This window comes from Phaenicophaeus curvirostris, chromosome 4 (genome assembly GCF_032191515.1).
Source record: "Phaenicophaeus curvirostris isolate KB17595 chromosome 4, BPBGC_Pcur_1.0, whole genome shotgun sequence".
Taxonomy (NCBI): Eukaryota; Metazoa; Chordata; class Aves; order Cuculiformes; family Cuculidae; genus Phaenicophaeus; species Phaenicophaeus curvirostris.
Window position 1 is genome coordinate 32,790,708 of NC_091395.1, and position 71,530 is coordinate 32,862,237.

The 71,530-nt window shown below is 42.1% G+C and overlaps 4 protein-coding genes across 4 annotated transcripts; 2 read left to right on the forward strand and 2 right to left on the reverse strand.

Annotated features, from left to right (window-relative positions):
- Window positions 1–7,935: 7,935 nt before the first annotated feature.
- On the forward strand, window positions 7,936–13,113 carry LOC138720022 (toll-like receptor 2 type-1). The gene is made up of 2 exons (XM_069855737.1): window positions 7,936–8,556; window positions 10,349–13,113. Exons 1-2 carry the CDS (start codon window positions 8,543–8,545, stop codon window positions 12,732–12,734), a joined length of 2,400 nt encoding a protein of 799 aa, XP_069711838.1. The 5' UTR covers window positions 7,936–8,542; the 3' UTR covers window positions 12,735–13,113.
- A 133-nt stretch (window positions 13,114–13,246) lies between these two features.
- Window positions 13,247–21,007, forward strand: LOC138720023 (toll-like receptor 2 type-2). The gene is made up of 2 exons (XM_069855738.1): window positions 13,247–14,783; window positions 18,516–21,007. Exon 2 carries the CDS (start codon window positions 18,524–18,526, stop codon window positions 20,873–20,875), a length of 2,352 nt encoding a protein of 783 aa, XP_069711839.1. The 5' UTR covers window positions 13,247–14,783; window positions 18,516–18,523; the 3' UTR covers window positions 20,876–21,007.
- A 2,793-nt stretch (window positions 21,008–23,800) lies between these two features.
- On the reverse strand, window positions 23,801–29,942 carry RNF175 (ring finger protein 175). The gene is given in 7 exon segments (XM_069854980.1): window positions 23,801–23,913; window positions 24,618–24,722; window positions 25,571–25,718; window positions 26,379–26,456; window positions 26,458–26,500; window positions 28,173–28,280; window positions 29,905–29,942. Coding segments are annotated over 7 exon segments (633 nt in total).
- Window positions 29,943–58,851: 28,909 nt separating this feature from the next.
- SFRP2 (secreted frizzled related protein 2) lies at window positions 58,852–62,383 on the reverse strand. Its single transcript, XM_069854876.1, has 3 exons — window positions 61,862–62,383; window positions 61,265–61,345; window positions 58,852–59,858 (listed from the first exon to the last, which is right to left on the reverse strand). Exons 1-3 carry the CDS (start codon window positions 62,370–62,372, stop codon window positions 59,554–59,556), a joined length of 897 nt encoding a protein of 298 aa, XP_069710977.1. The 5' UTR covers window positions 62,373–62,383; the 3' UTR covers window positions 58,852–59,553.
- Window positions 62,384–71,530: the final 9,147 nt, after the last annotated feature.

The following is a 71,530-nucleotide window of genomic DNA, read 5'->3' on the forward strand; positions in this document are numbered from 1 at the left end:
CATCGTTGTGCCAGCAGAGTTAGGGAAAGCAAATGGGGAGGGATTATTTTATGATCAGTGGCATTCCTTGGAGTTGCAGGGGGTTCTTTTGGGAACTTCCTAGCAGGAGTAGAAGGCAGAGCAAAGAACGAAGTGGCTCGTTCATCGCTGCGAGGCTGTTTTGGCAGGAGGAGCCAAAACGGATGGAAACCTTCACTTCTCCCTTAATCCAGTTGCAGACCTGACTTTACCCAGAGTGAGTCAGTAGTATCAATGTTGTCCTGTTACTCATTGAGAAGTTATGAGCTCAGAAGTTTGTTTGTTTTTTTTTTTTGTCCAGCTTACCAGCTCCTCGCTGAATTCCCCGTGAAAGAGAAAGGGCTGCCTAGACTGGAGACAGGATTTCTTCACCTGCAGAAACAGGGAGAAAGGTGAAGAACTTATTCATAGACTGTGTTTCATCATGACAAGTGTGAGTAATACCTATTTTACAGAAAAAAAATTAGACCTCTGAACAGTAAGGAAGAAGAGCACAGCACTCCTTCACCTTACCCATGCCTTCCCCATTACTCACTGCATTTTTGTTAGTGACTCTTGAAAGTTACTATTCAACCGGAAGGCTTTGCAAACATCAGAGAGGACACTATCAGATGGAAACATGGAGATACCTGAAAGAGTCCTCTCAACAGAGGGTTGTGCATCGCAGTACGTTTTGCTTGGCCTTTGGTCCCAGAAGTGAGCTGAGAACAAAGAGCTCAAGGAACCAACCCCAGATAAATAAAGTACTCTGAAGGATTGATTTTAAAGGAAATTTTTGAAGCTATTAATCATAGAACATACAGGAAATTTATTTAAAATGATGTCATAAAAATAGCATATGAAAGAAGTGCAAATGTAACACAATTTCTGTAACTAGAAAGGAATCTTTATACTGACACTTCTGTAAGTTTTAAGCTGAAAGCAAATCAGATGACCAGTCTGTTGGGTAAGTGCTGTTAAACATTGGACACTAAGACCCAAAGAAACAAAGATCTTCTTGTGCCTGCAGGTGCAAACCTCATGGTGGGTTCAGCATTGGAGGAAAATCACCTGGATTGATACAAGGTAAGAGAATGCATCTCATTTGATGCTCTTCCCCACTGCAGAACAAGCATAAGGTAGAAAAATCTTATTATCCTATGATTATCTGTCAACCAACTTATTCTCATCCTGGAGTTACAGCTATTAAGATGAAAGTCAGCTGTTTTAACTGCTTTTTTGCCTATGATATTTCCTTTGATTCCCCTTCTTTGATAACTCTTCTGTCCAAAAGCTGCAAACTGCAGAGCAAACTAATTGAAAGCATGAGTTACCATGCATTCTACACTTACCAGAGATCTACAAAAGTATTTTTAGGATTACTACAACATTGTGTTGCAAACTTTGTGTAAGTTCCCTAATTGCTTTCAAGTGAAGAGTATTTTTTATTTTTAAAAAAGCTTTAACAGGTGATAAAGCAAGAAAAGTAACTGTACTGAAGAAAGAGCTTCTGAGGTCTCGAGTAATTGAAAATAAAGATCTGGAATGGACTGTTTTCTCTTTCTAAAATACACTGTCATATCTGAAATATTTCAAGGCAGCATATATAGAGGAAGGCAGCAGCTGAATGCAAAGACTGAACTACCTGTGCAAAATATATCCTGGCATTGTCTTTTTTGGAATGAATACAAAAATCTTGTTATTTTTATAGCATATGATAATGATCTGATTCATTTCCTGCTCAGTTTCTTGCCTCACAGTTAAACACTTTTTTTTTTCCACATGTATAACAAGCAGTTAAACATGCATCTCTGCATCCCAGCACAGTGTTTTCCATCTCTGTATAGGAAAGAAACTCTAGCTGGTTCTGCAATGACTTGGTCCCATTCCCAGTAATGTTTTTCCTTCCATGAAAAAGAAAAAAGAAAAAAAAATCTCACCACTTTTTCAGTGTATCAGCACTAGACAGACCTAGGTAAGAGGTGTGTGCCCATGCATTCTTCTCAGTGAGGCAAGACGAAGTTTGCTGGACCTTTCTTGCACTGAAGCAAACTTACATGCATGTCTCTTTGCTCAGCCTCTCTTGAAGAAGCTTTTCCTCAGAGCTGAGCAACACTTTTTCCTCCTTATCGGAAATTCCAGTGCTGGGATTTTAAATTCTAGCTTCCTTACAACAACCTGCTAGTGATGACTTGCACCCTCTGGGGTGTGACAGGGTGTTTTCTCCCCCGGTGAGCTGAAATGAAGTAGAAGCGATATAAGCAGCAAATACATACAGCAAATGTAAGAGATCCCATTCCTCTCTTTTCCCAACTCCCCATAGTGCAGCCTGTGCCTTGCAGGATACTTGAAGACCCAAGCCTTGGGATATGTCCAGTGGCACTGATGGTCAGGGACACGCTAAGGGGGGGTGACACCATCTCAGCATGGGGAGGTCTGGTGCCTCCTTGGAGGTGCTTTTTGCTCTGACTGGAAAGCAGGAAAATCCTTGTTTTAAAATAGGCATAGCACCTCATTCTCTTAAAAACTGGAAATAGTTTTATATTTCTAAATAAGCAACTGGGAAGCCTGTAACAGCTGACCTCTGCCATATAGTTTGAGGTACAACAAAGCAAGCTGATCAACAAAAGAAGAGTGCAATATATGTAGACCAAAGGAAGAAAGTTCTTCAAAATGCTGAGTGGTACTTCAGAAAACTACACAGAGGTATTTCCTGAAGGTATCTGAAAAATTGAAGAAGTAGCATTGTACATCAATAACATTGAACGAATTATCACTATGAAAATCACAGAAAATATATTAAAAGAAAATGTGATTTCCAGATTACATCTGTTTTGCAGCAGCAAGCGGCGAGCCTGTTTGTTCAGGTGATAGGAGATATATTTGGTCTGACCTCTGAGGTTCCAGTACCATGATTTTTGTGCTTCAGGTTCTTGAGTCCTATAGTCTGATTAGGCTCCCTGTGGAGATGCAGGGTTATAAATATGGGAAGCATAAGGGCTGATACAACCAAGCTAGCCTGTAAGAAGAGCTGTGGTCAAGGCTGCTCTGAGCAGATTTTTGATGGGTCTTGGACACCTGCCTCCATGTATGGCACCCATCTTTGCATCTTCTCTGGGAGATGGACCCTTCCATAGGGATGCAGGAATCCCTGGGCATCACTTGGAGGAAGTTATATTCAACTAAATGTATTTCCAGACAGACCTCTCCCCGACGTGCACAAAGGGAGTTTCATTTGTTGTTGGTGTAAGTTTACATTTTGTCTTACTCCCCGCAGCATGCCAGGAAGTCCTGTGGCAGGCATGTTTGTCCATGGACACCTCTTATCCCACTGAGTGTCCAGTGTTTGAGCTACCTGTCAGCATCCTTGACTAGTATCAGACCCACGCAGCTCTGGGGAGCAAGAACCAATGGTTGGGGAGACCCATTCCGAGTGACTTGTCTTTGGAGTTCTCATTTGGGAGGAAAATGTTTGTATTATGCCGATAATGGGATTTTGTGTATTTGTCATATTGGTTTTCAGAAAAGGTTGCCAAAAATTTGTATATTTACTGTTTTATAGCAGTGTATTAAAGGAAAATCCTAATGTTCCTGACAGAAACAAACTGCTTTCACCCCACCTAAGAAAGTGCAATGTAAGAAAGGAACTGCGTCATCCAGATTTGCGTCGCATGCAAGCTACCTTCCGTTCATGCTATTTCCTTGGGAGTTAAAACCTCAATAGGACTATTTTGGGAGAAATAAGGGCTCTTCTCTTGTTGAGTCATGCTGATATAACTGTTCCAGAGAACATATTATTAGAATGAGGTTTGATGTCTTAGCCTGCGATCTTCCCTGATAGTTACTCCTCTGTTACACCAGTAAATCGACATCGTGTTATTCTGATTGAATGCTTTCAGAAAGGATATGATTGAAAAAACCCCACAACTCTGCTTTCTTGGCAGAGGCAGTCCCATAGTCTGACTTTTGAGTGAGTAACGTTTCACACAGCATTATCATGCTTTTGCCACAAGGGCAGGGCAAGGATAGACCAGAAGGATAGTGGAATCTGCTCCTCTGCATTTAAATTTTCAGTCTGAAGATCTAACCAGGGGCCTTAGCTGCTGGCAGAATAGGCCTGATAGGGAACATAACAAAGTTAAAATAGTTTAGTTTTCATTATAATGTTCTATTTTGTTGAATACAACAAACACCCGAAGCCCTGCAAGTCAGATTAAAGCAGAGGCACCAGCAGTGCATGCCAAGGCTCTGCTTCCATGATCATGAAAGGATGCCAAACCCTCCTGCTTTCAATTACATGCGTATCGTATCATACCTCCTGCTCCAAAGATGCAAGCACAGATTTGACCATTTCTTCTCACCAGCCATTTTGGGGAGGGAGGTTAGGAAAAATTGCCCTGGGTTCAGCCTGGCTGGCACTGCTGTGACCAAGCTGATGCACTGACACGTCCTGTTTACCAGGGATAAGTATCAGGAAGCAATTCTGTGCTGATTGCAAAGATTTTTTTTTTTTGCTTTGCAAAGCGTTTCTTCTCATTTTGCAGGCTGGTCAATGGATTTATGAGCTTCCCTTTCTTTTCTACGGCTTCTGTCTTTTCTTTGAGACAGGGGTCGGGCCAAGATGTTGTCTGAATTGAGCTCCTTCTGTATTGCTCACTCATATTTTCTCAGCAGAAAGGCGAAAAAGAGCTCTGAGTGTGGATACAGGCATACAGGAGGAAAGAGAGGAAGTGAAGGGATGGGACATGGGATCCTCTCATGCGTGACTGGAAAGGGGAAGTCCTTTAAGAGCAGAACACACCCAACTATTACTGAAGATGGAGGAGTTGGTACCGCTGGCTGGTAGGGGGGAGAGGGCTGCTGGGCTCTGGCAGCTGGAGTTTGATCCTAAAGCCACATTCCCCTGGCCTACACAACACAGCTGCAGAAAGAAGAGGTAGAGAGGATATAACAGTGAACTAACCCTTGTAACTCTGATGGCAGACTGACTGAGGACTAGTGTGGCCACCTTGCTTCATGGTTTTTGATCAAAAGAACCCCAGTAGGGTTCTGTCCTGCATAAATAGATTTCCCAGCTGAGGCAAATGTGTGCTTCTTGAGCTGCCGTGAGATAAACAGTAACATTTAAAGCAAGACAGCTTCAAAAATTATGACTACAGTTCTGTCTTTGTCCTATTAGTCTGCTGGCAAAGGCTTGTATATGTCTCTGCTTGGAACGCGGGCAAGTACAGGAGCACGTTTGTTCCCTTCTGCTGGGAAAAAGGAATATACGTGCACGGGTGGAAGCATGTGCCTTTGTAAAATATTACAAAAGAAGAAGTGTAATAACAGATTTAACTTGGAGGAGAGAAATCACAAGGTGCAACTTTGTTCGATGTTAAACGTGCAGTTACTGTGAAAAAAAATTGCAGATGAATGGTATTCTTGCATTAAAAGACAGCAGTTTTCTCCTTCTTTGGACTCTCTAATTTCAAAAGAGGTTGCTCTGAGTCCAGGCTGCAGATCATTTTGGAAGCTGATGCTCTGAGAGGCAGCAGGCTGATATCCCTTAGCAAGTTTGCGGACGACACTAAGCTGGGTGGAAGTGTGGATCTGCTGGAGGGTAGGGAGGCTCTGCAAAGGGATCTGAACAGGCTGGACCGCTGGGCAGAGTCCAATGGCATGAGGTTTAAGAAGGCCAAATGCCGGGTCCTGCACTTGGGGCACAACAACCCTATGCAGTGCTACAGACTAGGAGAAGCCTGGCTAGAAAGCTGCCTGGAGGAGAGGGACCTGGGGGTGTTGGTTGACAGCCGACTGAATATGAGCCAGCAGTGTGCCCAGGTGGCCAAGAAGGCCAATGGCACCTTGGCTTGTATCAGAAACGGTGTGACCAGCTGGTCCAGGGAGGTTATTCTCCCTCTGTACTCGGCACTGGTGAGACCGCTCCTCGAATACTGTGTTCAGTTCTGGGCCCCTCACCATAAGAAGGATGTTGAGGCTCTGGAGAGAGTCCAGAGAAGAGCAACAAAGCTGGTGAAAGGGCTGGAGAACAGGCCTTATGAGGAGCGGCTGAGAGAGCTGGGGTTGTTTAGCCTGGAGAAGAGGAGGCTGAGGGGAGACCTCATTGCTCTCTACAACTACCTGAAAGGAGGTTGTAGAGAGGAGGGTGTTGGCCTCTTCTCCCAAGTGACAGGGGACAGGACAAGAGGGAATGGCCTCAAGCTCTGCCAGGGGAGGTATAGGCTAGACGTTAGGAAAAAATTCTTTACAGAAAGGGTCATTGGGCACTGGCACAGGCTGCCCAGGGAGGTGGTTGAGTCACCTTCCCTGGAGGTGTTTAAGGCACGGGTGGATGAGGTGCTGAGGGATATGGTTTAGTGTTTGATGGGAACGGTTGGACTCGATGATCCGGTGGGTCTCTTCCAACCTGGTTGTTCTGTGATTCTGTGATTCTGTGATCTCCCCTCCGTGTGAAGGCAGCATGTGGAGGGCATTTCTGTCCACCTTAAGCATCCTTGGACGTTCCCAACTCCATATAACTGATAAATCTTGACAAATTGGCTTAGAATAAGAGAGGGGAAAGTTGTACTGCTTGTAGACCTTTTTCTCTACTGGTGGAAATAAGCACAAGGCCCATCCTGATTTCTTGACTTTTTAATCAGTTCGCTGAAATGAGCTGCTTGTTTTGTGAACTGCAGCATCAGAAGGCGGGCAGGGTTGCTGTGGTCCTCTTTTTCTGAGAGAAACCAGAAACCTGGCCCAGTTTGGAAGTGTGATGAGAATGGACTGAGCCTGGGTGTCAAAACAAAGTCAGTACTCCTGGAAACACAGCAGGTGCCTGCCTAGAGTCTCCACAGATGTGTGATGGTAACACTGTAACTTGTAAAAAAGCTTGCCTGCTATGCAGTCAGTGAAGTGCACTGCCTCCTATGTGTCTTCTTCAAAGCCCTTCACAAATTCAGCTATATTTAACTTTATCAAGGACTTGCAATTTTGATGACAAGAACATATAGAAATGAGTCAGGTCAAACTCAGAATTAACATTTTTTTAACATTTCGAGAATGGAAAGTTTTCCCTTTTGAAGAACAAGAACCATTTCAGCTGAGAGGTGCTACAGGGAAGAGGTGGCTTTGGGGAAGTTCATGACATCCTTTCACTAAAACACCATTTCCCTTCTCTGCTGTATCCCACAGCTGCTCTGTCTCTATTTTAAAATGTTGTTATGCTTATCATATATCGTCTGTAACAGATAGAAGATACCAGGGTATCTCAGTCTTTCAATTCCTCTTTTGGAAAAAGTTGAGTTAATCTAAGTTTAGTTGGGACTAAAGGTTGTTATGAGATGCATGTGGGCTTCTGTCTGTGCTTTGCCACCCTTGAGCACACAGATGCTGCCATCAGCCCCATGACACCTGGCCAAGCAGCAGGCAGGAATCGGTCTGTCTGTCTGCTCTCAGGCAGGTACCTCTCTCTGCAAGGGGCAGCAGACTGTGACAATTTCTATACACACAAACACAAATTGGAAATTGCAGTAGGAAGTTTCAGTGTACTAATTTAATGGGTTTCCGTTTTAGAGCTGGTAGGAAGACTCCCTGCCTCTTTCTGCATGCAGCGTGCTTGGCCATTTGACAAGCTGTGTGTTTCCATTCAGTCAGACTTGAGTAAATATCATCAATCCTCCCCTCTCAAAATTCCCTTGAGTATTGACTGAGGGGTACTTTCTTTCAGGCTGTGTCTTCTTGTCCAGACAGAATATCATTCCTATTCTTAAACATTTTCTATTTGTTGATAATGTTTGACTGCCGTGTCCTAGGAAACGAAATGGTAGTGTTCCTCTAGTGCTCTCTTTGATTAAACGATTTGACTCCTACATTTATGTCAATATAAAATATGTATTTATATATTGATAACATTTTACAGAACCTACACAACAAAATAATCTCACTGAGCCTGTTGCTCAGTATAGTTAACACCCCCCAGTACATATCAGACAATGAGTATCAAAAGACGACATACAGGGAGATGAAAGCAGTTCTGCCTAGGAACTATTCTGTACTTAATGCTGGAGGAAGTGATTGTGAAAGAATGACTTTTGCAAAAAGGTTGCATCAGCCTTTCCAGTAATGGGTGATGACGGACAAAAAGAGAGAGATCTGCCACTGAATTTCAGCTTGTGAACAAGAGTGCGAATATGATCTACGATCATTTTTGTGCCCCCCATCAGCAGCAGCAATAGATGTGGTTGAAATGTGAGTTTTAAGGGCGGCTTCATGAGTGCTGGACAATAGCGTGCTCTTTAGAAGCCATGGTTTCCTTAGGGGAGAAGCTACTAAAGAAAAGCTGTGCAAACAGGTACGCTTCAGTGGCTGAGCAGCTAGAAGATGTTGGGAAATTGTCAACATAAAATTTTGTGTGAGGAGCACAGACTGAAATGTTTTCTCACTCCAGGACCGTCTTCACATCAGACCTACCAAAGATTTTCCAGATTTTGTTGTGCTTGCAGGTATGATGTGACCACTTGAACCTCAGGGTACACAGTACACAAAGAGACTGAAGCACAGCATGCAGTACACAGGGTAAGTACTTTCTGCATATTTGGGATTTGGGGATACTATTGGTCTGTAGAACTGGAGCTGTTTACAGCTGTTTGTGAGCTTTAATAAGTGACTTATTTTCTGGTGTAACCAATGGTGAAATGTTCTTCGGCACCCATGGCAGGAAATACAGCTCTTCTGTAAATTAAAATCAGTGTTGTTCTAATCACATCCACTGTTTATAGAGTGATGGTAACATCCAGTTCCCATCTATTACCAGTGTTGATTTACAGGAAAAGGCGATAGACTTGATATGTTGCATATCCGCATGTTTTATCTTACTTGTAAAGCATGTGTACTTACACAGTGTATAAAAAGGTGTGCCAGAAGCCTTCACAGCTCTGCTTTTTTTTAAGCCCTGAGACTGATGAGACTCCACCCAGGGAACCCCAAAATCTTTTCCAGGAGCGTTTGTAATATCAGAAGCCACAGCCCACTTAAAGGGCTGAGAGAGTGGACATGGTCTGTTTGGACTTCTGCCTCAAAGATAGCGAAACTAGATGGACAGGCTAACACTGTGAAGGTTGTGAGCATTTAAAATCATAGATTAATTTAGGTTAAGATCGTAGAATCTAACCATTAACCAAATACTGTCAAGTCCATAACTAAATCATGTCCCTATGTGCCATGTCTACAAATCTCTTAAACACCTCCAGGCATGGTGACTCAATCACTTCTCTCAGCAGCTTGTTCCAATGCTTGACAACTGATTCAATGAAGAAATACTTCCTAATATCCAATCTAAACCTTCCCTGGTGAAACTTGAACTTGTTTCCTCTTGTCCTATCACTTGTTACATGGGAGAAGAGATCAATACCCACTTCACCACAACCTCCTTTCAGGTAGCTGTAAAGAGTGATAAGGTCTCCTCTGAGACTCCTTTTCTCCAGACAAAACAATCCCCTTTCCCTCAGCCACTCCTTGTTAGACTTTTACTCTAGACCTTTCACCAGCTTTGCTGTCCTTCTTTGCACGCTGTCTAGCACCTCAATGTCTTTCTTGTAATGAGAAGCCCTAAACTGAAAGCAGTATTAGAAGTGTGACCAGTGGTGAGTACAGGAGGATCGTCACTTCCCTAGTCCTGCTGGCCACATCGTTTCTGATACAAGCCAGAATGCTATTGGCCTTCTTGGCCTCCTGGACACACTGCTGGTTCATATTCAGCTGGCTGTTGACCAACACCTCCAGGTTCTTTTTCACCAGGCAGCTTTCCGACTACTCTTGCCCAAGCCTGTAGTGTCACACGGGGCTGTTGTGACCAAAGTGCAGGACCCAGCTTTGTGGAATGTCATATAACTGGACTTGGCCTATCAATCTAGCCTGTCCAGATGAATTTGAAAAGCCTTTCTACCCTGAAGCAGATCAACATTCCTACCCACCTTGGTGTCATCTACAAACTTATTGAAGCTGCGCTTGATCCCCTTATGCACTGTATTCCCCTGTTTAGGGTTGAAACATGCAAATGTAGCTTTGTTGCTGTAAGGGAATAATACCATAGTCAATGTGCGTGTGAAAAGGCAGGACATTGAGAATGGTTCTTTATGACTGTTGAGACATAATGTGGCTGTACTCCAGAGATGAGTAGCATGCCATGTTTACAGGGCTGATCACCTGAAGCAGGAGGGAAAGACTGATGCCACAGGACAACTCTTATAAGGAAAAAAAAAGACTTGAATCTCAACTCCCTAATAAAATTACACAGATACTCATTTTTTTCCAGTTGCTGTTCAAACTAAAAATCAACACTTCCTTCCCTCTTTTCTGTTTCCTACAGCAAAATGCTGACCCAAACAAAACACAAATCAAGAATTATACACATCTGGCAAGTGTGGACCATCTACATGGTCTTAGCTGCAAATCTCTCTGAAGAGCAAGCACTGAAGCAGACTTGTCCTTCATGTGATGCCACTCAGCTTTGCAACTGCTCTTCCATGGGCTTGGACTTTATTCCTCCAGGACTCACAGCCAAGGTGACGATGTTAAACCTGTCCCACAACAGGATAAAGCACATCCGATCCCAGGATCTGCAGCAGGCTGTGAATTTGAGAGCCCTGCTACTGCAGTCCAATGAAATCAGCTCAATAGACGAGGACTCGTTTGTTTCTCTTGGGAAACTAAAGCTTTTGGATTTATCAAATAACAGCCTGACTTACTTGTACCCTGTGTGGTTTGGGCACCTTTTTTCCCTGCAGCACCTCCGCCTTCAAGGGAACTCGTACAGAGACCTGGGGGAAAGCTCCCCCTTTTCTAGGCTGAGGAACTTGAGTTCTCTCTACCTGGGCAGCCCAGGGTTCTCCACGATAAGGCAAAGAAACTTTGAGGGCATTGCGTTTCTTGACAAGTTGTGGATTGATGGGAGCAATCTCAGTCAATATGAACCTGGAAGTTTGAAACTGATTCAGAAGATAAATCATCTGGTCATAAACCTAAGAAATACGAATGTATTCTCAGCAATTGTCAGGGACATTCTGCACACTGTCACTTGGTTAGAAGTGAGAGAAATCAGATTAGAAATTGAAAAAAAAAGCTTGGTGCAGAACTCTACACTTCCTTTTAAGATACGAAAACTTACATTTAAAGATGCTTCTTTCACAGATCAATATATTAGTCGAATAATAGTTTTGCTGAAGGAAATCACATCTTTGCAAGAGTTAGAGGCAATTGACTGTGTGCTTGAGGGGAAAGGAGAATGGGATACTGCAGAAATTGCAAGCAGTGGGCAAAGTTTTGTTGAAACAGTATCAGTAATAAATATAATGATTCAGAATTTTCACTTGTTTTTCGACCTGGCAGGTATGGAATCACAAATAAGCAAATTGAAAAGACTCACCATTGCAAGCTCTAGAGTCTTCATGGTACCGTGCAAACTTGCAAGACATTTTTCGTCACTTCTATATCTGGACTTCCATGATAATTTGCTTGTAAATAATCGCTTAGATGAGACAATCTGTGAATCTGCTTGGCCTTCTCTGCAAACTTTAAATCTAAGCCGAAACTCTCTGAAATCTCTAAAACAGACGGCAAATTCTGTAACTCGTTTACACAACCTGATTAATCTTGACATTAGCCAAAATAATTTTGGTGAGATTCCAGATGTGTGTGAATGGCCAAAAAACCTGAAACATTTAAACCTCTCCAGCACTCAAATTTCTAAACTAACAACTTGCATTCCCACAACACTGGAAGTTTTAGATGTTAGTGCTAACAACCTGGGGGAATTTGGACTGCAACTCCCATTTCTCAGAGAGCTGTACCTTGCCAAAAACCAGCTGAAGACCCTGCCTGATGCTGCACCCATCCCCAACTTAGTAGCCATGTCGATCAGCAGAAACAAACTCAACAGTTTATCCAGAGAAGAGTTTGAGTCCTTCAAGAAAATGGAGCTGCTGGATGCCAGTGACAACAACTTCATCTGTTCCTGTGACTTCCTCTCGTTCCTCCAGCACGAGGCCAGGATAGAGCAGATGCTGGTGGGGTGGCCGGACAAGTACATCTGTGACTCTCCCCTGGCAGTGAGAGGGGCGCAGGTTGGAGCCGTGCACCTCTCCCTGATGGAGTGCCACAGGACCCTCATGGTGTCGTTGATGTGTACCCTGGTGTTCCTGGTCATCCTCATCCTCGTGGCCGTCGGCTACAAGTACCACGCAGTGTGGTACCTGAGAATGACGTGGGCATGGCTCCAAGCCAAGCGGAAGCCCAAACGAGCCCCTGCCAAGGACATCTGCTATGATGCTTTTGTCTCCTACAGTGAGAATGACTCTGACTGGGTTGAGAACATAATGGTGCGGGAGCTGGAACAGGCCTGCCCTCCCTTTCGGCTCTGCCTCCACAAGCGGGACTTTGTGCCTGGGAAGTGGATCGTGGACAACATCATTGACTCCATAGAGAAGAGTCACAAGACGCTTTTTGTGCTGTCGGAGCACTTTGTGCACAGCGAGTGGTGCAAATATGAGCTGGACTTTTCGCACTTCCGCCTCTTTGACGAGAACAACGATTCAGCGATTCTTGTCCTCTTGGAGCCCATCCAGAGCGAAACGATTCCCAAGAGGTTCTGCAAGCTGCGGAAGATTATGAACACAAAGACCTACCTGGAGTGGCCTCCTGGTGAAGAGCAGCAGGTAATATTTTGGGAAAACTTGAAAGGAGCCTTGAAGTCATAGAACAAGTCAGCCACTCCCCTTTCATCATATTTCCATAAAGAATCTATGTCAGAGTTTCTTCCTGATAAGAAATTTTTCTTTCTTATTTTTCTGCCTAAGGAGAATCAGCTTTGTTTTGTATAGAAATAATTATGTTCTTACTAAATGAGAATAACCCGCGTTAGGTTTTCCAGCAATTTGATACTGTGATCTTCCAAAACCCCTACCAGTAACTATGATGTCTGGAAGCCATGTTGGACTTCATTTACGTTCCTAAATACATTTAACTGAATGTAGAGTATTAGTGTACTCTTTCTTCCTGTTACCACATCCCCAAACAGTTCCTTACAATTCTTGTGTAGTTTACAAAGGAAAATAAAAGCTAAATGCTTCAATACTCCCCAGTGTTTGTTGTTCTCCTTTAATTTATTTTCAGTGCCATCATGCATAGCATGGTAATTACAATTAAATAATGGGGGTTGAAAAAGAGTACTTATGTTAAAATAAGCTCTCTGAAGCCCTATCATTGCTGTGTGACACAGAAAAAAGACAATATTGAATAAGTACTTCCATTCATAGATCTGTTATATTAATTAATTGCACCAGAGTAAATACCATCATGCACAGATTGGGATTTACTCTACACCTGTGAAGGAAGCACCTTGTACAAGGATGGTGAAATCTAGAGGCATTAAATCGTTACGGTGTTTTTGTTTTTTTTCTTTTTTCCTTAGGCTTCTTTCATCCTGTGTATGCTTGTTTCTCCCTTCATGGTCACCACCTATTGTACCTATGCAGAAATAGCTGAGGCTGTCTGTTTTGGGGGCATCAGGATGTGTTTCTAATGAGCTGGCTAGAAGGTTCTGAAGACTGAATTACTCCTTGCTTCTGCTCTTTGGGCAGCACGTTTAAGTAATCATCAAGCCATGCATGCCTTCTAGCTCTACTTAGCTTCCTCTATAACCAGTGCAGAAAATCACACTGTCAAGAGGTAATTTATCTTTCTATCTCTGTACGAGGTACTCCCTAGAACTGCTGTATTGCTATTCGCCAGCTACAAGGGAAATCTAGACAAGCAGCTAGATGCAGATGTTTATATTAGGATAGCTGGTTCTACCCTGAGTGCCTGGAGTCACAGTTTCAGGTTTTTTTGTGCTCTGTATATTCTTGAGGAAACCTGAAATTGTCTCTGAGGGGATAAAGTTAGGTGTTGGTTTCTCTAACTCGGCACTTCCATGCTGCATTATGCTTGTGTTGCTGAGGCTTAAATACAGGAGAGTCTAAATGAATCTTGATTAAACTTTATACATGCAGTTATTTTGTGGTGAAATACCAAAGCATTGGAATATGAACTGAGAAGTTGAAAATTTGGGAAATTTGCTTACACACACACACACACACACGTCTCTGTGTTGGTATATCTGTTTATGTGCCTATGCGTATGTATATATTCATGCTCCTGCGGGTATGTGCATACGTATATGCATACAAGATGATAGTTTCTGTGGCTGTAGCCTGCAAACATCACTTTCAGTTCTATTTTCCTGTTATATCTGTAGAGTTAGTCCCAAGTCTACTACAAAAGTATTGTTTTGTTCACTGTCTTGGTTAAAAATAGCTCCAGGGATAATTAAGGCTGAATTGCAGGTAAGTGATGAGTGAATCGTCTGACAGCAAACACTGAGCACTGATTAAACAGATTAGGAGACTGAGTGCCTACAGGTAAGGAGGAAAATAGATCTTGCTGGTCATTTCAAAGCGCGAGTCAGAGAGAGCGAGGTAGGAGAAGCCTTGGCTTTCACACATTATGCTCCTATAATGGACCCAGACGTTAACGGGATGGCACATTTAAAAGAACTGTAGTGTTACTTCTCTTACGCCAATCAGATCCCCTAGGTGGGAATCCCCCTGCTTACATAGCAGAGGCAGAGAAATGAAATGGGAAGGAAGCAGCAGCGTGAGAGGAAGCTGGGTGAAGAGTGACTGACGTGAGAGAGCTGAAACGCAACACAGGTTAACTGGCAAGCAGTGACTGGAGCTGGGATCCCCACGAATCCTTTCTGCACAGAGGTGAGTTTGCAGGCACGTAGATACTGGAGATGCAGGGTAAGAAAGCAGAGCTGCAGCCAGGAGGGAGCACTGAGAAGAGGCTCTCTAATCTCTGCCACAAAGTTCTTCTCTTCTGCATAAGGGATTCAGAATGCTTGGGGATGCTGGGCTGGAGACAGCTCCTGCAGGAGTGCACAGCAGAGAGGGATTTTTGGCTGCCACTAGAAGTGGAGCAGGCAGGTGCAACTGCAGGCAGCTGGCAGGGCTGCGTGGCAGGCAATCAGCAAAAGGAAAGGCTCCCTGGGAGAGCCATGACACGCTGATGGGAGCAATTTCCTTCAGGAAAGCGAGGAGAGGAAAATAGTAAATGAAAAAGACAAACTGGATTGAATTGTGCCATTTCTGCTGAATTTCTGTGTAGGAGGGTGTGCTTTGTCCCACTTGTGTGTTGATGCTGGCTGCCCAGGGAAAGCTGGGACTGAAGTTGACCTGCGTTTGTTTTAGTAATTGGACAAGGAAAGAGCTCATTGAGCAATTATCTTGGGCCAGTGGGATCAGCTACCTTCTCACCTAACTCTGCCCTGTTGCACATGCTCTGTGTTGGAAGCAAGAAGGGGCACACTTATATATGTGTTTGTATGTGTGTATACACATACATACTATCAAGGCAATGCTGGTGAGTAGTAGCTACAACATATGTAACCCCCACATAACCAAGTGGAAAGCAGCAGCTTTCCCCTGTCTGCTTGTGTATCGAACCTTCACTGATCAGTGACTTTCACGCTGCAGACTCCATAGCACTGATTAAATTTACCAGCCCTCATTCAGCTTGGTAGTGTTCCCCAAGCTAGAATCAATTTGCACACTCTCAGCATGTTTTAGTTTAGCAGTTACACTAGCCCTTAGCATTTGTTAACATTTACAGAACTTCATTCTCTTGGCATTCATGGCTCTGTTTCAGAATATGCACATATTTTCTCAAAAGCTTCTACTCATCTGGACCAGGGAGGATAATCCTGAGCACCTCTGAGGACTTACACCCTTTGTCCATAATCCAGAAATGCTTTGAAAGTCTAGTACATCACAGCATCTGATTGTGTAAGGGCATCTGTGCAAGTTTCCCTATTATTAGCTGCATTTCAATTTCTATGTACCTCTTTTTTTGTCATCCCAGAACAACATAGTAAAGTGATTCCTTGGTAAGGCAATGCTATAGTGGACTGAGGCCATATTTTGGAGTGGATGCAGACAGGACTGAAACAACCCTGTAAGTCAGGGTCTTAAGCTGAATGATTGGACAGAAATGGGAAGGTGAAGACAATGGCTGAAAATGATTGAGTATGGAAATGAGATTTCCCTGAATGTTTGCTCACATTGCAGATGACAAAAAAGATCTAGAAAAGATGCTCAGGGAAGAAACAAGAAAGAAAAGCATCCTGTACCATCAAAAGGTTGGTTTCAGGCTGGTAAGGTGGAGAGCCATTAGGCTCAGCTGGTATTTCCCACGCAATATCTGCCCAGTTCCCTTTTGTGTTGCCAATTTTCCATCTGTGAATAACCTAACTGTAGATAGATTTTGATTGGCCAGGTTTCCTGGTTGTTTCTAGCAGTAAGCATTTTGATGACAACTTTAAAAATCCCACTTAAATTTGTTGCTCGTGAAACTCATCTTACTCATAGCTGCTATGGCTTATGGCACTGTGTTATTCAGCCATACCTGCAGAAACAAAAAAGCCCTATAAGAGAGCCTTAGTTGGACAGAAGATGAGTGACTACAGATTGCAAGGTTTTGGGTGAGTCATGAGGACAAATATTTAGGTATCTAAACTGTGGTGCTTCATTTTAAGTTGATGGTGTAATTTCTCTTGGAGTCATCACATCTTAATGTAGGTGTTCAAAAGACATGATGTGAATCACCCCTGAATACTGTTATTTCTCTCCACTGACTTTGGGGGACACGGTTGGTGACCAGCTCAGCTGTGGGTAACTAAAGACAGGGGAGAGGACTATGTCTGTCAAGATCCAAAGCTCCACATCAGTGAGAGACAGAGATTAAATGAAAATAACATGAGAAGTCAAAATGTTTATAGTCCTTCAGGTGGGACGAGATGGAATGATCTAAAAAATTATCCACTATTTTTTGTCCTCTCCATGTACACCCAAACGATCTCAGCTAATTCTGCCCCTTTTAAATAATTTTAAGCAACTCCGGCTAAGGATAGTAGAAACATAGGATTTGCCTGTATGAAGTTTTCTGTGTGGGTCAGCTATTGTAAAACAAATTAGAGTATGAATTCAAAGTACAGTAGATAGAACTTTTGCACAGTCTCAGTGGGATGACTGAAGCAGAAAATACTCCTCAGTGAGCCAAGCCAATGTAAATTAACCTGTTACAGAGCCCATGATGATCTTAGAGAACCTGTTTTGATTGATTTGGGAACTGTTTGGGCTTCTTTGGGGTTGGCTCACTCTTTTCACTGTCAGTAAGACAGCCTAGGAGATTTGTGACACACAGGGGAAATGAATGCTTTAAAGGCACTGTTTTATCCTTTCCAAGAAAGCATAAACAAAAAGGGGTTTTCATTCAATATGTAATAAGGGTTTTGAAGGAAAAGCAGCCCTCTCAGACTTCAAGAATTGCTTTTCTGGCTCCTCAGAGGGACAGAAAAACTAGAGTCACCTTGTTGGGAGTAAGCACTAGTTAGATATTGTAGCAAGCTCTGTAACACAAAAAGCCGTGTTAAATCAGTACTATGAAAGGCATGGCTGTGAGAGAAAAGAGAATTGACATAGGATCCACAGCTGTGTGGCTCCTCTTGAATCATTTCAGTCCAGAAGATGAGGAACAGGCTGTGGGGCTGGAAAAAAAGAGGATCTAGTCCAGGCAGCTGATCTACAGGTGACTCCAAAAGCCCCTCAGTCTTCCTCATGGCTGGGCCTGACCTGACTGCCACAAAGACCCAAAGCAGAGAAAGCCACAGACAGAGGAGAAGGCTGTGAAGTGAAAAGGAACAGCTAAGAGTTGGTAGGTTCGTTAGCAAGTATTGGACTCATTGCAACATGATAGCTATAGCCTACATGGACATCCAGCCAAATAGTTATTTCCCTGCTCCTATTGCATTTAAAATCAAAATAGTCAAAGACACAAAAATATGAGGAAAGGGACTGAAACATATGCAACTCTCTTCACCCTGTTGTCAGATCTGAAATTAAGTTTAGCTTGAAATGAGTATTGAATGTGAACGTCACTATCTCCAGCAAGACACTAAGTCTTCTTGATGTAACCAGGACTTGAAACACACAGGAGACTCCCGGTAGTGAAATATGAATGTACAATATAATATTCACAGATCCGGATGAAAAGACCTAAGGCAGCACTAAAGGGGAGGATGTATGGGAACTATTTCCTAAACAGGTGAAAGTTGTGGTTACTTAGATATTTAGCTGACTCTGCAAAAGATACGTTCAGTTCTTAATTGACTTTATAGTCCTCATTCCAAAATTAGAAAACATTGGGGAAAAAATGTAAATAAAGGATACTTAGCGTTTAACAAAAGATTCTGAAATATTTATGAAAAATTTACCCTGTTTTGACCAATTGTTTCACCTCTAAACAGTATTAACCCCAAATATATTTAAGCGCCTTCAACAGGACAGGACAGGGAAGATTAGGTTTTAGCTACACCCAAAATGAAGCTTCTTCAAAACTAACTGTTCATCTTAAATTTGCTTTGATGGTATTTCATATTTTAGGCAAAATAATGACTAAACACATCTGGCAACTGTGGACCATCTACATGGTCTTAGCTGCAAATCTCTCTGAAGAGCAAGCACTGAAGCAGACTTGTCCTTCATGTGATGCCACTCAGCTTTGCAACTGCTCTTCCATGGGCTTGGACTTTATTCCTCCAGGACTCACAGCCAAGGTGACGATGTTAAACCTGTCCCACAACAGGATAAAGCACATCCGATCCCAGGATCTGCAGCAGGCTGTGAATTTGAGAGCCCTGCTACTGCAGTCCAATGAAATCAGCTCAATAGACGAGGACTCGTTTGTTTCTCTTGGGAAACTAAAGCTCTTGGATTTATCAAATAACAGCCTGACTTACTTGTCCCCTGTGTGGTTTGGGCACCTTTTTTCCCTGCAGCACCTCCGCCTTCAAGGGAACTCGTACAGAGACCTGGGGGAAAGCTCCCCCTTTTCTAGGCTGAGGAACTTGAGTTCTCTCTACCTGGGCAGCCCAGGGTTCTCCACGATAAGGCAAAGAAACTTTGAGGGCATTGCATTTCTTGACAAGTTGTGGATTGATGGGAGCAATCTCAGTCAATATGAACCTGGAAGTTTGAAACTGATTCAGAAGATAAATCACCTGATCATAAACCTAAGAAATACGAATGTATTCTCAGCAATTGTCAGGGACATTCTGCACACTCTCACTTGGTTAGAAGTAAGAAAAATAGCATTCAGTATACCAGCTGAAATGCAACTATTGAAAGTCATGTCTTCTTCTTTTGCAGAGAAAATTTCCTTTAAACAGGCCTTATTTACAGATGCTACTGTGCCTGAGATTGTCAACATATTAGAAGACATGCCAAAATTAGTGGAGGTGCAGATGATAGACTGTAGGCTGTTGGGATCTGGACAATGGAAAATGCAAATTCAAGCAAACCAATCACAGACAGTTAGAGTTCTGACAATAGAAAAATTATCTATAGAAGAGTTTTATTTGTTTACAGATCTTCACACTGTGGAAGGTCTTCTATCACTTCTTACCAAAGTCACAGTTGAAAACACCAAGGTCTTCCTGGTACCATGCAGAATTTCACGAAGTCTTCTGTCATTAAGGTATCTTGACCTCAGCGCAAACTTGCTTGGAGACCAGAGTCTGGAGCATTCAGCCTGTCCGGGTGGCTGGCCCTCATTACAAACTCTAAACCTAAGTCAGAATTCACTGAGTGATTTAGAAATGACAGGAAAAAGTTTATCTCATCTAGGAAAACTGATTCTCTTAGACATTAGCCAAAATAATTTTGGTGAGATTCCAGATGTGTGTGAATGGCCAAAAAACCTGAAACATTTAAACCTCTCCAGCACTCAAATTTCTAAACTAACAACTTGCATTCCCACAACACTGGAAGTTTTAGATGTTAGTGCTAACAACCTGGGGGAATTTGGACTGCAACTCCCATTTCTCAGAGAGCTGTACCTTGCCAAAAACCAGCTGAAGACCCTGCCTGATGCTGCACCCATCCCCAACTTAGTAGCCATGTCGATCAGCAGAAACAAACTCAACAGTTTATCCAGAGAAGAGTTTGAGTCCTTCAAGAAAATGGAGCTGCTGGATGCCAGTGACAACAACTTCATCTGTTCCTGTGACTTCCTCTCGTTCCTCCAGCACGAGGCCAGGATAGAGCAGATGCTGGTGGGGTGGCCGGACAAGTACATCTGTGACTCTCCCCTGGCAGTGAGAGGGGCGCAGGTTGGAGCCGTGCACCTCTCCCTGATGGAGTGCCACAGGACCCTCATGGTGTCGTTGATGTGTACCCTGGTGTTCCTGGTCATCCTCATCCTCGTGGCCGTCGGCTACAAGTACCACGCAGTGTGGTACCTGAGAATGACGTGGGCATGGCTCCAAGCCAAGCGGAAGCCCAAACGAGCCCCTGCCAAGGACATCTGCTATGATGCTTTTGTCTCCTACAGTGAGAATGACTCTGACTGGGTTGAGAACATAATGGTGCGGGAGCTGGAACAGGCCTGCCCTCCCTTTCGGCTCTGCCTCCACAAGCGGGACTTTGTGCCTGGGAAGTGGATCGTGGACAACATCATTGACTCCATAGAGAAGAGTCACAAGACGCTTTTTGTGCTGTCGGAGCACTTTGTGCACAGCGAGTGGTGCAAATATGAGCTGGACTTTTCGCACTTCCGCCTCTTTGACGAGAACAACGATTCAGCGATTCTTGTCCTCTTGGAGCCCATCCAGAGCGAAACGATTCCCAAGAGGTTCTGCAAGCTGCGGAAGATTATGAACACAAAGACCTACCTGGAGTGGCCTCCTGGTGAAGAGCAGCAGGCGATGTTTTGGTTTAATTTGAAAATAGCTCTAAAATCGTAGACAGAGATATTAAAGACAGAATATGTAGCAAATATACTCTAAATTTGTTCCCCTTGGATGGTCATCCCATCACCTTTCTGTATCTTGGGAAGAGAGAACTGAGCTACTGTAAATTCTGTTGCTTGCTGTGGGACTATTTTACTTTTGTAATTGTTGTTTTGGATTTGGCTGGGAATACAGTTAATCTTCTTCATAGTTGCTCCTATGGTGCTGTTGTTTGGATTTTTGACCAAAAAAGTGTTGTTAACACAGAGATGTTTTAGCTATTCCTAAACACTGCTTGCACCGCATAAAGGCCTGTTTTGTTTCTCTTGCTGTCCTGCCAGTGAGTATGCTTGGCGTGCATGATAATTTGGGAATGGACACAGCTATGACAGCTGATCCTAGCTGACCAAAGGGATTTCCCGCACCATATAATGTCATGCTTGGCAATAAAAGTTGAGGGGAAGAAAGCGGAAGGGAGGATGTTTGGAGTTACGATGTTTTCCTTCCTGAGTAACTGTTACTCAGGATAGAGCCCTGCTTTAATGGAAACAACTAAACCTGCTGACAGGGAGGAGTGAATGAATTCCTCATTTTGCTTTACTTGCATTTGTTTACTAGCTTTTGTTTCACCTATTGAATTAGCTTTACACCAAACCACAATTCTTGTCATTTATACTCCTCTGATTCTCTCTCCAGTCCCAATGAGTGTGTAGTGAGCAAGGAGTTGTGTGGTGCTGAGCTGCCTTCCAGAGTTAAACTGCAACAGTTGTCTACACACATTAATAGCAATGTTAGCAAAAGTTGTTCCATTTACATATTTAAGGGTGAAAAGTTGTTTAGATACACAGCTATGCAGTTTATTTATCTTTATCTTTGCAAAAGCTTTAGGAAAGAGGCTGCCTAGCCAAGGGTTTTTCAGCATTCTTTGTACAAGCCACTTCCAATCAAAACCAATGAAAGTCAGTTTATACAGCAAGGATTTTTGGCCAAGCTCTCCTAGTTAGTGGATCTAAGGACTGATTTGCAGCAGCATTTCACAAACACTGCAAGTTAAATATCCGCATCTCCTGCAGATTAATGTGAAAAATGCACTTTCACACTGTGGTACTGGTTGTTGTATCATATATGTTTTATGGCAGACAATTTTCTTGGTGAAACAAACCTATGGATAATTTCAGTCTAGTTTCGTTGCACCACATGTGAGAATGCATCCTTCACAGTAGGGTCCAGACACTCAAATACTCTTCTGACTTCCTTAAATGGATTTTAAGCTATTCCCAGCTAGAATGTGTGAAACACACACACACATATGTATATATAGTCTTTGAATCTAACACCATACAGATATGAAAAGGGTGTTTTCTACCCTTCTGCTCTCCCTGTAAGCAAAGCCCAGAAAACCATAGCAATCAGAGAGCATCCCACATGAGACACTCTGCTGTCAGCTGGGACCATGTTTTCTCAAGAAAATTGCTGAGTTGTGGTCTCTAATTGCTGAAAAAGTGGAATAAGGGGGAGGCACTGGCACTAGGCTCTTCCTTTAGAGATGATTTAAAAACAAAGAGGTATCTTAAATGATAAATACCTTGCAATCACCATAAACTTCAGACGAACACTAGCAGATTGAATCTGGCAGGCTAGCGAGACAACTAACTTCTAGATCTGTGCAGGGCATAGGCACAGCGTAGGATGTTTCCAGGCATGTACAGAAGCAGATCTTGGAAGTCTTCACATGGAAATGTCTACAGCATTTTGTTATCTCTGTGATTAGAATGTGCCCGAGTTAGTGTTCTCATTGAGATGTTTTGGTCTTGAGCATCTAACAAATACAAAATCTCTGTTCAGACACCTCAATATTTGTAATTGAGTTGGTACTTTGGAATTCTCACGTCACAGCTAGTTACCTGTTGTGTTACTGCTTTTAGAAGGTTTTTCTCCACAGAGGCAGAGACACTTCCTGGTTTTAGCATCTAAACCTTACCTTCTTCTGTAGATCACTTCATGCAATCTCTGTTTAATTCTCATATATTTTAAAGTGTAAGTCAAGACAACCTGTATACCTAACGACAGTGAAAAGATTCTTAAAATACTGACCGTAGTTTGCCTGAGTATAAAAGCTACATCAGCTGAGCTGATTACCTTTTAGGGCCAGCTTCTCTGAATCCTAAGCAGGACGGCCCGTTCTTGAATATATTTACTGTGTTTCATTTCTTTATAGACTGGACAGGGTAGTACAGATGTCAAACATTTGGCCACTAAGCAGTGAGACACAGGAATCCACTTTGATATGTTGGTTTTAATTTATTTTTTTAAAAAAAAAAGAACATATAAAATAGGTGGTCAGGGAGTATAATTTTTCCCTGTACTTGAGAAGCTGGTTATCAGAAGCTGGAACTTTTGAGCATGGTGACAGTAAGTCAAAGAGGACTTACTACAGTTCTTCCTCACATAGGCCAATCAGACTCCTAAGCACACTAAGCATTGCTGCAGTCAGAGCTTTTTGTTAATAGTTGCCGGAAGATGAATGAGTCACTACATAGCAGGCCTTGAAAGAGGGCAAAGAAAATTCCGCAGTCAGAATTTCAACTGGAAGCCATTAGCAATATATTTAATAGTGAAACAAGCTTAAAATATCAGCACTTTCTTTTCCTCTTTTTAAAAGAGATATTCATAACAAGAAAATAAGTCCTAATTTTCTAGCACAATCTTCCCATTAGAGGCAGTAATTTCTTTTAATTCTTACTTTTAGAAAATAAAAAAATTGGTTTAATAGCATGCTGTGTAATTTTGCTGTAATGCAAAAAAGGCACTATCCTGCAGAAGAGGAAAAGCACATCAGAGTTCAACAAACTGTTATCTTCTATAGCCTTTTAAAATTAGGATAATGTCAATCATTGTAGACAGATAAATATACAACACTTTGCATTCTCACTAAAGATCCTATTCTACACCCAATGAGTAATTAGTGTCTTGGATATGGATGTGGATGATGCTATCTGGTTGCCAAACCACCATATAGCAGAGCCAGTCCAAAAGTTAACTGTACAATACATGTGCATTCCCACCGAATCTGTTGTTATGGGAGCTGGAGAGAAAATTCAACAATAGGTAAATCTTGGTGTTCTTAGCCAGAATCAAAGAAAATCTATTGGACTAACATTTTGAAATGTCTTCTTTTCAGCTCCTCTGATTTACTTACTTTTTTGGGGGAGAGGTAAAGTTAAATTTAAATAATCTTCTCACTTATGTTTAAAATAGCCTTCAAAAAAGTAAGCCAAACTTTGCTTCCACTGAAGCAGGTTTCTACACATACAGCAGCAGTTCTTCAACTATTATTTCATGTCATTTACTATCTACTAAGTGAGGGTGGAAGGGGAGAAAAACAGCTGAATGTGGTTAGTATCGATTTTGTTATTTCTTAAAAGAGCAAAATGCACTCCATGGTCTTTCTAAAACTACTATTTATATTCTTTAAAATGTTCCTCTCAATATAGAAATGATTTCCGGATGTCTTAAAATCAAGAAGTAAAATATGTATGCACTTTTCCTAGCTTGCTTGGGGTCTTAGATAAGATAGAGCCAAACAGAACAATCATCTTCCCTAAATACCGTTGTTCCTTAATAATAATAATTGGTTTTCCATTTATTTAATGTGGCCATCTCATTGTCTAATGTAGATCTAAACAAGAATTATCAAGCAATCAGTCGAGGGTTTAGAAAATCCAAATCAAAAGCATACTTATTAGGGAAAGGATATGAGTTTAAGGGTATGGGCTTAACATCCTCTTCAAATCAACTTCCTCAGAGCAGTATGGGCAAATCTGGTTCTTGCCAGCATTGCACCAACCACAAATACAGAATTAACAGAACTAGGTATCAGGTGTATTGTTAAGGAATCTTTCAAATATAAACAAGTCCCAGTGCATACATTTGCAAACCTAATCAAACCATCAGCAGATAATTTTAATGACTGGTTATAGATACTGCCTTGGTTTACTACTGAACAGGTTCAAAAGACTTTAAGATTTTAGAATGTTTAGAATTATTTTGAAGTTGAATCCAATGTCCTGAACATTCAGACTGGTATCCATATTTTCCAGCTCACAAGAAGCCAGATTACTTTGATGAACTGCAGAAGGGAGTGATTAGGAACAATGTCCCAGCACATACGCAACATCTTTCATTTCGGTTTCTGGAATGCAAAATGCTGAGCTGTTTGTTAGGTACCCTCAAGTATGAGACTCTAGGTCTTCTGTCAGGTTGTACATTATATACATGCCATCTTTTGAGAAGGGCTCCACATCTGCCTTAAAAGTACCCAGCAAACACAGCCCCAGGAACAGCAAGAGGAAATCCTCTGCAGTACACAGGAGCCTGAATTAGCAGCCCTGACCTATGGGTCAGCATGCCTGGTCTACTCCTACTGCCAGGCACACCCACACAGGAGGTGCGCAAAGTACCTGGAAGGAGGATTTAGGCCTGAAACTGTAAGTTTATGGCCACTCTGACAGCACTTTGTCTGTCAAAAAGCTGCGTGGCCTCAGCTTGTGTCATGGGACTGAAGTGCATTTCATGCTCCTATTTTTAATATTGTGCTACGTTGTTTCTGAATGTGGTTTTGGTTCCTTTTTTTCCCCCTTGGTATTTATTGCCACTGTTATTATTTTTTAATGCAGCATAAAAGAGGAGAAAACAACAGTTCCATAATTACATGGAATGGATACACATGATTACAGGACAGCTGGTAGGTATTTTCAATGATCCCTCCTTCCTTTATCCCCACAAAAATTTTCTTCCCACAGACTGTGCAGATGTCATTGGACAAATTTCTTGTTGGTATGTCACTGATGTTGTAAAACTGTCAAGATCAAGTTTATAGGAAAGAAAGAAGCCAAAGAGCAACAAAATATTTGCTTAGAGTCAAGATCACATAAACACGTTTTAAGCGCCATCAAAGCTAAGACATCATGAAAATGGCTACATTTGTCTTAGTTTACAGGTGCCAGGATGTTACCAAGTAACAATTAAGATTCTATTGCTTATGTAAGAGTGTTAGCAACTGCCTACTTGATTTTAAGTAACTGGGACAAAAGAGAATTGTGCTGATATAATCACGTTATTTGGAAAGGGAAGAAGAGAACTATAAAAAGCAAAGGTCAAGAAGAGTATTTCACAGACTTCAGGGAAGTGAAAAGCTCGTCTTCCTGTGGCAATTAGGAAAATTTTGTAGTCTCTTGTACAGAGGGACCAGCCTACTGGAAACCCCAGATCAGTCCCTGCCATATGTCACTGGCTACTGGTTCATTAAGACTGTTCTTCTGATGATCAGATTGACAAGGGAGTTCCACAGTTTGTCTATGGCACAAGGATAGCCCTCCTCAAAGAAAAGTGAAGTTAGTTTCCTGTAAAAGTAAGTATCCAGTAAACCTTATGCTCATGAGCCAAGGGGCACAAGAGATTCAAGAGCTCGCTTACATTTCTTGCAAGAGGTATTCAGGGTGATGATCCCAGCACTTGCACCAGTGGTGGAAGCCATGTAGTCAGAACAAATCTCTGCAACGTACCTTCCCACCACTCTATAATACAGTCTGTAAAAAAACCAGCACCATACCAAAATCCACGGAGTTAGCAGATTTAATTCTGTCATAAAATCACACTCAAAAGGGTACTTGGGTGAGTTTGTTCTTGATGAAAATACCAGAATAAAATATCAAGAAAATTTTTACTCTAGTTAACTCCTGCTTCCTTTGAAGCACAGGTTTACTTTCATTTTCTTTTGCAACAGCAGACATGCTGGCACTTGAAGCATCAATATGCTTGATGGCAAGCAATATTGAAAGTAGGCTACAAACTACTTTTGGAGCCACAGCTAGTCAGCTTTGTTATAGGAAGTTCAAGCTGACATATTTTCTTATAGAAAGGAACCTTTATTAGGATCTTATTTTACAGAACAATTAGGTATCTTTCATTGTTTTGCAGAAGCAACAAGATCAAGCAAATCTCAATAAGGTGAAAGATGCCAGTTAAAGAAATGTTAGATTTCTGCAGCTGATAGAGCCCACTACCCTCCTCTACGCAAATTCCTTGGACTAAAATTGTAGCTAAATGACAAGAAGTGGTATTTAACCCCCACCCTCAAAAAGCCCTCAACCCAATAGAGACTGCAATAATGTTAATATCTCTTGTCATCTCTCTGAGGCTGCATGTATTAGAGGTCTTGGGAGACTAAAACCTGTCGACCTAATACTCATAAAATTGGAGCTTCTCAACATTAAAAAAGACTTGCCGTCTCTGCTGCAACAGGGAACAAAGTTAGAACCTTTAAAATAGGGCTAAGAAATTTTATATTTATGTCTTTAAAATGCACTGGTGGAGGAATTTACCTGGATAAATAAAATACCTCAACAGAATAAAGCTTAGCAGTACTGGTAACACACGACTGTTAAGTTTTCCAAGATTTTTCCATCAGAACCATGTACATTTGGGTTCATCAATTATAAAATGTATGGGCAATAAATCTGAAATGAACAGCTGATTAATGTACATACCTTACCTCCAATACCTCCAAGAAGTGTCGGACTTAGAGCAGATGCATTATGTAGTTGATCTATATGCTCTTGGGGAATCCCTGAAATTTCTGGTCAGACAGCACCTCAAGCAGAGTCCGGCACAGTATTTCTTTCTGGGCTGCTGGTCAGACAGAAGTTCTGGACAAAACATAAAGAAAATCCAAACTCTACCTCAGCAAAAAATTCTAGCTGGATTAAGTGGTTAGGTCAAGAATCATCTGGACATGCAATATTGTCTTTGGCAATAGTCAAAACAAAAAGAGGAGAACCCCCTAGTGACATAGTCTAGTAGAGTGGTAAATCATAATTATCAGAAAGAATTACGATGGGTTTTTTCATACAAACACACTTATCTACTTTTATTCTTTATGTCAAGACTTTTTATGTCTCATCTCCTTCAGGCGCACAAATGAAGGACTGAGGATTAACTCAGCAGTTAATTTAGCAGATTGAATGAGTGAATACAGTGACTGTATTAAGTTTAAGCTGTTTATCCTCCTCTCTTCACACCACAAACACAAGCTGTAAAATTACTAAATATCAGACTTCAGATGAACTACACAATAATTAAAAATCAAGAAGTAAAAGACAACCTACAGCTACACAATGTAAAAGCAGTTTCATATGTTGAGATGGTGAGGTGAACAGAACATCCTGGAGCAATCTTACTACAAACAAAGTAAAATCTATCAAATAGGAAATCATAACAGTTGCCAATCTAAATTTTACCTCAAAATACCTACATAAAGAATAAATTAAATCCGAACATGGTAAATATTGTAGCTGGATTATCCACAATTCCTATTGCATAAATAGATTTATAGATCAGAAGGAACCACTTGTAGACCAACCTATGGATAAGAGAAAAGAAAGACTGCTCAGGATCTTGTGTATTTTGCAGAGTGGCACAAAATGCCACATACAGAGTTTCTACCCAAGTATTCATATAAATTCAGTGGAAGTTTTGCACTTTTATGTTTCTCTCTAACTTAAAGATGAATAGAAATATATAATACAAGAAAAATACAGGAGAAAAAGAAAAGGAGCCATTTTGTTTTGCTTCAGTCTTCACAAGAAATGGTAATTGTGAACAGATTGCTAGCAATTAAAACTAACAGCTGGGAATCATGCAGGAGGGAGTCATAGGCCAGAGCAGGACAAGAACAGGTACAAAACAACTGAGGTAAGTTAGATATAGTCAAGTCAGTATGCTACCAGTGAAACTGATCTAAAATACCTAAAAGTTAGCAGACCAATCTCTTTGTTAGCCCACGGTGGAGAATTGGAGAAGGAAGAATACAGACCTCTCTTTAAGGAGGCATAGGAGGCTTTAAGGAATAAATTCAGACTATTTGAAATATATACCAAATTGAGCTCATCAGGCTCAGTAACACCTTGGATAACTGCTGATAGTAAAAGTCTGTAGAATGAAAAACTGAGATAGAACTGATGGCAGTCAATTTAATTTTATCTCTTGTTTAATTATTTCTCATTTTCATACAATGTTTGAAAAACACTGGTTTAAAGAAACTTATTCCAGGGAAATTCTTATTTGTTTTTCTCCTTCTACAGTTTCCCTTTAAGAAACAATACCAAAAAAAACCCAAACCAAAGGCAAAACCAATAAAAAAGTACATATTGTGGTCTTCTTCCCAAGAGAGGCTTTTAGGTCACTTTGAAATTGATATAACTAGTAATAAAGGAGAGCATTCCCCCCATGGACAGGGATCACCAGCAGTAAGGTCTGATGATGAAATGAAGAACAACAACTCACATCTGCAGCAGCACGACAAACTGCTGGCAACACTGAGATAGTAATTTAAAAGTATTGACATCCTATGGTTTCATTTTGCAATTTTAGGTTTGATTAACAGATTGCTGAAGTGTAAAACCCATATAAAAAATGTGACTTGTACAGCATCTGACACAGGAGGGCCTTTGACCCTAGAATAATGATCTTAGTCTGCCGTCTACCACCCTGTAAATAATAAGTAATCACAGTAGTAAATGATTATAACACCAAGATATATCTCATCAGACCCCCTATCCCATCCTCAAAAACCTAAACTGTGCATGGATAGAATTAACACTACTGAAAAAACCATTAAAGTTTGTTTTCTTACTCAAATTGTGCTATATAAGGTGACCTCAGGGCTAAAGCTATGGGAGCAATTTTTCTGAAACTGGTGGAGGCAGTTTGGCCTTTAAGCCTTAGAGCTTCTCTTATCAACTTTCAAAAAGGCACATCTGGCTGCATTAATTTTGGATGCTGCTCAGTTACATGACTGCACTACTGAAGGTTTTTCTTGAAGACTCTTTCTACAGCACAAAACCAACAAAATGCCATGGCTTAAACTTTTAAAACTTTTTTTTCGAAGGAAAATCATATCAAGCTTAATATACACATTTTCTTGAATTACCCACAGTGATGAGATACTCTACTTCTTTTCCAACAAACAAATATTTGAAATGTACTGAAGAGTCAAAAGCCCTGCAATGTCAGTTCTCTCCATGATCACATTTATAAACTGTGAATTTGGGATTGTGGAAGCCCGATGGTGACAAAGACAGAGAAAGATTCACTTTAATAGGTTTGTGGAGTCCGCTCCTGCATCTTTACAGAAAGGTTGCTAAAAATAATTTAAAAAATCTGAAGGGAGACAGTTTTCAAATTTATGTTTGGTTTGGGGCAGGAGGATATCTAAAAAGCAAATAAAGAACACAATCCATCTAGTGTAAAAAGCTATTTCTATGGAAGATTAACCTATTTCCTTAACCCAAAAAGCAGAATTCTGAAAGAATGTGTGTTACTCCCTGTGAAACTTAACACAGTGTTGCCACTGAAACAGAACTGGATTCTTCCTCTTCTCCTAATAAAAAGGAGAAGCTCTTAAAAAATCCCCCCAAAACTCAGAAAGCATGCAGCTATTGAGCAAACTGGTATTTCACAATATAAGTTTAAATAAGTTAACAGACAGAAACACCTGAAAAATATAATGACATAACATTGTTAGATCACATTGGTGTTATACATTTCTCCACCCTGGAGACCTGGCATCGCAGGACCATGGTCTGTTGCTTGTGACCATAAAAGTGGCAGAGCTCCCTCCATGCCTCACAGCCCTTCTGGCATGACACAGGTCTGTGGTCCCTATGATTCCCTGATTGTGGAGCCTGAGGTCTCTCGCCCTGTACTGGAAGCCACCAAAAGCTCCCTGTTGCCTGTCTACCTTGCTACCGCCCAGTGTGACCCCTCTCCAAAGCGTACTGTGGGTTGCTTTTTTTATCAGTAGACTGAAAGTGAAGTTTGAATTTAAATGGCAAAGCCAAAAATGAATCACAGAATCACAGAATAACCAGGTTGGAAGAGACCCACCGGATCATCGAGTCCAACCATTAAATGGACACATGCCTTCAGAAAGTAGCTACTTTCTAATACAAAACCATAACAGAACTTTGTTATTAGTTTAGCCGCAAAATGAAATGCAAATTAATTAAAAATTGGTTTCTCAACCTTCTCTTAGGTGATGCTGGAATAATATTTGTTTCAGTTATTGTTTAAAATTCCCCTTTTGATTTTTATGTCTTCCAGATTGTTAATTTTAACACTATGAGCCTACATGAAATGCATCAGTATATTGTCATGTAAATGAGGACAAAGAGAGGAATCAAGTCATACAGTTGAAAATCCCAATATTGATATATTATTATTACTGGAAGGTCACCATCTGGACAATTCCATAAAATAATACATCTGCATTGCTGCTAAATGGGAGCTTTAACATCTGGATCATATTATTCTGAATTTTCCTCATCTACCCATCATAGCAAGAGGAATTTCCTGACAAATCAGATTGCTGCCCAAAGGTAAAATGTTTTTCTCATTAATGTACTTTAAATGAGTTCAAAAAGACCCAGAAGTGAAGTCAGCATCAGTGTCATAGACAACTTTCCCATTTTCTAATTATACAGATTAAATAGGTCACACAAGCACCAACTGAAAAATGTCCATCTGCCCTCTGCTTCTCTCGCAACGTTCCTCCCGCTCTGAGTAAGAATGATTATTACCAGCAAATTCAACAGAACAGCATTATTCCACTATCCTTTCCATCTTATAGCATATGGTGAAAACTGCATACATAAAGAAAATAACTGTGTAATAATTAGATTTATTGTGACAGACTGACCTTACTAAAACTCGTTAACTTGGCAACACAAGCTAACTGGCTCTCTAAAAGTCAAGTTTCTTTTGATGTAGACATATTCAAATACTCAAAAACATATGCATGAAAATTAATAAATCAGCTGCTTGGGTTTTTAAGGTTTAAATTAATATGCTTATACTTAGTACATTGGAAATTGGCAGTGATTTCTGTGTTAAGTAAATCAAACAACCTTATTTTCAAGATTTGCCTCAGTACTTGGGTATAGAAAACAATGCTGTCAAAATTATGCTGCTTCATTTTTCAGCTGTATTCCAAAGTAAATTCTCACTACATGACTTCCACATAACACACAATATATAATTAGTGAAACGGGCAACCACCTATGAGACCATAAGTAAGGCTTTTGTGTTTGAGATTGTTCTGAAACCATGACAAATCTGCTCTTCTATCTCAGGTATTCTAAAATTTCTGTCACGCCAAGGGAGAACAATTTTGTCCACATATATCATATTTATTTGATTTTCATCAATGGACAGCTTCCAAAAGCAAGCAAATTGCCTTGTAAGAATCACCTGAGTACCTGAAAGTCAGAATTTCCTATGGGAAAATGCAGAGTCAGAACTCTTAATAAGCTTTTTCCTTCTTTCCCCATTTGCTAGATTCTTGCCAATAAGAAAATTTTCAAAAGTAACTGAGAAAAGATCATTTTATCTAATCTGCTTCCTCATCATATGGATGTTAACCCCAAACTGTCAGCTACCATCTAGAAGAAAAAAACAATTGTCAGAGTGCCCTACGTTTTATTGCAAGCCAAGACTTACTAGAAAAAAACTCTTCCTTATTTTTCTCTCCCCCCTTTCTGCTAGGATCACATTCATGTTACTTACATGTAGCTATCTGCTGAAGGGCAACCTCTTCCCTCTTGCCAAAATTATCTGCAGTTTTTCACTCATGCCTGCTTGAAATAAGAGCCCCTCCCAGAATGCATATTTTTTATTTTTTCGGGAGACATTTTACATTCTCAATAAGCCTGGATAAGGCTCATTTGGAAGCTATGGCCTGTTGCTGTTTCTCTTACATCTAGTAAGTTGTTGCAGCTTTTTATTTTTTTGTTCTTTTTCAGCAACCAAATGAATGCCCTTTCCGTGTAGGGCTGATTGAGTGCTCCCCTGACTTTCTTTGCCTTTTTATTTCCAAAAGAACATGTTTCAAAGCACATTGAAGGGGAAGGTGGGAATCAATCACTGCAATCCTTTGCTTTATTTCTACTAACAGGACTGTGCAGCTCTCTTTGAGCTCTTACTGAGTCAAAGAATAGCATAAACATCGAAAGCAGGGACATATACAGGCAAACACCCACCTAAACCTCAAAAAATCAGACAGAAAGGTTTGTCAGCTGATCCTGCCTTCCAAGCCATGGTGTGCAATGGAGGGATGACTACTTGTTTCATTGATCTCTTTGGACAGTATGTAGAAAAGAAAGGAGGTTTTGATCATAGAAAAGGATCCTTAGGTTTACCCCTCCCATTGAAATAATGTGTTCTGCCTCTTTGTCTGATTTCCCTTCTTTTTAGCTCCTGAAAATGCAAGCATGTTGTTAAAAGGAGGGGAAAGTGTTTGGTTTCTTCTCTTCAGTATTCATGCATTCTTGTGCATAACCTATATATGAACCATGCAGGCATAAACCAAGTGGTCAAAAGCTTGATGGCAAGTAAGAGAAATGCATAAACAAGCAAAACTAGAAGGCTGTTTTCTCTTTAGTGAGCATGTGGTTGTTTTTCAAATTTTGACTTATTTAAATGTTTCCTACCAAACCAAACAAAAATGATATGCAGATGAATGCGAGTGTAATAACTGCTACCTGGGAGAACTGTTATGCACAAGTCTAGACCTGCCTGTAGTTTAGGAAGCAGTACATATATTTTTTGTCTTTGTTTATTTTTATGTTGAATGGAGAATTTCCTGTATGCATTAACTAAGTTGTTAAAATCCTAAATACAACCATCTTTACAGTTTCTGCTCCTAAATCAGAAGGTTTCTTTATCTGGTGCAACAATGTACACTAGTTATTTTTCATCTATCTTGTGTAAGGATCTCAGTAATCGTTCAGATTTGAATCTTAATGTTTGTCTTATTTATTAGTCTTCAAAGTACAGCAGATGGGATTTTGGCAGTTACTATACTGGCAGAAGTTGGTAACTTTAACATTGCTGCATGGCATGTTTCTAAAGAAAGCACACTAATGAAATGAAATCTACAACGTGCTCCAAAACCGTACCAAAGTATCTATATATGAAACATGAGGGCTGTTACAACTTTATATACAAACTCGTAAGTTGCTTTGGTGACAAACACTCTAAAGTTACCTAACATGGAATAAATGCAATAAGGCATCTACCAGCAGAGACCCACTGTGAGTAGTGTTTACTGTTATAAAGTAACTTCATACATAGGTCAATGGCAGGTGTGAGAATATATTGCTCTCCCAACTAAACAGAGCATGAAGCAGAACTGCTAAAACTCAGTTCAAAGTGAACTTTCTGGTGCTACAATTTTTACTGAAAGAGGCTTTGCTTCAGTTCCTCTTTTACTGGAGAAGGTGACTGTGCTACTGCCACACAGATATACACTGAGAATTGAGGCTCCAACATTTTTCTGGCACAAATATTTTATTTTAAAGTGCACTGCAAAACCACACACACAAAAACATGACTAAGTCTTATTAATGTGTTGCGTTGCTTCTAGTTTTTCAGGAGCCTCCCTGAATTAGACTAAATGCATTTACAAGCGTGTTTTTTCCGTTTTTGGTATGTTATTTTGCAGGCGTGACTGGCTCCTGTGAACTAATGAATGGGAATGAAGCTTCAGTTGCTGAAGAGTAAGTTGCATAGGTAACAGGAATGTAACAACGGTAGGCTACTGGCATTTTTGATAGAGATTAAGTCTAACTTACCTTCTTTTAACTAACTAACTTTAAGTGCTGTTAAGGAGGATAATGACAAAGCAATGCAGAGGGCATGCTTCTTTGACTCATACAGGCTTTCCCAGGCAGACAGGAACCTCCCCAGCTGCTCACCATTTTATGTATACTTAGAGTTCAAGTGTTTTTCAGCAGTGATTCGATACAGTCTCATGGAAAACAGAGACAAGGACAATCTGAGTGACTTACTTCAGTCACTTCCTTATTCTATTCTTTACTCGAAATATCGGTGCTGGCACAATTGACACATTGGAGAGAAAGGATGCCATTCAGAGGGACCCTGACTGGCTTGAGAGGCAGGCCTATTCAAACCTCATGAAGTTCAAAAAAGGCCAAATGCAAGGTCGTCCACCTGGGTTGGGGTAATCCCAAGCACAAATAAAATCTAGACAGAGAATGGATTGAGAGTACCCCTAAAGAGAACGACTTGGGCATGTTGGTGAATGAGAAGCTCGACGCGAGCTGACAATGTGTGCTTACAGCCCAGAAGGTCAACAGTATCCTGGGCTGCATCTGAAGAAGTGTGATCACCAGGTCACGGGAGGTGATTCTCCACCTCTACTCTGCTCTTGTAAGACCACACTTAGAGTACTGTGTTCAGTTTTGGAGTCCTCAGCACAGAAAGGACATAGAATTGTTAGAGTGAGTCCAAAGGAGGACCAGAAAGATGATCAGAGGGCTGGAGTGCCTCCCTTATGACAGCAGGCTAAGAGAGTGGGCTTGTTTAGCCTACGGAAGGCTAGGGGAGACCTTATATCACCCTTCCAGTAATTAAAGGGGGCCTACAGGAAAGATGGGGAGGGGCTCTTTATTATGGAATGCAGGGATAGGATGAGGGGCAATAGTTCCATGCTGAAAGAGAGGAGATTTATATTAGCTATTAGGAAGAAATATTTTCCTGTGAGGATCGTGAAGCTCTGGAACAGGTGTCCCAGAGAAGTCATGGATGCCCCATCTCTGGGGGTGTTCAAGGCAAGGTTGGATGAGACTTTGAGCAACCTGATCTAATGGAAGTTGTGCCTGCCCATGGCAGGAAGGTTGGAACTGGATGATCTTTAAGGTCCTTTCCAACGCAACACATTCTATGATGATTCTATATCTGTTGAAATCATTAAGACAAAACCAGAAGCATATTAAAAACTCTGAAATGCAATGCTAACCTGAGCATACAATGATTGAATAATATAGCAGAACTCACCTAGGAGAGAAGTTAAAGAGAACATAATGGTAAAGCTGTATGGTATATGATTGTACCATACGTGCTCAGGTAATGTACGTCCTTAGATTTAGGAGGGTGTGTTTGTAGAGAGTTAGTGACATGAAACTAAAATCCTCAATAAGCTGCGCTACCTGTGATTTCTTTAGACACTTCACCTATATATATATACATGTTGCCATGATGAACATTTCATCACTGTTCCTAACTCTGGAAGGCATAGCTAAAGATCCTGTTTCACAAATGCTGTACTGCAATTTTTATGCCACTGTCAAGCTTCACTAACTGTAAAGCTGTTATAGATCATGCTGGTTTTGTATCCCTTACTCAACAGTTTCTGTAAATTGTATGAAGGTTTCATTCTTTAATGTTTAACAGACCTGTCAATGAAGGGACATGATGCTTTAGACTCGAGGAGCCACTGCCAAGGGATAAAGCATTAATCATGACAGTTGTTGATGTCAGTGTTATTAAGAAGTTCAGTTATGAAAAAATGGATTTCAATCAATGGCTTAAGGTACTCGTCAGCTGATGAAGAGAAAAAAGCTGAGAAACTGTTGGTATGCTTAAAATGCTGCCTGTCTGAAATATCGGTGTAATTCCTATTATTTTTTTAACATTTACTTAAAACTTAAATTGCTTTTTAAGGACTGGCACTTTCTGAGATACGTATTTTTTTAAAAAAACTATTGAATAGGGAGGTCAGGGGTGGAAATCGTGTCACACTAGTATTCTCAGGTTTGCAGAGAAGTCTGTGGTAGGGGAAAGAAAGTGAGCTGAAGCACCATATAACCCAATTTTGGCACCTTAACCACAAGACAAGCTTTCTCTCTATGTGAGTGAGTAACATGATTAATAGAGTCCTTGGATTCTCTGAGTACAGCCTCTGTAGCATTACTTCAGCTAGATAAGTGTGGTGACTTTGTTCTCCTACCTAGTCCAATACTAGTCAGTTGTTTGAGAACTCAAAGCTTTTTCCTTAAAAGCTTTAACCAACTACAGACTGACTACAGCACAGACAATAAAATACAACTTCATTTTTCCTCCTGCATAGAAGCTGTTCTCCACCTGACCAAAATCCATGGCTTGCTGCTTTCCACAAAGGCTCAGTTGTCTTGCTAGATGTAAATCCTTAAGAGTATGTCTTGAGTCCCAACTGTTACCTGAGAAGCCACTAGATATCCAAAACTGCTCTTTCTGACAAGCTATTCACATTGCATGATCAATAGCGTCTTTGCTTCCAGTGAACAAGCACAACCTGGGCAATACCCAAGGTTATGAAGAGAACAAGAACCATCTCCACACACACTGATTACCAGCCATGGTGCTTCGCATGCATCTTCTGATGGTGCAACCTGAAAAGACAATAGAAGTGATATTTTTTGAAAGAAGTCTAGATTGATTTGTTGTACCTAGGGGTGACTGTAAGTTTCTGTATAAGAGATACTTAATGAGGAAATAGGTTAGAATTGTTATGCATGAATATAAAAGGTAACCAACTAGATTAGAACACTTGATCTTTGTAACGATTATCCTGGAAAAGGGAGTATAAAGTAACGGGCAGACAGTTGTCTGTTTTCCTTTTCTTTTTCTAGTTACTCAATCCTGAATATAAATACAGCCTCAAATACATAGTGCCTATGAATTTTTAGCAAACACATCTTAACCGCAGATTGGAGCCCTGCATAATCTTTTAACCCAAAGTAAATGCAAACTCAGCAGAGAGCTTTACCCCGTTTCAGCTTCCACCCCTGTAAAGCGAGAATTGTAGCTGGTATTTAAGTTCCTTCTAGAGTTAATGAGAGTTTCCCTAAGCCTCTAAGAAAGAAGAGGATTGTCTTGGAGTTATAAATCAATCTCCTTTGTAACTAAAGCCTAGTGGTCTTCCATGTTAGATTAGAGCCTCATGCCCCTTCAGCAAGAATCTTGACATTCATCTGAGTGTGACTGATTAACCTGGATGTTATTTTTGCCCTGGCCTGGAGCTTTCTGGGCCTGCATTTCAGGACTGAATAGCACCTCCTGGTTTCTAGAGCTGTGTGCACCCCAGCTGCACCCTGAAATGAAGCTGAAGAGACAGACATGTACGGACTGCCTCCTTTCCCCTTCCATGCTTTAGTCCCTGTGGAGAGAAATAGAGAACATGGCCTCAAGCTCCACCAAGGGAGGTTCAGGCTGGACATCAGAAAAAAAAATTCATGGAAAGGGTCATTGGGCACTGGAACAGGCTGCCCAGGGAGGTGGTTGATGCACCTTCCCTGGAGGTGTTTAAGGGACAGGTGGATGAGGTGCTGAGGGGCATGGTTTAGTGATTGATGGGAATGGTTGGATTCAATGATCCTGTGAGTCTTTTCCAACCTAATGATTCTGCGTTTCTGTGTGATTCTGTGAAATACCAGGCATATGGGCTGAAAGAGAGCTGCAGCATATTCTGGTTGACACCTGCCCCACATGATTCACTGATCAAGACCTTGTGTCATGGTGGGTGATGGACAGCAGCTACTCTGTTCAGACACAGCCACCATTAAACCAGTTGGGATCCATGAGCAAGGAACTACACGAAAGCCCAAAGACATTCTTTCCTGCTATTACTTGCTATTCCATGTGAGACAAACTTTCAATCCAATTAAAACTTTTGACTTTGCAGATATCTGGATATGTTTAAATCACGTGGTTCTTTCCTATCCCTTTTTCAGAAGCAAAACTGAAACAGTAACCACAGTTTTTTTCCCATTTAATAAGAAGTGGCTACATGATGGATGCTGGGCTCAGATGCTACAGCACTTAAGTGGGTACCCATAAAGGTGTCAAATGTGTCTGTCCTCCCAGATTTCTGCAAGTATCATTTTTGCTGACAGCATGCTTGTGTTAAGTATCCTGAAGCAGCTTCTCAGTGTGATGTACTCAGTGTCTCTCAGGCTGCAGTCACAGGTGCCCCCTTATGGGCAGCACCCAGTGCCAGGCATGCACAGCATATAGCTGGAGACAGCGTAACTAACCTGCATCCTAAGAAAAGGGAAGGCAACAACAGGGAGATAACAAACTTCCCCCCTACACCCCCCCATCCCCTCCCAAACAGGCATTAAAATGATGATTAAAGGATTATTTCTTTATATTAGACTTGCAAGGACAGAAAGTGTTATATTTATGGTACCTAAAGGAAAACATTGTACTACAACAGCAATCTCCTTAGTGCTTGCTGTAAAGCTGTTCCCTATTTTTTTTTGCTGAGGAACTGATTAAACTGACAGAATAAAAAGTTCCAGAAAAACTCTTCAAGAAAAGAAAATTCTTTAGTAGCTACGCTTCTATGAACAAAATGTTAAAGGTTTCTGGTATCGCCATAAGGGTACAATTCATTCAACAAAAGGTTTGCAAGCAGTATTTAAATTAACATACTTCCATTGTTCCTCTGTTGATAATAAATCATTTTCCTGAAACACATTCAAAACAAATATTATAACTTCATGGTGAACGACATCCAGATGGGTTTTATTCTCTTAACCCTCAACACCCCTTCTGTCCTGTGAGCTGCTAGACAGCTTGGCAAGTTCCCTCTGCCCCTTTTGCCTGGAAGTTGCTAAGAAACCTACAGCTACTCCAAGGATGGTGGTCATACAATTCCAATGGCTGTGATATGATGGGTGCAGCTAATGAATTCCCTCAGGCTGACTGACCAACAGGGTCAGTGGCATTCTCTAGAAACCTACATTTAAAGCATAACTTCAGCCGAAAGGGACCTTGGCACTTATCTGGAGCAACCTCCAGACCAAAACAGAGTGAAGGACATCGGGTTGCTCAGGACTGAGTCCAAATGAGTTATTGATATCTCCATTGATGGATATTCCACTTCAACTCTATGACTCCTGTGGCAGTGAATTCTCTTTTTATTCTTCAGTGCACGTGGGTAAAATCACTGCCACAAAATTATCAAGCTACGGTTTAAATTATATGTCTCCTAGACTTACCCCAAAAGGTCTAGGTCTGATGTTTCAGCTGCTCTAATTTAGGCAGCTGTACAGGTACACCATAAAGCCTGTGACATAGCTCACATGAAAGAGGCTGAAAAGGGGAATTTGAGTATGCTCAATGAAGTCTAAAGTTAGTACTTCTTGTTCCAAACTGGGCTTTCTCAAAAAAAGTCATTATCAAAGATGGTGTTAAATTCCTGTTTTACCTTCAAAATCTTCCAGTTCTGTAAATAAGACTTTAAATTTTCTATAAAAATCCTAAACTTGTGAGGATTTCTTTTTCTGATTTTTATGAATGCTTACTATATTTTCAGTTGAAATGTTCATGTTTGGTGGTGTTTGTTGTTGTTAATATAATTGAAGTGTCGAGGTGATGCTTTATGTTGGGCTTTGCCTTGTACATCTTAGCCCTATGGGTGATATGTCCTTGCATTTTGCACTGAGTATTGAGGGATATGCTACAGTTTTTCCATTTGCCTTAAACAACTCATGTCGCTTTGTGCTTATCTAACAGAGAAACAGAGAATGCACGTCACCATTCACCCAGGGGAAGACAAAGACTTTTGGAAGAATTTTAAGTACCTAGCAGAAACTTCAAACCCATCAAGATGCTCAGCCATCACTCTGTTTCCTCAGCATCTTTGACTGTTTCTGTCAGGAAAAGGATGAAGTAAGTGGCTCCTGATCTGTCATTTATGGAATGAGGAGGAGGGGGAGGGGGAGGGGGAGGGGGAGGGGGAGGGGGAGGGGGAGGGGGAGGGGGAGGGGGAGAGGAGAGGAGAAGGGGGAGGGGAGGGGAGGGGAGGGGAGGGGAGGGGAGGGGAGGGGAGGGGAGGGGAGGGGAGGGGAGGGGAGGGGAGGGGAGGGGAGGGGAGGGGAGGGGAGGGGAGGGGAGGGGAGGGGAGGGGAGGGGAGGGGAGGGGAGGGGAGGGGAGGGGAGGGGAGGGGAGGGGAGGGGAGGGGAGGGGAGAGGAGGGGAGAGGAGGGGAGAGGAGGGGAGAGGAGGGGAGAGGAGGGGAGAGGAGGGGAGAGGAGAGGAGAGGAGAGGAGAGGAGAGGAGAGGAGAGGAGAGGAGAGGAGAGGAGAGGAGAGGAGAGGAGAGGAGAGGAGAGGAGAGGAGAGGAGAGGAGAGGAGAGGAGAGGAGAGGAGAGGAGAGGAGAGGAGAGGAGAGGAGAGGAGAGGAGAAAAAGTCTTCAGTATACTTTTGAAGAGTTAAGTAAAGGAGCTGACATTGTTGTCTTAGTCAGCACTTGCTTTTGTAGTTCATATGTATGCTAATGTACCGATACAAAAGTACTAGACTACACATCTGCAAACTCTAATCTGAATAGAGATGAAGTAAATTGCAACAATTACATTATATAGCTCGATGTAGAGATGTGTTTCAATTCGCACTGCATTATTTATTTGCTTACCAGCTTGCAGATTCTGAAAATGCATTCATATCTTGCTAATCAAACCTGATTTCTGTTGTTACAATGCAATAAAACTGGAAATCTGCTTTGGATAGTTTAGATCCCACTTTCCTCCACATTCTACAGGGTAAGTTTTTGACTCTGTAGCCAGCTAGGGATCACTTAAGAGTAGGGTTACTGGGCCTTAAAAGTACAATGACTTTTATTTCAAAGACAGCAGACCATTTTCTAGTATTTAATCATATTCTATTAGTATACTTCTTTCCAACTTATTAAAGAAAAGAAATGCTGATTTTGTTGTTGTTGTTCTTATTTCTTCCCTAACACATACTGATAAGTATAAGCCTATCTGTGTCAGAATTTGGATGTAGTAGTGATTAAAAAACAGAAACAAAATTACAGCTGATGCAGTGTTTTTAGCTCTATTTTGGACACTGCACAGCCAAATGAATCAGTGCATCTCCAGACTTCCCTTTTTAGTCTTCCATTGCTCTCCTCCCTCCCTGTGGTAGTGGTGATGGCTCAGTGAGGAGGGATGCTGTGTACTAGCTGGTTGTGCCGCACGAGGCAAAGACTAGGCCAGCAGATGAAGGCTTGTCACAAAGCAGCTAGGATGAGATTCGTCTCTAGGCTGAAGAGGGGTTAAGGAAAGTACCATGCGATGCTACTACCTGGATGCTGCCGTTCATAGTGTGGGGGTCAGGAGGATGAAGAATAAAAATAGTGTATACAAGGAAGTAAGATGGAGTATGTTGACCATGGAGAATACAATGCGTAGAGGCAAATAGAACATGGCAGCACGATGCTCTGTGTGTGTTGCTGTGGGTGTAGTAACCCTGAGCAACCCTGACCATGAAGACTATACAACACAGGATGGAGCCCTCTGGGGGCTGATGTGCGGTGTGGGAGCAAGGAAGAGTATCGTGGGTGCTGGGAAGAGGACAGTGAAGCTCTGTTTTTATGTGTAGACAGACTATGGTATCTGAGAGTTCTATTTGGCACTCAGGGAAAGGATAAGTAAAGGTCTCAGATCCACCTAAGGACTGTAACATCAGTGTGAAATAGATGACCATCGAAAGTATGGCCATGAGCATGACCTTTCCCTTGCCAGCGTCCTCTCAGTGGAGGCAAACTATGACCTTGCAAGGAAATATTAGCTATAAAAGCAAAACTCCAGTCTAAACACAGCATCTATTAGCAGCAGACAGGAATAAAGACTAGATGCTATTTGTCCAGTCACGGCCTCTCTTCTGACTGCTGGGTAAAACGTACATGCTAATGAGATATAAACCAACATTATCTACCAAAAACTGTACAGAACAGAACAAGAAAATAGTACTGGCATGGGCAGGATGGCTTCCATATGAGAAGAAGCACTATTTTCTTGTCACAGTCCAGGTAAATCACAGTTTATTTACACTGGGGTGAAATATAAGCTTCAGAGCAGACAAGCAGATGGCCTGATGTGTGTTTTAATTTCCTCAGTTGGATAACAGAGAGTTTGTTGTGTTTGGGAGGCTTGAGGCCTCCCATTTGCATTTTATTCAAGTACAAATACATGTTGTATTTTAAAAATAATCTTGGAAAAAAAGACATAATTTCTCTAAGTATTTTTCTAATTACCATTGATCTAATTTTTATTGCAGTGTTATACTAATATTCCAATGTTTATTGTCTTGTTTTAAAGTAGATAGCAGGATTCTTGGATGAAGGTTCTTGGTTGAAGTCTCTTGTATTCTCAGATATGCTTGAGCCATTAAGCACCCAAAAATTGTGACTGGACTTTTTGATATGACTGCACTCCTAATGAAGAGTAATTATGATTAATATATAGAGTTGTAGAGAGAGAGAGCAACCCTCTCACCCTGTGCCAGCTGTTATAAAATCCTGCAAAAGATGCAGGAGAGAAGGGAAAGGTTGAAAGTTTCTTGATGGCTCCATTTTCCAGGAGGGAAGGGAAGAGTCATGGAAGCGAATGAGAGCCTGGCAGCCTCTCTCACGGGGAGCGGGCAGGCAGAGAGGTGCCCAGACCTGCTGAGGGGGATTATGCTATGCCAGAGGGCTAGGAAGCATGAAAGCTGCTAGGAAGCAGCAGCCCAACACCCCTCACCTCAGCCCTCCCACCCCCTCCAGCCCCTCTCCCGCTGCTCTCTTCCTCCTGATATGGAAAATGCTAGCAAACAAACTCTCTAAGACTCATTTTGGCGTTTCAGAAAGCAAGCTTCAGCTTCCTTCGATTGGGCCTGGGCAACATGAGGGAGGAATCTTCATCAATTGTGTGCAGCAAGACCAGAGATGAGGACAGAACATGTTTCCCACTTACCTGCATATATATATACATTTTCCTAGAAATATCATGCATATAAGATTAGGACTAGGGGCATTGGGTATAAACTGGAGAGGGGCAGATTTAGACTAGACGTTGGGAAGAATTTCTTCACTATGAGAGTGGTGAGACACTGGCATAGGTTGCCCAGGGAAGTTGTGGCTGCCCCATCCCTGGAGGTGTTCAAGGCCAGGTTGGATGGGGCCTTGGGCAGCCTGATCTTGTGGGAGATGTCCCTGCTTATTGCAGGGGGAGTTGGAACTGGATGATCTTTAAGGTCCCTTCCAACCCTAACTATTCTATATCCTATCACCTTCCAAGGACTAATTTGAATGTTATTATGAACTTCGCAACAGTCAAAACTCTTGCTAATTTGGAGCTTTGGAGCCAGCTTTGCCTGACCTTGGATTTCATATAATCATAGAATAGTTAGGGTTGGAAGGCACCTGAAAGATCATTTAGTTCCAACACCCCTACCATGGGCAGGGTCACCTCCCACTAGATCCAGCTGCCCAAGGCCCCATCCAGCCTGGCCTTGAACACCTCCAGGGATGGGGCAGCCACAGATTCTCTGGGCAACCTGTGCCAGTGCCTTGCCACTCTCATCATCAAGAATTTCCTCCTTATGTCTAGTCTAAATCTACCCCTCTCCAATGTAAAGCCATCTCGCCTTGTTGTATCACCACAAGCCTTTGTAAACAGTCCCTCCACAGCTTTCCTGTAGGCCCCTCTCAGGTACCGGAAGGTTGCTATAAGATCTGCTCAGAGCCTTCTCTTCTCCAGGTTGAACAAATCCAACTCTTTCAGCCTGTCCTTGTATGGGAGGTGCTCCAGCCCTCTGATCAACCTTGTAGCTTCCTCTGGACCCATTCCTAGAGCTCCATATCCTTCCTATGCTGAGGATTCCAGAACTGGACACAATACTCCAGATGAGGTCTCATGAGAGTAGAGTAGAGGGGCAGAATCACCTCCTTTGACCTATTTGTTACACTTCTTAATTACTTAATAATTGCTTAATTTAAATTAATAATATTTTTAATTTAATAATAATAATAATTTGTTATCTGATGTGTGAGTCACCAAAATAAGGGTGGTCTGTGGTCTACTGGCACTTTCCAAGGCCATTACTGAGGATCCCAAAGAGATGGCCACCTGTGCAAGCCACAAGTGGCCATGAACTTCTTCATTTCTAAGTGGCAATGTTGCTGAAGGCTTGTGCATGGTCTTTTGCTTTTTGTACCGTGTAGGAGGAGGTTCTGAGTGTGAGTCCTATGAGGGGGAGAAATACCAGCAGTTAGTGGGTGCTTGCTCATGCATAGCAGACACCAGTCATGCTGTGAAGGCAAGCAGGGCTGACTCTCATTGTGTGACATCCCCTGGAGTAATCCAAGGATGGCCCCACTTAGCACCTGCACAGAGCACCTCGGGGCTTGGGTTTGCAGCTGAGTTCAGGTATGGCAGCTTCACAAACTGTTCCTTGCTAGCTGGCTGATTCCCCAGCTGCAGGCTCCTGCCGGCAAGACCCGTGCATTCTTGGCCACAAAGTTCACCCTTTGTGCCAGATCAATGTGCACCCTCTAGTACGTGCATGAATAAACGCTACTGTAATACCATAATCAGTATCAGCCACCGGTAGGAAGGAAAGGCCTTTTCTAGGAAAGACAGCAGTACCTTTGCTAGATAATTCCCTGCAAGTATATACACATCTTTTAAAATATGTATTAATGTAGTGTGTGGCATGTCATATCTTTATACCATGTTTTAATAAACAGGGCTGAGCAGCCAAAATGAGACTAAATGATAGTGGAATGTTTCTGCATAAACTGATAGTGGGCATGTTCAATATGCACATACTGAAGCTTTACAACATTTATCAAATAGCCTCTGAGTGCTTGGCAAAAATCGAATCAAAGTCAGGGAGCTGTGTAAGATAGTGTACACCATCACAGCAATTTAAATGTCCTGTGCAGTTATTATTTGGGGCCCTGTTTTTCCACCACAATATCCTGATGACCAGGCAGCCCTCTCAGTTGTTAGCCTTACTCCACCATTCAACAGTATACAACAAACACTTGGAATTTTTTTCTTTGATCCACCCCCCTAAAGTCTGCTTTACTGGATTCATCTAAGTTTTCATAAACTTGATATACTTAAAAGTATATACTGCATATTTGGCCTTAGAAGGAAACATTTTTTTTTTCTGGCTGACTAGGCTAGATTCTGGGACTCCTGGGAAGGAAAAATTAATGGAATTTTTTTCTTCCTGGAGCTTTTGTGGGAATGTCAGAACTGCTGAAGCTCCAGAGCAGGCCTGTCAGATAGTTTTGGCAAATAAAATACTACAATACAATACTATACTGGAAAGGAAAACTTGAGGAGAAGAGTAGTAACTAGTATACTTTTTTATATTTCATTATGCACACAATTTACCAAGAAAATAAAATAACATAAAAATATTTGTTGGATACATTTATGATCAAAGAATAAAGCAATACTGTTAAAGCAAGATGAACATCAGCTGGTTTCACTCTAAGCTTAAATCACTGAAAATTGTTCCCCTATACAGGCAATACAATTTTTATTTTCTAACTACCTCATAAAATAGAAAAATGAGACCTCTTCTTACAAAAGTTGAAAGGCTATTGCTTTTAGTTGTCATTTGCAGCGGTTAAAATTAAACGTGCAAATTTCTATGAACTGAAATACACATGCACACATTGTGCTCTGTGCATTGTCTCTTTTATGTCCAGCCTCTGGATATTGTCAGATAATAGAAGAATGTTTTTATTTTGTGAAGGAGGTGCTCTTAAAAAACAGCAAGGCACACCAGACAAAGGAGAAATAGTAAATTAATCTGCTGTAAAGCAGGACATGAAAATGTGTTTCTCCTTATATCTGTGAAAATTGGTGAAGCAAATTTCTTCACTTCAAGTAATGAAAATTCAAGAGCCAATCACCCTGGTCCCCTAGTGATGTGATGGTTTAGAAATAGATTTTTTTTTTCTGTAATGACTTAACAATTCTTCTTAGTCACAGTTCAGTTTTTAGCTATTAGGGTTCTCTTTTTCAGTTTTTTTTTTTTTTCTGAAAAAAAGCACATCTAAAAATGCACGTTTCATAAAGTGAAAACAATGTGACCTTTTTCATTCCAGGACCCCAGAATTTGGGACTGGTGGCAGACTCATGGTAAAGGCAATGCAGGTAAACCTGTCTTAGACAACAGCAGTATCTGGCATCTGTCCCACTGTAGAAATGGGAAATAATTATCCCAAAGAAGCAACATTATTTTTTTTCTGGTGGTGTTCATCTTGTCTAAGGCATCACTGCTTTGGAAAAGAGTAGTGAAGAGTGGGAGAGTGCTAGGAAGGCTGATGGACAGCACAGCCAGTGGGAGCGGGAAGCCATCCACTTGCAAACTTAAAACCTGTCAATTGAAGTAGCATGGAGCTACCTTCCAAGGAAGCTCAGAAATGAGCAGTAGGACAGCTGGGGCCTTCAGAGGAAGCTGGAGACGAGCGATGGGGTACCACACTAAGCAAAGAGTGGCTGGAGGATCGCAGGCATATTCCACCAAGAGTATAGAAGAGAAATGAATGATACTCATGTGCCCTTGAGGGAGCTGCTCTCTAGTGTAAGAAGTCTGTCTAATCAGCTTGCAGTTCAAAGTACTGTGTCTTTCGCCTTGGCATCTAAAGCTACGGTCTTGCTAATGCTTGCTGAAATGCACAGTATTGCTCTTGCTGAAGATGACAGAGTGAATCACAAGAGTGAAATGATGTGGCTGCACAAGCCTCTGTAGTGTGGGTAAGGAGCATGCCAGCCCATGGCACACTGGACAGCTGCTGAGCAGCATAGTGCATGTGCTGAGCAGCTACCCTAGCTGAAAACTGACAACTGAAGCCACTGCAAGGCCTCTGGACCACTGCCATATGCCTTGCGTCCTGGGTCACATGCCGAGATCTCTGCCATAATGCAGTCGTGTGTGTGCTTTAGTCTTGCTGAAGTCAAAGGGAATTAAACATGTCATGAAAGTTCAGCATGTGCTCGGCTGCTTCTGTGTCTGGGAGGCACACGGTCATTGTGCTGTCCTGCTGCAGGGAGGTGCATTTCTGTTTCACAACAGCTTTGAGACAGCAGCAGTTAAGTCAAGGGCTCACAATACTTGCTGCTGCATTTTAGCTGTATTCAGAAGGCACCACATTCCGTCTGAATATGTGTTTGGTTTTGCACCTCTGAGCAGTGACTGCCCTAAAGCTCCCAAATTTTCAAAGAGTTACATGGGGATTTATCCAGCCAAATCCCATTATAATCAATGGGAGCTGGGTGAATAATTATATTGTCGTTCTTTGTAAACAAGGGGAAGGTTGCCAGTTATTGCTGTTTATAATGCTGTCTTTTTGTAGATATAGATCCTCACATCTATTGGGAACTGCACTTAGACCACCAGGTTATTTCACATATTGGTATAGTTTCTGTGTTTACTGTGCTTATGACTTCAAAGAGCTGAGGTTGATGACTTCTGGTCCACTGTGTTAGCAGTCCGTCTCCTCTCCATCTCCTGTTGTTTCCTTTCACAATCTGAGTAACAAAAAATAGTGGTGTAAATAGAACTCCAACAAAGAGGTCTGTTGAGCCTGTAATGCTCCCCTGAAAGGAGGCTGTCTAGGGGATGAATGGAGCAGCCTCAGCCTAGCAGTAGCAGGGAAATAGATGACTTGGCATTGGACAGCAGCAGTCAGCAGGGTGCATATGCCTAGTGTAGTGGCAAATAATGGTTAAGCTAGTCAGTTGAAGGGCTAAATGAGAGGACATTGTCTAACCCCGTAACCGTAACTAAATTGTAACCTGAAAAGAGTTTATAAACATCTGGCTGTTAGCCCATCTCTAGAGCTTAATAGCTAAATCTGAGGTGCAGGATTTTTTAAGGCTGCAATTGAAATTATTACTTGGAATTATTACTGTTTTAAGCAGATTATTTGCATTTCAGATTTGTAGAGTGTATTAAATTGTGGTTTGAGCATATTTGAGTTTTCCCATTAAATTAATTTTCACAAGATCACAATTCACATTTATGATTGACATTATTTCCATTTGGAAACAGAAACTCATTTTGTTTTCATGACATCTTGCTGATGATTTTATAGCTCTGCTCAGTATCTCATAGAAAATTCTAGTCCGATAGTACACCTTAACTTCTTCATGTCTTTATCCAGATGCTCATCTGTTTAAGCTGGAATGGAGTGATACATTTGTATCTTTTGATTTCTCATGAATTTAGCAATGCAGGAACACATTTGCCTGTATGGTCCTATTTCATTTTAATATTGCTATTCAGTGGCAATGAAAAGCATATACTGGTTAGACTAATAAACATGTGACCTCCTCTGCAGACTAGCTTTTCAATCTTTTTAGCTCCCATTATTAATAGGACAGCATCTATGTGCTCCACTTTGTACTGCAAATACTTAAAATAGTTGGAGACATTTCCTAATTACTTAAACAATGCACTGTAGCAGCACCAGTTAAAATTCCTGTAGCCTACAGTCTTGCTAATTGTTTCCTTTAGTAAACCTAATTTATAGGGCTGTGCAAATAGTTGCTGGGTTTAAAGTATTTTGGCAGCTGAACGGAAAAAGATGTTATGGACTGAATGGAAACTTCCTTTCTTTAGAACTGTCAGCACAGCAACAAGAATTGATTTGAGGTTATAGAAACATTTTTTTAACACCTGGCAAACTGTTTCATTTGTTTTTCAGGTACATTTAATAAAAGCAAAGGACTGGATCATAAATATGAGAGGGAAGAAGTCTCAGCTCTTCTCTTTTATCCACTGGTTGAGTGAGTAAGGCAATTTACCTGGGATGTTAACAACTTAAATTCAAGGGTCCAAACCACTTTAAGGTTTTAGTAAGGTTCACCTAACACTCAGATGACTCAGATGGAAGTCTTAACCCTGGAAATTAAGTATTCTGGGATGGAGCTCTGTTTCTTTCTTAGGATGCCTAGATAAAAAAATATAACCCAAATGGATCAAGCAAGCAAAAGCAGAACTTGGGGATCAGGTTTCTTGTGCTGTGTCTTCTCTGTTTATGAGTCTAACATGGGACCACAGCACAAATCTACAGGGGCAAGAGAGAAGTTGGGGATGAGAGGTTTGTTCTGGCTCCTCTGCTTCATGTTCTCCCACTGCTGTGCAAAGTGAGTAAACTATTCATTTGTCCATAGGCTTATTCTTTCTTTCTGATTTATTCTATAATTTTATATCATCTCAAAAAGCTTCAGTAGCAAAAGTTGAGAGCGAAACACCCAGCATACTCCCCATTCAAAGTGTGTAGCTACTGCATTCTTTGGTTACTGGTTGAGCTCTTGATCTGAACTTGGATAAGAAACATAGAGGGGTTGAGAGGGCAAACTTAAAGCTGGATCTCCCACAGCCTAAACAAGTGTTTGTCATCTTGTTCCATGGATCTATTTGAGTGTGCATGAGTGAGTATAGATAATGCCAGCGACTGTGCAAGTGTGCTACAAAAACTAGATTAATCTCAGAAATGTACACTCCCAACACTGTAAATTAAAAAGAAACATCAATGGGTGAGCTCCCCATTTTATTTGAGTCATTCAGGACAATAAAACATTTAATTAAAAAAGTTCAGCCAACTGTACTTAGTTAAAGGAACATCTCAAGGTGCGAAAATTGACAAAGATCTTGGGTTTTCCATTTATCTGAAACAGCTATCAATACTATAAATTCTGTAACATTTTTTGAAGATGCTTTTGCTCTGGAAAATCTCTGAGCAATATTGTACACTTGGAGAAACATGCTAAAAACAAAAAGAAACTTGCAAACAACATTTTTTGTTGTTTTCTAATATTTTTACTGGCTTTAGAGTAAAACCAGCTACTAACAAGGTCTTATTTGTCAGTCTTTCTGAAGACTGTATTTTTATAGACCTCAGGTTTTTTTCCTGTTCTTTAACATATTTACATTTTATCAATCTCAATTAAGAACCTTTGCCTTTCCTCCCTTCTGTTTTTTCTGAGTACCAAACAAGATTGCCACTCAGAAATATCTGCTATATCTTCGTTGCTTTACTCTGAGGAAAGTAATATACACAAAGAAGGCACTTTGCCAGACCTCAGTATATGCAGACTTTGGTCATTCAGGTTCTCAAGGTCAAGTCTATCAAATCTAACTCTTCCCAAAGCTAAGTATTTTCTTCTCCCCTGCTTGCTTTCTTCCCTGCTAGCTGCAGCGTTTATACCATACCACTGAGAATGAGTGTGAAATGTCAAACTAACAATCCCCTTCTGGGATTAAGCTAGCAGCAGATGACTCCAGGACTATTCAAGCCACTGCCCCAAACTGGGGACTTGTGTGACCTGTTGTATCCCTATCTCTAAAGATAAATTTGAAGAACCAGCCCTCCTCTGCCTTCCCAGGGATCTGCACTCTTTATCTGTAGTCATTGCTCACCAACACTTTTATCTGTCAAAACCCTCTCTGCTGCCCTAGCAACAAGCATCCAGGCTCTTTTCCAGATGACATAAGCTTCCTGCCACCTCCTGATGACAAGTGCTTCCAGCATTTCCAGCTGTCAGACTTTCAGCATCTGCTTTACATGTCACCAGGCTGACTTTGCTGAACCTCAGGCAACTTTGCACTCAGCCAGTTGCCTGATGCTCTACCGTGAGAATGACTCCACGCTGACCGCAGTCACTTGTTCATCTCTTTATGTGCTGTAACATGAGCAATCAGGGTTGCTGTTTTTTTTTCTTCCAGATAGTTTCTGCTATTGCATTTATATACAAATACAAGTTGTATTCAGACTTAGTCAGCTACTGCATTAACACTGTTTCAAAGCAGTACCTTCAGTAGGACTCCATTAAATCTATTCAAAATGCTTCTCTGATAATTGGAGTTTGAGCACGTGTGGCTCTTTTGAATTGTTGGTGTCCTTAATTTATATATAGCACAACATTTAGAAAATAAATATTCTTACTGTTACAGAATCAGACTCTTAAAAAGTTGTCAATACTGAATTTACTTTGCTTTTATTATATGGAATTTTACTGCTGCTTTCCCTAGCACCAGCTCTCAGCCATCATTTCACACTTTGTAAAGTCCACCTAGAATGTGCGTTGGTACCAAATTCCCTGGCAAATCTTGTCCTTTTTTTTTTTTTTTGAACTCTGTTGCTTCACTGTCCTTTCAGTAGTATGTCAGAAATTGAATACATCAGCCAGATGAGAATCTCCCACTAAAGCAGATTACGCCATTACAGTATTCACCAGCACCTTTCTCTTATCACTTTTTTGAGTGCTGCTGTGTGTAAAGTTTTCCACAAGCTCTTCTAGATTCTTTTTCTCCTTGAGAGGATCAAAGATAGAATGAGTGTGGGAGACAGGCAAGCAGGAGGAGAGCCCAGTTGGCAAATACAGCAAGCCTGGGCCTTGGGTGCTCAGCCTTATCAAGATTACCATAAAGCTGAAAAGGTGTATTTTTCATGTCCAAGATAAAACTGTGCTGAGCTTTGCCCTGCAAATGGTCATTAGAATTCCACCTGAAAGGATCCAGCCTGCTGCTCTCCTGCCCTGTGGGGGCTCACAGAGCTGAAGCAGCACATGAGTCCTTGCTCCTTGCTTGCTATGAGGGACACATCCCAAGAACACCCCTTCATGTTCTGCAGGGAGTCTATACAGAGGCAGAGATGATGCAAGATTTTTTAACAGCCCTCACCACCCCAGAAATGTCACATGGTGCTAGGCAAGCCCCAGCAGCAAATTGAGACAGAGCCTGCTGTAACATACTTGCTTCTTTGCAAATGTCTGTGAAGAAAACCTGGTTTAGGATTCACTTTGTGTGACCTACCTGTCATCTGAATCATCTGCTCCTCATGCATCAGACGGTGCAGATGTGGGACTAGATATATCTTCTGCTCAGCTGCTGAACTCACCACAACTACTCATTATATTTGGTGGTTCATATTCAGGGCTGGTTTGGAGTTGAGTAAAAAGCCTGAGCTGACACACTGTGCCTTGTGTGGATACTTCTACCTTAAGGAAGGTGGTGGGAAGCATACAGCTGAGTGGTCAACAGAATGGAGCCTCTGTGGAGCAACTTACATTTAGATACAATATGCCCACAGTAAGTGTATTTATTGCTAGGTGAACTTCACTGTAAGCTAGACTGTGGCACTCTACTGGCATAGGAGATGTGCTATATTGTAATAAATTTTCTAGATGTTTCTAATGATCCTTTTCAGTTTCATGTGGAAGAAAGTGCAGTGTCTCTTCCATCTTCCACTTTGAGAAATCTCATTAAAGAATAGACTCTTTATTAACTATAGCAATGTATATACATATATGTAGCTATATTACTAACTTCTGTATTACTCCTTCTTGTTATGTGCTAGTTAGTTGCAGCAGTTGCCAGTCATGTCTTGTAGTTTCCTGCTCTATTGTGTTGTAGAAAGTTGCACTTCATACCATCTTTTCTTGCCCACAGGCTTAATGTTGTAGTACGAAGTTGAGAAGTATGCTAATCCTTCCAGCAAGATTTCTAAAGCTCAGTTCTGGATTGAGGGACTGGTTTCCATGCATTGTTTTCTTCTGAAGGCAGAGCTAGCTTTAGAATTCCAGAGCTCTTCCACTAAGTCATACATTTCAGTCAAATGATGGAACAAAAGGGCTAAGACAATTTTTACATTTCACATGTGTGGGACAGATTATGATACTACTACTTGTTAATATTTTCAACAGGCTAGATCCCGTTTCCAAAATCCCTGGATGCCAAGTATGTTAAACTCTCTAAGGATATATGATTGCAGCCAAATATTTAAATATATGTCGGTACCCCAAGCAACCTATAACCATCTCTAATCATCTAACAGGATTTTAAGTATGCCTTCTTATGTTTCTTCCAATAAAACTAATATTTTGTACTTTTGTTGAGTAAATTTCTTAAAAATCAGAACCTAAGTATGCTTTCAAAATTGACCTTATGCTTTAGTTCTGTAGACTCTTTTGAAAATCAGAACTCTATTTAAAAATCCACTTTGAATGTAAAAAACACTGTTCATATCATCAGGATGATTGTTGTCCTAAAGATCACAGAATGTAAATAAGAGTACTAAAACTTTTTCACTTTTTCCCATATTGAAGAATCCAGCATCTGAAGGAAACAAAGAAGCTGTGTGAGGCTGTAAGATTATTTTCAAAATAATATTCTTCCCTTGTTGAATACAAATTATTGAAACTTCTAATTCTTAAATTACGGTATGTTTTCTTGTCTTCCTTGATTATTTTTGGGGGGAGTCGCTCTAGGTTCTGAAACTCTGCCTCTCAAAACTCTTTTGCCTTACCTATTACAATTAAGCTATTGTTTTGCTTAGAAAAGTGGCTTGACTTATTTCAGGTTTGTGCCTCAGAGTAAACCAAAATGATTAATAGCTCTGTGTGTGCCTAATGATGTGAGCCCTGCAGCCACTAAAACACCTGTCTCAGTGTTTAAGCAGCCAGGGTTCACTATTGTGCATGGCTGCAGATTCACATAACAAAAAAGGCAATTAAACAATGTTAGGGATTCAAAACAAGCTAACAATGCAGGGAAATTGCCAGGGAAGGATTAGTTATCTCTTGCCTGATAAAAGCTGTTCTCAATGGAAAACTCTTAAAATGTCCTTCCACAGTGGCTCCATATGGAAAGTTTAGTATCTAACAAAGACTACTAGGGTTAAGCTCTGAAAACAAAGATCTGGAAAGTTGAAAGTGTGCTTAAATTAGCATTTCTGCTATCCTGTCAGATCACTCCTAAATCTGAGTTGCTGCTAGTTTTGGCTGTGCTTCTAGCGGCACCGGTTGTGTCCAAACAGAAAATTCAGTGATTTTAGCCATCACCTTTGTGGACTGAAAATTACTCTAAAAGGATGATCTGAAGCATTTGAGTTTTGAAAAAGCTGCAATAAAAGTATTGCCTCATCAAGGGTCTTGGAAGGTCTATATGCTCTTTCTTGGGTCTGTTCTGTAATGCATTGAACATATTTCCTATCTTGTGATGGTCTTTCTGGCAGGACAGCTTCTCTGTGTGTGCAGTACTTAGTTTTGAAGTTTGCACCATCAGCTGCTTCATGGTGCAGCTTTCTGCATTGGCTGGTTATTTTAATCAGTCGTGAGAGCGATGGGCTGGCTGGCTGATTGCTGAGGTGTTCCTCCTGGCTGGGTGACAGGCTTGCTGGCTGACCTCGGCCAACTGGCTTTAACTTTGTTGGGGGATAGCGGCTAATATTTTCCAAGGCATCTAGGTGATTTAGGAGCCCACAGCTCACCCTGAAGGGGGCTGATGCATTTGGAAAACATTACCCTGTTAAACTTACCCCAAAGGGATATAGCATGGGTTAATTTATGTTTGTAAGACAGCCTGGGGTCTTGGATCCTGTGATGTGAGTATTTTGCACTCTCTTCTTCTTACAGAGGCAAACAAGATCCATTCCTATGGTTGTTTCATCAGACAGTCAGGCTGTACTGAATCTACATCTGCTGATAAGAAAGCAACTTCTGGATAAATCATACAGGCATATCTCTGAAGCCTAGAAAGAAGAACTTCTGGCTCTAATAACAAAAGCTTGGGCTTTCTGACCTAAGAAAGGCTGCCTACTGCTCTGGTAGCAATCAATGCATTGCCCTTCCTCTGGCATTGCCAACTGTAGGCACATCATGAGGGCTCACAGGGCTGGTAGGTTTGGCAAGGATAGTAGCAGAGCTCAGAGGCAGCAGAAAAGGGGCTGTGCTGCAGGCTGCATGAAGGTCACTCATGCCCCAGTAAGAACCTGGGGGATAGTGAGGCAATTTGTTCTTGAGTTAAAGTGGATCTGCTCTTGGCTGATGCCCTTGAGGTGCACTGTGCCCCCAGTGGGTGACCACAGAGTTATAACAATGGGGTTAAGAAGTGCAGGAAACATGGCCATGCAAAGGAAAGGTGCACTTTATCTGTGTGTTCTTCACGCTCACTATATTCTTTAAATATCTGTATGTTCTTCTTCTGGAGAATAGAAATAGTGGCCATGCCTGAGATGACCAACATGCGTCTGCGGTACTCCTTGTGGCATCTAACCACAGTTCTGTCCTCACAGAAAATCATTAATTAAATTTAAATGCCTCTCACTGAATTTCCTGCATGGATCTTTTGTGTCTTAAGCCTGGTCATTCAGATTTTTGTGGCTTGTGTGTAGTTATACTGCATCACTTCTTTAATAAACCATACTCAGGGTGAAGGTGTCTGTATGAGAGAGGCAAGAGAGAGGCTGCTTGGCTTCTCTGTGGGTGTCTGAAGTGAATGAGAATTGAGGGAGAAGGGAAAGGATTAAGAAGTAATTAAAGGATAGAGAGAATGATAAATAAGGAAGAAAGAAAAAGATGGTGAGGGATATTGCTAATGAATGTTAAATTTGAATCTGGGCAGTCATTTTTTCTACACATCGAGGGGGAAGAAGCTGGAGGGAATCTTGTTTGCTGTTATGCTTTGAAATTATAATCTAAGTGGTGCCTTGATTATACACAATTCTGATTGCTGTGGTCTAGTGATTAGAGCATAAAACTTGGAGACAAAATATATGCTGCTTTTCATGACTGTAAGGCACTCGATGGGTGGTTTTGAGTGAGTTATTTTACTTCACTGTGCCTCATTTTCCTGATCTGCGAAACAGGGATATTAATTCCTATTTTTGTGAAGGCAGTCTGAGAAACTTAAATGGAAACTTCTGTAAAAATGTCAAATATCGTTATTATTGTTCTTAAACTAATCCATTATAGGCAACTGCTTTTATAGTTTTTATGAAAGCAAATACAATGGGAGCTACATAATTGGCTGCCTAACAATGTTGTTTTAATTAGAAAAAGACAAAAAGTGTCTGAAAAATGCAACAGTGGGTTGCTTTTTTTCATCAATTACAGGATAAAAGATCTGCTAAAACTGAACCATACCAGGTAACACTTACTCTGCAGTATATCTGACAGACTGAGGAGAAGTAACAGGCTCAGTTAAATTTTCTTTTACATGTTTTGTTCACTATTTGCTGGCACAGGCAAAGATTTTCAGTTATTATTGAGCAAGTAAGAATAAAGGTAAAAATGTAAAAAAATAACATGTTTACTTTTTTTGCCAGCATCTGGGAGATGAAGCTTCCTTGGGCTGTGAATTAAAATCCTAGTTTTCAGGTGAATATTTTACAATGTGTGGCTTATACACCTCTGGAAACAGATAGTGTAATAAACACAGACACTCCCTGTCCTTGGTGAGGTGAATATGACCCATTTTTTAACACAGTGCTTTTAGAACAAGGTAATGGAACTAAAAGGGGTAAACGTGAGGCCTATTACTCTTCACATCTGCCTAAATCCTGCTTATCTGAAACGTAATCCTGCCTCTGCCAATTCACCCAAAGGCTGGATAGTCCCAGTGATTCATCCCAGGGCCACAGGCAGAAGGCTTTATCAGTAGGGCTACGCTGTATGGCAGGATGCTCTTAATCCAGGATGCTGATTTTACTAGTAAAATTGAATGTTTGCCAGTCTAGTTTATTCTTCTTCTCCTGAATTCTTCCTGACATGAATAGGATTTTGATGGTGTAACAATACTTATTTTATGATGGAGGAAGGGGAATGTTTGGCTTTTTTTAAGACCGAGCATTGTTGGTCATAGGTAATGTGTCTTCATACACCCAAGTGATTTGGCAAAAATCTGTTATGTAGTCTTGGCCTTAACGTGAACCCAGAATGAGTAACTTGTGACCTGTCTGTCCTCATCAGCATCAATACTGCTGCCTTCTAGGACAGCCCAATTAAGATAATTTTATGGCTGCTTGAGGAGGACTTAGCATCTGTAAGACAGAGCGAGTGTAGCAGTCCTAGCTGTTTGTTTTCAGTCCCCATAGACCATATTGCAGTGACTACCTCTTTGAAGTGCTTTCCTCTACTGGGGAGCACAAATCTATTTTCTGCAGGCTCATCGTCAGCCTGGTCCTCTTTATATGTCAGTTTGTTCCCTCTAAACCTAAGGCTGTTCAGGGACAGTATTATAGTATATGCTGAGTGAGATGAGTAGAGTGATGTGACATCTGGATGCTGATGGCTCTGTAAGATGATGGACAGAGTACTGGTATTAAAATAATTACACCATAGCATAAAAAGACTCAAATGTGTTTCCTGGGAAGCCAAATCCATTCAGAAGAAAAGTTTTAATGACATTTCAGCCATGTATTGGCCTTTAAATAAAGATATTTTTTCACAGAATAATTAAGAGTCTGTTTGGAATGGGGCTTTTTATTTGGTGGTTTGTTGTTTTTTGGGTTTTTTTTAAAGTATTATAAAATATAAAAATTGTTATAACTTTGAGGACATTTGTGAGGACTGGTCTTGTTTTGCTTGGTTTAAGTCCTACCACTGCTTGTACCAGGTGCAGTGAGTGCATTAAGACTCTTGGAGAGGGCAAACAATTCATTTTTATAAAACAAAAGTAACAGGATGGATCTGTAGCTTTTATATTTTTGCCCTGATGTTGAAAAAAATTCCTACTAAATATATGAAATTAACAGAATTTTTTACTTTAAAGAACAATCTAATGTATTTGTCTTCTGTCTGTGAATGGTTAACACAAAACATTGTACTTGGGAATATTGGACTGCTCATCCTCTCAGTGACACAAAGAAGAATTTTTTATATGTGACAGCACTGGCAAGCAAGACTATTTTTCAGGCTAAGTACAACAAAATTCTAGCAGGTAATGCTTTGTCAGAAAACATTTGTAAGAGAATGCTGAAAAACTTTCCTCTAGTTACACTATTAGGTAGGTTATATTTTCTTTCTTACTAAGGATAGTGTACACACATACAAAACAAGCCTTGTTCTACCATTGCTCTGGATTGCTAGTTACAAATGATTTTTTTCTGTCTACTGTAGCACTCCTTAATATGTCTTTTTCAAGTATAAGAAATGGATAAATGGGTTTGATTTTTAAGCAAGTGGTCTCACTGCAATTCCCCATCAGCAAAGAACAGAATCTTCTGAGAAGATGAAATGAAAACGCAAGCAGTTGAGCCACAGAAAACTCATCTTGAAGAACTCAATAGACATATAGTTCCTGTGACAGCAGCTGACCGAACCTCAGTCCTGTGTCTTGTGGGTTCATCTTTGGGGAAATTAGGTCCACTATGTTTTTTTTTTTTGATTGCAGCACTAGATATTTCCTCGTGCTTCTCTACTGGCCAAATTCTGCTCTGCTATGACAAAGACAAGTTGAACAGCTTTCTCCCAAAACAGATTAAGTGAATACAGGCCGAGACAATAGGTAAACTATCATGTAAAGTTTATATACAAGAATATAACATTTATCTGGAGTATTTACAAGGTTAATTAAAGCAATATTTTACAACTCTTTCAGGTTTACCACTAGGTATATTACATTTAGGCTACAGATGGTTTAGTTTGCAAAATAATAACAAAGAAGTTGCATTCAGATCAACCAGCTCCAAAACTTGTTCATTTTTTCTGAGAAGGGCTCAGACTCATAGAAAACAAAAAGTGAGAACGGTTAATGTACTCTTACTAGTGCCTATGTATCACATGCAAGAGTCATAACATGACCTTTATAGTGTTAATATAGATGGCTAGCCATTTCACCCTTGTGAAAGAGTCATACCCACTGTGACAGGCCAGTTGCATGCGTGGCTGTCTTTCTCTGCATCTCCTACTTTTGCATAACAAACATGCTTGTATACAGAGAAGCAGGAACATAAATGAACCAGCATTGCCAAAACGAAGAGGGAAAAACCTCAGACGAAAGTAATGTTTGCAATCATTTAAAAAAAAAAAAAAAAAAAAGCTTTAAGTGAGATACTTTAATACTTCCCAAAAATAGTCTTTTTTTTTTTTTTCATTATTACATTTTAACCTATGTACAAAAATGGAGGGCTCCTAGGGACTGAAGGAAGAAGGTGCGGGAGGCCTGGAGAGCTCAGGACAGAGGCAGCTGCTGGAGGCGGCCAGAGCCAAAGCCACTAACACTGCAGTTTACGGATGCTGCGGGAGAACCGCTTGAAAACCCGCTGCCCTTTCTGCCACCGCTTCAGTGAGGTGATCACCAGTTCCCCAGCTTGCTTTTGCCCCATCACCAAGTAGGGGACATTTATGTCGTTCATCTCATCACAGGTACACTGGAGGCCACCTTTGAGCCAGAGCACGATCTTCTTCAGATCCCTCTCTGTCAGCCCATTCAGCTTGTAGATGGTTTTGCTCTTTGTTTCAGGGGTGATCTTGGTATCCCCATTGATGTAGGCAATCTCCTTCACTTTAATCTTCAAGGCTAATAGAGCGAGGAGAGGGGGGAGTGGGGAGAGGGAGAGAGGGAGAGAGATTAAGAGGTTTTTTCCCATTAGTGCACATAAAGAGGACCTGGGGAGGGAGGTGCTCTATTGCTAATTAAACTGTCAGGGCTGACAGAAGAGGCAGCAGGTGGCTCCATTTCTAAAGCCACAAAGGGCATGCAAGTCATTTCAGTTTTAATCAACCTTAGGGCTGAGATTTTTTTGCGTTTCTTTTCTACTCCCCCCCTCCCCCAACTTTTTCCTTCCTTTCTAAATTAGTATTTTCTCCAGCTTTTCTCCTGTTTGCAAACAGAGAGACGGCAGGTTTGCTATGTTAAGCAGAGCTCGTTTTTTTTCCTGGGACAGTCTTCCTGAAACTAGAGTTTGAAAGGGAGGTGGGGAGGCCAGTACCTAGACCTAATCTGAAACCTGATCTTTGCTGTAGCTGAAAACTTCTAGACTTAATTTATTAGGCTGGAGAGGATTTTAGGCAAACCTGTAAGGAAATGATCTTTCACATGCATTGTTTTTTGAAAGAATAGATCCCATGGAGGGCAAATTGGTCCAACAGCTGCATTCGATTTGGTAAAATAACTAGGAAGGGGATACAGGACTCTGTAAGAACATGTGGGGCATGTTTAGCTTTAGAAGGATTTATCTGAGTGCAATTTGCCAGGAAAAAAAGCTATTGGTTGTTTTAGCAATTATGTCCCACAGTCGTGGTTTCATATTTTGGGTGATGTTTTTTTTTTTAAAGAAAGACTTCTGAATTGTTGTATTTATATTACAAATCTGTTTCCAGGTATAAATTTTGACCTTTTATAAAAGGATTCCCCTCCTTATTCTCTTTTTCTCTTGAAATGCTAATGTATGGATAATGTGCCATTCAGTTGTCTCCCTTGAAGGGGCTTTCTTGTCCTCTTCTAGCCCCAGATCTTCCCATTAAGTTTATATCCCCGATTGTCTGTGCATTACCTTCTCTATCAAATGATACATAGAGCTTCCTTCTTAATCTGTGGAGAGAGTCTTTCTTACCATACATGAGATTGGTCATGCAGCTCTTTCTCATACGTCTAAATGAAGCTTTGCTCTACTTCTCCCCAGGCAACACTCTGGATGAAAGATTCTTTCCCCACCCCCATTTTACATTCTATTTGGCTTGCCAGCAACATCCACATAAAAGAGCACTACTTCGAAACAGCAAATGGAAAAGGACTATAAAAAGGGCCACGTTTTATTCTGAGGTGGAATTTTGTGTTTCATGAGCCAGTGGTCGGACGGGTCCATCTGCAGATAAGACAAAGTCTTGACTTTATTTGGGCACATCCCTCGCCGACACTGCTGGGAGTCCTACCTGATCCTCAACTCTCAAGTTTCAGCCCAGGGGGGCTCTGCTTCCACTCACCAAAGTCATTTTTGCAGAGGTTTTCCACGATGTCATTATCGTCCTCGTTTTTGTTCTTGCAGGCGTCGCAGACCTTGGGTGCTGGAAAGTCAAGGGACAGTCCCCGTTAGGCTCGGGGATAAGGAACAGCAGGTGGCGTTGGGAATCCTTCGGGAAACGCTGTTTTTCCATCCCTCCACGGAAGGACTCCCCCTGGGTGCCTTTTTCCCCTCCTTCCCAGCCCAGCACGGACCGGGACGCGCCTTACCTTGCTGCAGACCTGCCGGAGGGGGCACGGTGTGCTTCTAAGGTCACACCTAAACCAAAAGCTTTTTCTTTATTGACGAGGGAAAGAGTAAAGCAGGGAGGAGGGGGGGCATACAATACTAAACAACCCAGCCCCGCGCATCAGCGACGATTAAAGGAATTTGTCCCCCCGGGACCTGCGCAGCTCCAGTTTCTATGGAGGTGGGAAAGGACGGAGGGGTGCGATCCGGTGCCAGTTCCCCGACGGTGCCTGTGGTTTTCCCCTCGGGAAAGCCTCCCCGAGCTTCACCCCCGGTCCCCGCGGGGTGTCCCCCCGCCCCGGGCGATGCCGTCCCGGCGGCCCCCTCCTACCTTCCCTGGTGACCGGGAGGATGTGGTCGCTGCTGGCCAGCGGGATGCACAGGTCGTTGTCCTTGGGGAAGCGGCTGCAGTCCAGCATGTCGGGCCAAGGGAAGCCGAACGCGGACATCACCGGGGCGCAGCTCTCCTTCACCTCCTCGCAGAGCGAGTGGCAGGGCTGGATGATCTCGTCGAGGTCGTCGATGCAGACGGGGGCGAAGAGGGAGCAGAGAAACTTCCTGGTGTCGGGGTGGCACTGCTTCTGCACCAGCGGGATCCAGGTGGAAGCCTGCTCCAGCACCTCCTGCACCGTTTCGTGCCCCAGCAGGTTAGGCAGCCGCATGCTCTGGTACTCGATGCCCCGGCACAGCAGCATCGGGGCCGGGATGGGCTTGCAGTTGGAGCGCTTGTAGGAGAAGTCGGGCTCCCCGAAGGGGAAGAGCCCGGCGGCCGAGCCCAGGCACTGGGACGCCAGCAGCAGCAGCAGCAGCAGCAGCATCGGGGCGCAGAGGCGGCGCTGCATTTTGGGGCTCGGAGGAGGAGGAGGGGGGTAGAGAAAGGCTTGGGGGGGCCGGGGTGGCGGGGCGCGGAGCCCTCAGCCGCAGGCAGCGTCCCCCAGCCCGGGCTCCTGCCTGCCAGACGAGGACGGAGGCTCTGAGCGAGGTGCAGGGGCAAACGGGGGTTTTCATGAATTTTTTTTTTTTTTTAATGCAAATAGCAGGGGGGAGCGGGGAGCTGGGAGGAGCCTGGTGACAGCCATCCAGAAAGGATTGGTCACTACTTTCTCGGTCTGCTGTTGCTCAGGGGGATTGTCTTTTGGCAGGAAATCCTTGCGAGAAACGTTACCGTGCGAGCGCGGTGAAGGAGGGGGAACAGATCCCCTTCGAACAAAGAGCCACGAAAGCCCCAGAAGCCCCTCGGCCGGGCGGGGAGACAGGGCGCGGGTGGCTGGAGGTGAAGCTTTGCCGCTAGCGCAGATGCTGCGGAGAAGCAGGACCGCCTCCCACCCCCTGCCCACGTTTGGGGCTTCTCCTGCCGTTTCCCGGGCGGGGGGAGGCAATCTGTTCCCAAAGCCCCCCGGGGAGTGTCTGGCACCTCCGCCTCCTCCCCGCGATGCCCCGGGGGCTGTCCGGCGGGACCCTCCTGCTGCCCTCCCAGCCCCTCCTGACCCTGACCCCGGCCCTTGCTGGGGCGGGGTCCGGCCCCTGGGTGGCCCCCGACACCCAAAGTGGGGGGTTTCTCTGGCTGGGAGCATCCAAATGATTTTGCAATACCTGGCACGTTTGTCCGAGGTGAAAACCTTCGGGCTTGGCCCTGTGCAGGGTAGGCACGTCCCTTCCCCTTCGCTCCTGCCTTCAGCTAGAAACTCCCTTTAAAGAATTATGATTGTGTTGGTCTGCCACAGAGAGGAAGACAACGGGCAAGGCACTGGGATCGCAGCTGCAGTGCAATCTTGATATTTCTTGCATTTTTAGTGATATTATTTATGGGATTATTATTGAAAAGAGTAGCCCCTTGTAGTATCATTTTGTGGTAAACCACGTTCATTTATCAGCTACTGTGTATATCTCTTTATAAGAGATGTTTTATGGTGAGACCGCTCCTCGAATACTGTGTTCAGTTCTGGGCCCCTCACCACAAGAAGGATGTTGAGGCTCTGGAGAGAGTCCAGAGAAGAGCAACGAAGCTGGTGAAGGGGCTGGAGAACAGGCCTTATGAGGAGCGGCTGAGAGAGCTGGGGTTGTTTAGCCTGGAGAAGAGGAGGCTGAGGGGAGACATCATTGCTCTCTACAACTACCTGAAAGGAGGTTGTAGAGAGCAGGGAGCTGGCATCTTCTCCCAGGTGAGAGGGAACAGGACAAGAGGGAATGGCCTCAAGCTCTGCCAGGGGAGGTTCAGGCTGGACATCAGGAAAAAATACTTCATGGAAAGGGTCATTGGGCACTGGCACAGGCTACCCAGGGAGGTGGTTTAATCACCTTCCTTGGAGATGTTTAAAAGATGGGTAGATGAGGTGCTCAGGGACATGGTTTAGTGATTGATAGGAATGGTTGGACTCAGTGATCCAGTGGGTTCTTTCCAACCTAGTGATTCTATGGTTCTATGATTATATGAAAGCTGGTCTCAGCCATGATGACTTCTGTAAATTTCAGGACCTCTGTTTGTCCCCTGTACAGACTGGCTTCCCAGAGGTCCGGGTCACAGTAGCGTAGGAAAGAGACAAGTCCAGCAGCATTCCCCTGGGAAAAGCAGGAGATTACCATGCTGAAGTGCCCACAGTGCGGCCCTGTGCATGCTGCTGTCACACACTGAAGCCAGTGCCAGCGCCTTCACCGGAGGTTTCAAGATGCTTTCCAACACGCCATGCTGATGGATGTAATCTCTCTGTAGGCCAGCTTCTCTCTTACTAAAGTTGTTTAATACCTAGAAAATAAGTGTCTTGAATGTCTAATATCATTTGGGGAAGGATTTGAAAGTAGTTTATTTCTTAGAGCTCCACATATTCTTGCCATTTATTATCTGTGTTCAAGTCATTCCTTTAAACAATAAATCTGTAAGCTCTTGGCCTCAGTCAGCTTGCATGGAACAGAGCCCCTCTGATGACTTGTGGTGCCCATTTTAGGCCTGTTTTTGCCAAGTCCTGGGGAGTGCCGGAGGCTGTAGCTGTTGCCACTTGCAGGAGTTGTCACTTCCAGTTCCCAGTGCTGGCTCCGTTGGCCTCTCTCCCCAAAATCCTCTCCTGTGGAAGCGGACCTACCAGCACGTTTGCTTTTTCCTCGAATGGCCAGGCTATTCACCAAGTCTTTGCAAAATGGACAAATATGTGGTTTGTTTTTCTCTCTCTCCTTTTTTCATCGCTTCTCATTTTTTTAAGTCACTGTGATCCCTTCAGGTGGATCTCAGTATGATCAGAAGACAATCTGCCTGCTCTGTAAATTCTCGGTAGCCTTGTACACCGCTTCCCATAGATCCAGTTGGCTGGGCTGTGTGGAAGCAAGAACCCAAATCTGAACAGACTCTGTTTAGGCTAGACGTAATAACCATTTTCTGTGGTAGGGGAAGAGACATTTCTGACAGAAATCTGCTCTTTTTTTTTTTTTTTTTTCCACCAGAATCGTTTGCTTCTTTGTTTCCAGCCTACAAGAAACATGGAGGAAAACCAGCATGTTTTTTTCCTGGATTAAGCTTTGATTTGAAACAAGGCTTTATGAGACCTTGCTATTTCCATTTTTAATCACCCTTGGCAAACTCATTTACTACAAATTTGAAACGATTTGAGATCTTGTAAACGAACCTAGCCCAAGCCTACAGCCCAAAGCAATCATTGCTGCCCTCATTCTGATTCCTTGCAGACGAAAGCACTGGAGCAGGAGCCTGCCATTGCTGCTCCTTGCTGAAAACTGGGATGGGTCTTTCCTCACCTGTGGACTTAAATGCCATTTCTAGTTGCTGCGGTTTAGCAGCGTAAGCCTGCTAAACCTGTGTAATCACAGGCTGGGTGTGGGCTGCAGGAACTGACTGCTGCGGCTAAAAACCTGCAGCATTCCCATGGTCCAGATGATTTTCATGCTCAACTCTCAAAGTCTAGCAAAGCCAAAGCAGGAAGAGCAGCTTTGGGTGTCCATGCAGGTGTGGTCAAGGGGTAATGGGAGTGGAGAAGATGCCCGCAGAGCTGTCTCCATGGGGATCCCTGAGGTGTGGGGTGGCTGCTGAAGACAGGGAGACCTTGTAGCCTTGCCTTCTTGGGCTGGCCCAGCTTCGCTTGCATCACCTTTTGGGAGAGATGGGGCTGGGGAAAGAGTGGGGAGCACAATCCATGATCCTCAGAGCTTGCAGCTGCCAGGTAAGGGCACTGAGACAGCCTTGCTCCCCGGAAAAGCAGGGGCTGTGGAGGGTCTGGGCACCGTCACAGATAAAGCCCTGGGTGACCTGGTCTGACCTGGGTGGAACCAACCAGGGCAGCACTCTTGAAATTATGGTTTTGGGTACATTTTTATTTTTTTAAAGAAAGCATAGGCTTTTAAGCTGCTGTAAATTCATCAGGTTGCATAGACAGTTAAGCTGCATTAAACCCCTGAAAGTAGCGTAAGCATTTAAGCCACCTGAGATGCTTAAAGCAATATAAGCTGCTAAAACGCTTTTAATCCTTAAGTGCTTAAATCACCTTAAATCTTGGGAGTTAGGTGAGAGAATGAGCTGCTTGGAGAAAAAGACCCCAACCGAAGTTCCTGCCTGACCCCCAACCCTCCGTAAGTGTTACTTGAAGGATTGAAGTGAAAATAAATGAACTGCAGGGAAAAATACTGGAGTGCTTGGTGCTTGCAGGAAGTTAAGAATAGCATTTTGTTCCAAAGAGTGTGGCTGGTCTGTGTCATCTACATTAAAACCATGGTGCTGCTTCCTTTTGCTCTCAGGCCGTGGTCTGAACTCACATGTTCTGTACCTTTTCCTGGCTGGTCCTGGAAGCTGAGACATGGAAAAGGGAAAATACATTCACAGTTGTATATCTCCAAAAGAATAGGCAAGACTCGCTTCAGTGCAGGCAGCAATAAATACTATCAATTTCTTAACCTGTCTGTTGTATATTTTTCCAACTCTGCTGCCTTCAAAATTGTGTCACAATCTCCCTCCCCTTTGTGGAGAAAACCCTGAGCTCTCAGTCCCTTGGCAGACCACAGGTTGGTTTCCCACAGTGGAAGATGGAAAAGCCAGGATGGGTAATCAGACACACTGAACAGTAGTGATTTGCAGAGGGAGATGCACACCCATGGAGGGCATCCAAGCCTTACCCAGCATGAAGCACCCACGTTTCCCAAGAAGCTAGGGGCTGCTTTTACCCCTGAAGGGGGTCTAGCCCCACTGACCACTCGCTGGTGGGAGTAGCCAGGCCAAGCAGGTTAGGGAGATGCTGACCTTACGGGCTCTCTAAGCATAAACATGGGACTTGAGGAATTATGTCCTTAGTAATGCTGTAGAGGAATGAAAAAGCTGTGGATTTTTAGCCCATTCTTTTCTGCCCATGAAATGGCAGTGGTGAGGATCAAACTGACTTTCTCCCCATGATGAAAAAAATCTGATGAAAATATTAGCTTACCTTTAAAAATGGGTTCCAGCATGACACTACCAAAATTTTGCTACTGTTTGAATTTTGCTATTGCATTTGATAGGAGAAAAATGGGATCGCACAGGCTTTCATGGGAGGCATCTCAGCAAGAGGTCCCCCCTGAACTCAGTTTTGGTGGCTGATAAGGTGGAATTTAACATTTTTCAGATCTGGGACTGGGCAGCGATCTTGTTTTCTGTTACCACAACATTTAAAAGCTCTATTGTTGAAAACTACATGTGCTGTCTTTCTTCTCTTTCCCTGTTCTGAAAGGGACGTAAAAAAAAAATTAATCCTTTTTTTTTGCTTTCCATTCGCAAAGCTCATGGAAAATGCAGCAGCAAATGCCTGATGCGGGCACCCTGGGTGCTGCTCAGGAGGAAAATAACCTTTAACTGTGGCAGAAGGACCTCGCGGTGGCGCCTGTGCTCACTGTGTGGGTCTGTTCCTCGCCCAGAGACACTCACTGGGCGTCGATCTTGTAGCACTCAGTCCTTCGCCGACACAAAATCAAGTCACAAGAAGATTTCTCGTTTGTTTGTTTGTTTTTTTTTTTTTTTAAATTTATTTTAGTGGTAATTCTCAATAGTTTCCCTGCATTTAATATCTTAAAATTTTCAGGCAAGTTTTTCCAGTTTCAAATGTTTTCCACAGGAACACTATATTATTCCAAGCCTATGTTTCTTAGTGTTATATTGTGCTTTCCACAGTTTATATTAAATGGTAAATATAGGTGCTTGAGTGTTGTATTATATATACACATATATATGCATGTAAATCTATGTTTATTTGCATGTAGTGATTTAGCAAGTTATGATCCTTCAAATTTATCTGACGTACATCTGTATCTGGCTGCGGTTTTTGTCATGTGTCTACTCACACCGAATGTTTGTGATTACTGCTCCCTTTATTATCTATCTAATATAAGTGCTGGTTGACAAAGACAGCAGGTGCTGTGCTCTAGAGGACTACAATCTCATGATACCTGGTTTTCCTGGTATATTTTATTTAAAAAGCTGCAATGTAGTATATCTTTCCTCACCACCACCCTCCTGCAGCTGTTATTTGCAGCCTGGCAGCATCTAGCACCTTGAGCAGAGAGCGGGGCCCCACTGTGTGAGCCATACAGAAAGACAGGGTACTTCTGCAAAGGGTTTGGGGTCTGGGTAGGGCACAGATGCTGCAGAAGAGAAGAAAAGAATTGCTGCCTCTACCTGGGCAGGGCAGGCGCAGGAATACTGCCACTGTTTGCAACAGCAAGAGTATTGCTGTTGTTGCTGGTCGTGAGGGCTCCAAATTTTACTGCCCAAATCAGGACTTGGGCAGGCTTCAGCCATCCGCATCCAAGGTTGCCGTAGTACTTCCCCTGACAAGCAATCAAAGTTGTGGATGTGTGTTGAGCTTTGGCGTGAGTCTATGTGCTGTGGAGTCATGTAGTTCTGCAGATGCATGGCCAAAAAATAGCCACATCTCTGCTTCTGCAGTGCTTAACAGAGAAAATGACTATAAATGTGTGTGAAAGAGAGCTGGGTATAGAAACTAATTTCCAGAGTGAATTATTATTTTTAGGGGAATGGTCAGGTTTGCAGGTAGATAGCTAGTCTAATGGCCTCAAGGTTTGGACACATGTTACTTGTTGAAAGAAATTATTTAAAAATAATAATTTCTAGTAAAACATTTTATAAAAAGTAAAATCAAAAGAACCTATTGCCCAAAGCTATGCTATTTAGAAGTTTATTAAATCTGATTTAAAATAAAGCAATGGAACAATCAGAGCAATCTAATACCATGATCAAATCAATAAACTAGTCTCAGTGTTTGATAGGAGTTAAATTACAAAGTGATTTGAATAATAAAGCTAGTGGGCATGTGATCATTAATTAAAATATATTTGCAGACTAAAAAGCTGATATTTCCAAATGTTAAAACCATCCAAATATTTGAGGCCAGTTCTGAAGAAGATGACCCAAAAACAGTTTAGGTGACATGGCTTATGATGGTATTAGATCTGTAGTTTTCAGGAAGTTCAGAAATTACTGAAAAAAAAGCAGCAACAATAATCACTCAACGTGTATTCATCAGCAAGGCGTGTATTCAAACTTTTGGTCATCATCTCCCATTTTTAACTTTCTCTACTATTCATATGCTTTCAGACTAAATTTACAGTTTTACCTTCCTGAACTTGACACAGAAAAGTAAACCTGGAGGTCCTCATAAATGAGGCTGAAATAAATTTCACCCATGGCTGAAATAAATTTTATACACAATATTCTTCCCCAAGTGTACTGTTTCTTTCTCAGTCCATACAGGTGCTTACATGTGACCTAGGTAGAGGTAAGTTTTAAAACCACTTGGTACATTTTTTTATTACTTTGGCTTGTAACACACCTTCACTTATTAGTTTGTTTCTGTTATTGGCAATATTCTCATCTCTGCATTGTCTGTGTGACAAGTTTATCTCAGCCTCCCTCTACCCAAATGCATGTTTTCTCACAACCTTTTTCCAGTCCAAGGCTTGGCTCGATCAAATTTCAACTCTAACCTAGAAGTGTTCAGTCTAGTAGTTTATATTTATATTCTGCAAACTATTTGGGTCAAAGGCCTAGGGCTGAGCACTCTACTAGCTATGGTGGCTCTGCTCAAGTAGTTTGCGAGCTAAACCATCAACCATTCTGGCTGAAGCAGTAGCTGGGAAGGGGTGTAGGTAAAGGCAGGGCAACAGCGTGCTATGGAAGGGTGCAATTCCTTGCTGTGCATCAGCTTGACTCCTCTGTCTGCAAAATAGGAGACTGCTGTCTCACCCTAAAGCCCATTGTGGCGTTGCAGAGGTAGGACTCCTGCTCCTGACCAAAGGAGCGCTTCTGCATGAGTTAACGGGGCTGTTCACATGTGGCATTTATACTTGCAGCAAGGGAGGCATGACGTAAGTATCAGGAGAAAGAATTGTGCTTTTTTTTCTACCTTATCTTCATTTCCTTTTTGAGAGATTGCTGCTAGAGCAGCAGCTTTGCTAGACAGAAAGCTGGCTTGGCAGTTGTATTGCACACCTTTATTCAGATGCTCTTGTACTGTTGGTATGGGATACAAAAGTGCTGCAGGCTGAAACTTGGCAGTAGATTAAACATAGCCAATGGATCTAACCTTGGGATCTAAGTGGATGCTTGGTCTTCTGGTCTGGTTGAAACTGTGCTAGTTTTGAGGGAAATGAGTGTCTTGCAATCCATTTTCCCAATAAATATGTGGTTGGCTTGATTGACCCCCACCAGGAAAAGCTTAGATTCCTGTATGGAAAAAAAAGGCAAGAACGTGATTCTCTGGCTCACCTGTGTAATACTTTTTTCTCAAAAGGTTTTGGGGCAAACAAGGTTTCTTTAGTCCCTGCAAGTAAAGTTGTAGCAGAAAGTGTGTTAGGGTCAGCTTAAAAATAATATTTACGTTTGTGAGTAAATGGTGAAATTATTTTTTTTGAGTAGTTCTATAAATATTGAAAATAAAGGTACTGTGGTTTACAGGCATACATCCTTTGCTACTTAATAATGTACAGAGTTACACATTTGGAGCTTGAAAGTGTTCACACTGAAGAAATTGAGCAAAGCTGAAACCAAGTTGTGTTATCTTCATCTGGTTTGGCACAAGTTGTGTTGAAAATGATACTTGAAATATCAGAATAAAATGTTAAGAATGGTAATACTAAGTGACATTAGATTTTCACTTTAGCTTGGTATTCTGTCACCCGTGTTTTGTTCTTTTTGTCCATTCTTTCCCTAAGGATGGTAGGACCCTATGGACACTTGGATTTCATCTGGGACTGTGCTGGGCAGTCAGCTGAGGTGTGTAGCTACTTCTAGGATGGAGTTGTTAGTCAGTTCAAGAGTCAGAGCATCTTACATGGTTCAAGCATGCAAACAGCTGCCATTCCCTCCTCCTAGCCTCAAGTGTTTGTACACACGGAGACCCTATGTATATAGCAGTTTTCTGACAAAAGGTGCTTGCTTTGTTGATGCAGTGGAACTTGTTGGTCAGAGAACTTGTGGATGCCCCATTCCTGGAAGTATTCAAAGCCAGGCTGGATGGGGCTTTTGAGCAACCTGGTCTAGTAGAAGTTGTCTCTGCCCATGTCACAGGGGTTGGAACGGGATGATCTTTAATGTCTCTTCCAAGCTACTATGCTTGTTGGAATAGCCCCAAATCCATGGAGAGCCTTCCTAGGGTATCCACCTTCCTCACCCCAGGGAAAGACTGGGCACATGGTGTACCCTGTGTGATGAAGTTGTCCTGCAAAGTTCTATGCTTGATGATGAGCTTGCAAGCACAGTCTGCTGCCCCCCCAACTCCATATCCCCTCCTAATGATTTCCAGTGACAGAGTCAACGACCTTGCCCTGCTGTTACGTCATCTAATCAACTACTTAACAGGGATGTTTCTCTTCTGCCTGGTTCAAGAAGGGCCTCCTGACAGTTCCCATGGAACCTTTGCCCCTTTTCTGGTGGCTTTCACTGGCCAAGGGCCTCAGGTGCCTGCCTCCCCATGTGATTTGGGATTCCTGCCTCTGCTGTGACACTGGCCATGGGTGGTTT

Coding starts and splice junctions, on each gene's coding strand:
- LOC138720023 (XM_069855738.1), top strand. CDS start 18,524: ATGACTAAACACATCTGGCAACTGTGGACCATCTACATGGTCTTAGCT.
- SFRP2 (XM_069854876.1), bottom strand. CDS start 62,372: ATGCAGCGCCGCCTCTGCGCCCCGATGCTGCTGCTGCTGCTGCTGCTG. Junction 61,346..61,861: donor CCTCCCGGTCACCAGGGAAG/GTAGGAGGGGGC, acceptor TTGACTTTCCAG/CACCCAAGGTCTGCGACGCC. Junction 59,859..61,264: donor CCTCTGCAAAAATGACTTTG/GTGAGTGGAAGC, acceptor TCGCTCTATTAG/CCTTGAAGATTAAAGTGAAG.